Here is a 70231-nt window from a genome sequence, read left to right as displayed (position 1 = left end):
ATTTTCACTCTTTTTATCTCAGAATTCATTGTCCAAAATTTATTATTATTCTTTTTCATGATCTATCCCGTATCTTTATTCATCAGAGCATCAACAAACTAAAAGAAACTACTAAAAAAGGGGGAGAATAGGAGGAGGAAAAGATGCCTCAGATATGTGATTAAATAACTAGATTATTATAGTGTTAATGGATTAAAAGTATTAGTTGTAATTTCTCGGAATCTCATCAAAACAGTGTAAAATGTGAGAAGTCATTGCTTTTAACATAAAGCACGCCAAAGATACACACAACCACAAGAGGACCTTAATTACTTTGAGAGATTTGTCTTTTGAAACTTCATTCTTCCTACTATTTTGTGTTTCTTCTGTTACAATGGAGATCGCTATTGGTGTTGGAGGAGCACTCCTCTCGGCTTCTGTTCAACCACTCATTGAAAGGTTGACCTCTCACGAACTCAACATCTTTGCTAGGCGGGAGAAAATCCTTGGTGACCTCAAGGATTGGGAGATGATGCTGTTGAATGTTGTAATGCAATTCTGGGAAAGTGGTGGTTTACTTTTACTGTTGGTTATTTTGTCTTATGTGTGTTATGTGTACAAGACTTGGTTAAAGTAGTATCTAACTTTGACCAAGGTCATTTATGTAATGTCTATGTTTGTGTGGCTGCAGTGACTTCTTCTTTTGTGTTCTAAGAGACTACAAGCCCTAGTTCGTATGTACTGGGAAGAGAGAATTGAAAACTAAGAAAGCTAATGTCAATGAATAGCTTCTGCTGATGTTGATAAGTACTTGTATTTCCTTCTCTGTTTGTTCTTGATCTGCTATTGTGTTTGAGTGCTTGACAATAGGACACAGAGGTTCTATTTGCTACAGTGGTATCGAAGCTTTACTGGTCTTACAGGATCTGTGAAGTAGAAGTTGAAGATGGCAACGGGAAGCAGTGGTCTACCTACTCCTCCCATTTTCTCAGGTGAAGGTTATGATTTTTGGTCCGTAAAAATGGAGGCTCTTCTGAATGCTCATGACTTATGGAGCACTGTAGAGCAAGGGTACAGACCTGCAGAGATCACAGAAACTTCAACTGTGAATCAGATCAAGCAACAGAAGGAGAACAGCACAAAGAACTTTAAAGCTCTTTCATTCATCCATGGAGCTGTAACTGAGGTAATCTTCTCACGCATGGTAGGCTTAAAAACTGCTAAGGAAGCTTGGGAAACTCTTAAAGAAGAGTTCCAAGGTAGTGAGAGGGTGAGATCTGTAAAATTGTTAACTCTTAAGAGAGAGTTTGAGTTGCAGAGGATGAAGGAGGGTGATACAGTGAAGGACTACTCTGACAAGCTTGTTGGATTAGTGAATCAGATGAGGTTATATGGTGAGAAAATTACAGATTGTAGAGTTGTAGAGAAAATGTTGGTTAGCTTACCAGAAAGGTTTGAGGCCAAGGTTTCTGCAATAGAAGAATCTTGTGACCTTAAACAACTTAGTGTCTCTGAACTTTGTAGTAAGTTACAGGCACAAGAGCAAAGGGCTTCTATGAGAAATGATGATGTGACAGAGGGGGCTTTTCAGGCTAAGCACAAGAGTTGGAAGCAGGGATCCTCCTCAAAAGATGGCAAAAAGAATGTACAGAACAAGACAGGAAAAGGGAAGGAAGTTGGTGGTTCTGATCAAGGTTGGAAAAAGGCAACATATCCTCCATGTGGCACCTGTAGTAGGACCAACCATCTAGAAAAAGATTGTAGATACAAGGGAAAGCAGCAAGTACAGTGTTGGTATTGTAAAAAGGTGGGGCACATAGAAAAGTTTTGTAAACAAAAGCAAAATTCTTCTGGAAAGCAGACTATTCAGCAAGCCCACTTTACTAATGAGCAACAACAGCACCATGAGGACCATCTCTTTATGGCTCTGCACACTTCTCAGACTTCAAATTCAAATGTTTGGTTGATTGATAGTGGTTGTACAAGTCACATGGCAAAGGACATTGATTTGTTCACTTTTCTGGATAGATCAGTGAAGACAAAAGTGAAACTTGGCAATGGTGAAATAGTTGAAGCTGAGGGAAAGGGAGTGGTTGCTGTAAACACAAAAAAAGGTATGAGGCACATTCATGATGTTTTGTACATTCCCAAGTTAAGTAAGAATTTGTTGAGTGTGTCACAAATGTTAAAGAAAGGTTACTCATTAGTATTTAAAGATTATTCTTGCACAATCTTTAATGCTAATGGTGGTGAAATTGCTAGAGTACAAATGTCTGGCAATAGTTTTCCGTTATATTATGAAGCTACAGTACAGTCCTCCTACATAGCTAAGACAGACGATACTTGGCTGTGGCACAAAAGGTATGGACATTTTAACTTGAAGGGTCTGAAGTTAGCAAGGGATAAGGAGTTTGTGAGGGATATGACAGAAGTAGAGGAGCATCAAGCTGTTTGCCAAGCATGTCAGCTAGGTAAATTGCATAGAAAGTCTTTCCCTGCAAGTTCATCATGGAGAGCAAGTGAGAAACTTGAATTGATTCACACTGATGTGTGTGGACCAATGAGTGTAGAGTCCCTAAGCAAGAATAGGTACTTTATACTATTTATTGATGATTGTACAAGAATGACATGGGTGTACTTCTTGAGTAACAAGTCTCAGGTGTTCACTGTTTTCAAGAAGTTTAAAGCGATGGTGGAGGCTCAGAGTGGGAAGCAGATCAAGGCTATAAGGTCTGACAATGGCAAGGAGTATACCTCCTCAAATTTTAATCAATTCTGTGAAGAGACTGGAGTTGCACATCAGTTGACAGTAGGCTACTCACCTGAGCAGAATGGGGTTTCTGAAAGGAAGAACAGGACAGTTATGGAGATGGCAAGATGCATGATAGCTGAAAAGAAGTTACCAAAGAATTTTTGGGCTGAGGCAGTTTACACTGCTGTTTATCTTCTTAACAGGCTTCCTACTAGGTCTGTTGAAGGAGTGACACCTACTGAGGCATGGTTTGGTTCCAAGCCATCTGCTAGACACCTCAAGGTGTTTGGTTCATTGTGTTATACACATGTTCCAGATGTGAAAAGAACAAAATTAGATGAGAAAGCTGATGTTGGGATTTTTTTAGGTTACTCTGCACAAGCTAAAGGGTACAGAGTTTACAATTTGAAGACAAAAAAGCTTCTGATTAGTAGGGATATGGTGGTTGACGAGGAAGCTCACTGGGATTGGGATGTTAATGATGCAGTGTGGTCTACCAAGTCTCAGTCAGCGCAGTGCTCTAGTTCTAACAATTTTGTGAAGGATGAAGACAAGGGAGTTGGTTCTACAACTGATGAAACTTCTGTCAGGAAAACAAAATCCTTGACTGAAGTTTATGAAAGTTGTAATATGGCTATGGTGGAACCTACAAATTATGAGGAAGCTTGCAAGTTTGATGAATGGAAGCAAGCTATGAAGGAAGAGATTGAAATGATTAACAAGAATGAAACATGGCAGTTGACTTCTAAACCTAAGAAGCAGAATGTGATTGGGGTGAAATGGGTTTATAGAACCAAATTGAATCCAAATGGTTCTGTGAACAAGTTCAAAGCCAGGTTGGTGGTCAAAGAGTATGCACAGTTACCTGGAACAGATTATGGAGAAACATTCTCACCTGTGGCAAGACATGACACAGTGAGAATGTTGATTGCCTTGGCAGCTAAAGAAGGGTGGAAAATTTATCACTTGGATGTCAAGTCAGCATTTTTGAATGGTCTTCTTGAAGAGGAGATATATGTTGAGCAACCTAAGGGTTTTGTGATACCTGGTAAGGAGGAGATGGTGTACAAGTTGAGTAAGGCACTTTATGGGTTGAAACAGGCTCCTAGAGCCTGGTACAGCAGGATTGATAGTTACCTCCTAATGCATGGCTTTAGGAGGAGTATTAATGAACCTACCTTGTATACCAAAGATGAAGATCAGAAGATGATTGTCTCTCTTTATGTTGATGATTTCTTCATCACTGGAAGTTGTCCAGCAGCAGTGGAAGTGTTCAAGGCTGAGATGAAGAATGAATTTGAAATGTCTGATTTGGGGGAGATGTCATATTTTTTGGGAATGGAGATTTGTCAGTCTAATTCAGGCATTTTTCTTTCTCAAAGAAAATATGCTCTGGATATATTAAAGAAATTTAATATGGAGAAATGTAAGAGTTCTGCTACACCATTGTCATTAAATGTTAAGTTGTCTTTGGAGGATGGTGAAGAACTTACAGATGCTGCCTTGTACAGAAGCTTAATTGGGAGTTTATTGTACTTAACAGCATCAAGACCTGATTTGATTTATTGTGCAAGCCTGCTGTCTAGGTTTATGAAGGCTCCTAGCAAGATTCATCAAGGGGCAGCCAAGAGAGTACTTAGGTATCTGGCAGGAACAGCAGACTATGGAGTATGGTTTGACAAAAATGAAGGGAGTGCACTTGAAGGATACACTGACAGTGATTTTGCTGGTAATGTAGATGACTTTAAGAGCACTTCAGGGTACTTGTTTTCGTTTGGCTCAGGAGTTTTTTCTTGGAGTTCAAAGAAGCAAGATATTACTGCACAGTCAACAGCTGAAGCTGAGTATGTTGCAGCAGCTTCAGCTTCAAATCAAACACTTTGGCTGAGAAAACTGCTAGTGGATGTGGGGCAGCAGCAAAGTGAAGCTACAGTTATTTATTGTGATAATACATCTGCTATTGCTATTGGTGAAAATCCTGTGAAGCATGGTAAAACCAAGCACATGAATGTAAGATATCATGCAATCAGAGAAGCTGAACAAAATGGTGAAGTGAAGATGGTTTACTGCAAGTCAGAGGATCAACTTGCAGATTTATTGACCAAGGCCTTGCCTAAGGCTAGGTTTCAAATGCTCAGAACCAGAATGGGAGTTACCAGAAAATGCATTAAGGAGGAGTGTTGAATGTTGTAATGCAATTCTGGGAAAGTGGTGGTTTACTTTTACTGTTGGTTATTTTGTCTTATGTGTGTTATGTGTACAAGACTTGGTTAAAGTAGTATCTAACTTTGACCAAGGTCATTTATGTAATGTCTATGTTTGTGTGGCTGCAGTGACTTCTTCTTTTGTGTTCTAAGAGACTACAAGCCCTAGTTCGTATGTACTGGGAAGAGAGAATTGAAAACTAAGAAAGCTAATGTCAATGAATAGCTTCTGCTGATGTTGATAAGTACTTGTATTTCCTTCTCTGTTTGTTCTTGATCTGCTATTGTGTTTGAGTGCTTGACAATAGGACACAGAGGTTCTATTTGCTACAGATGCTGGCCGAAATCAGCTCTTTGCTTGATGATGCTGAAGACACGCAAATGACAAATTCTGCAGTGAAAATATGGCTTGATGAGTTTCGAGATCTGACCTATGACATCGAAGACGTGCTGGATGAGTTCAACACTGAAGATTTGAAGGGCAAAGTGATGGAAGGTTCTCAGGCAAGCACAAACAAACTGCGGAAGTTAATCCCCACTCGTATAACTTCTTTTGCGTTCAATAACAAGATGGCATCCAGGATAAAAGACATTACTAAACGATTACAACGTATTAATGCATGGCAGGACCAGACTCTCAATTTGAGAAGGCTTGTTAATGGGACGAGATCCAACCAGGTGACGGAAAGGCCACCGACAACTTCGACAACTTCTTTGGTAGATGAATCGGATATTTATGGCAGGAATGATGACAAGGAGGTTATTGTTAAGATGTTGTTGATGAATGAAGAAGGTGCTAACAATTCCATTTCTGTGATCCCTATATTAGGGATGGGAGGAATTGGTAAGACTACTTTAACAAAGTTAGTCTACAATGATTCTGCTGTGCAAGACTATTTTGACATCAAGATATGGGTATGTGTTTCTGGAAATTTTGATGTTATTGACTTAACGAGAACAATTCTGTGGTGTGTAGCTCCAGAGATCCGTGATTTAAAGGATCTTAATTTGAATTCATTTCAAGAAACATTGAAAGAGAAATTATCTCAAAAGAAATTTTTGCTCATCCTAGATGATGTATGGGAAGAGGATTACAATCAATGGGATCTACTACGTGCACCTTTCGTTTCTGCAGCAACCAGTAGCAAAATAGTTGTCACCACTCGTAAGAAAAATGCTGCACCGATCACTGCTGATGTCCATGCCTACTGTGTGAAGGAGTTGCCAGATGAAGAGTGCTTGTTCATATTGGCTCACCATGCTTTGGCGGCACAAAGCTTTGATTCACACTTAGATCTAAAGGATATTGGTATGGAATTGGCAAAAAGGTGTAACGGACTTCCGTTGGCTGCAAAAGTATTGGGAGGTCTCTTGCGCAATAAACGAAGCCGTGAGGAGTGGGAACGTGTATTGAGAAACAAATTGTGGAATTCCCGAGAAACGAGCAATAGTGTCCATCCGACTCTAAAATTGAGCTACAATGATCTCCCTTCTCATTTAAAGCGATGTTTTGTTTATTGTGCAATATTCCCCAAGGATTATGAATTTGATAGGGATGAGTTGGTTTCGCTATGGATGGCAGAAGGTTTCTTGCACGATCCCCGGGGAGGGAAGCTAATGGGGGACTTGGGAGTCGAATACTTTGAGGATTTGGTATCAAGGTCATTATTTCAGTCGTCGATCATTAATAAATTGCTCTTCCCATACCCTCGTTCACAACCATTCTTTGAGCCACCGAAATATAGTAGGATATCAGTATTTGTGATGCATGATCTTATAAGTGATCTTGCTCAAACTATTGCAAGAGAAATTTGTTATAATGATGAGGCTATGTTAGAGGATGATATGTCAACTATACTATATCAAAAGGTCCGTCATGCATCTTTTTCCTATCTCAAAGATATTGACTCGCAAGAGTATGAAATCTATACTCGAATGAAGAGGTTGAGAACAATTGTGGGTTTTCCAATTTGGCGAAGGGGTTATTTCTCTGACTCGAGAGGCTATGAATGCAAGATGCTGTACAAGTTATTGGCACAATCAAAATGCGCAAGGGTGCTATCTCTTACTATTCCAGAAATAACAAAGCTACCGAATTCAATTGGGGATTTGATACACCTACGGTACATCAACTTATCTCAGACATATATTCAACAGCTTCCAGAGTCAGTGAGTAGTCTCTTTAATTTGCAAACTTTGCTATTGTGTTATTGTCAGTTCCTCAAGAAGTTGCCAGATAAAATTAGAAATCTGGTGAACTTGCGGCATCTTGATATTTTCGAGACATTTAAGTTACAAAAGTTTCCATCTGGCATTGGTATGTTGACCAATCTTCAGACTTTATCCAAGTTTATTGTGAAAGAAGGCCATGGAACTACAATTGCTGAACTCAAGAACTTGAATAATCTTCGTGGCAGTTTATCCATTCAAGGGCTTCAAAATGTCCAAGATGCAAAGTTAGCGAACTTAAAGGGGAAGCAAGGCCTTGAAGAATTGGAATTAGAATGGAATTATTGCCATGGAAGGAATGACATGTCGGTACTTGAATCACTTGAACCTCATCAAAACTTGAAGAGGCTTACCATTTCATCCTACTGTGGTGCTGAATTCCCATTTTGGATGAGTAATATTCCTTTGGTTTCCTTAACTTTGAGATATTGTGGAGAGACCAAACTCTTACCACCACTTGGGCATCTTTGCTTACTCAAAGAGCTAAGCATAATTGGATTGAAGGCGGTGAAAAGCATAGGTGTTGAGTTCTATGGGAATGTTGTTGTGCCATTTCCATCGCTAGAGAGGTTGGAAATTGGTGGTATGTCAGAGTGGAGGGAGTGGTCTCATGGCACTATGGGTGGTGAAGGATTCCCAAATCTTCAAGAGCTTAGGTTATATGGTTGTCCTAAACTGATTTGGAATTTTCCAAGTGGATTGCCATGCTGTCTAAAATGCATTATAGTTAAAAATTGTGATGCTCTCGAGTGTTTCCCGATGATAAACACTAGAGATGGAAGGGAAAGCCTTCTCGAAGAACTACATATTGAAGATTGCTCCTCTCTCAAGTACTTCGAAAGAAACTTCAACTTTCCTACCTCATTAAGGAAATTGACAATCAGGCATTGTGTAAATCTATTGTGTCTACCGGATGGATTGACGGTGCAAGATGACAACACAAACCAGTCTCAATCTGAGTCTCATCTCGAGGAATTGGAGATTGTGGGATATCAGGGGCCTACCTCCTTTCCAGCCGGCAAATTTCCTGCTGCTCTTAAATTCCTTACAATAAGGGGTCCTATTTGTATGCAATTGGAATCAGCAATTTCAGAGAAGAACACGGCACTTGAAACAATTGAAGTTTCGGATGACGATAACCTAAAAGCATTGCCCTCCATTAACTGTTTGCAAAGTCTCAGGTCTCTGTCCATATATGATTGTCCTGCTTTAGAGTCCTTCCCAGAAATGGGCTTCCGCAGCACCAGTCTTCAACAACTTCAAATGGAAGAATGCCAAAATCTGTCATTGGTGCCCATTCAAATGCAAAGCCACTTCCCTTCACTTCGAGGGCTGATCATAGGGAATTGCCATAATCTGAGGCAGCCAATAGCAGAGTGGGGATTGGGCATGCTATCCTCTCTTGAGACACTTAAAGTCTATGGTAGATGTCCTGCAACTGCAGATGTGGTAGCATTTGCAGATGATAATTGTTGTTGGCTTCCCACCTCTCTTAAACAACTCGATATAAGAGAATTCGTGAGTCTGGAATCTGTGTCCATGGGACTCCAAATGCTCACCTCTCTTAAAGATTTATCTATCAGAAGCTGCCCCAAGCTCCGATCTCTGACAAAGGAAGCCCTGCCTTTCTCTCTTAGAGAAATACGTATCTATCATTGTCCGCTCCTCAAAAAAAAACTACTTAAGGAAAAAAAGGGATTACGCGTCTTCTATAAGTAATGATTGAGAAGATAATCAGTGGTGCGATTATTTGTAGTCCATTTTCAATATGTGAGTAACACTTCCTTTAACATATCCTGCTTCACTTTCTCACTTTATTCCTTCTACTTTTATAACTCTTGCCAAAGTAATTATACTTGTTATCTTGCAGAGCTTCAGATTTTACGCCAACTGGGTCTCTTTGATCATACAAGTCATGCAAGTCATAAATAAATCAGAGTTTAAGAAGTCCTGCAGGTCTGCCCACCCAGCAAACACAAAAATTGTTTTTTCTTGTTTATGTGAATCTACTAACTAATTCATAGTTGCTAGATATGCTTTTGTAACTTCACTGCCAATTTGAATTCTCTTACCATATCCTTTTTATATCCATACCTTTCAGGTCGCTGAACGAGTTTTCTGAGGTCGTTTTATCAAAAAGTGGATATTGATGCAAATTGGTAGTGGACTAAGTCGGTGTTTTTGTTGCTGAACATTATTAGATGCCTTGTTTTTTCCTTTTTTTTGGGTATGTTCTTACTTCTTATATTGATATTGAATGAGTGGTCAACAGATTGGGTGAGGTCCATGTATAGTTCATAATTCACTACTCTGCTGTTCGCATTGTAATGTTTTAAACACTTGAAAGGAGGCTCGAACCAATTTCAACAACTTTTAAGCGTTCACAATTAGACATTGAGCTCTGTATGCATTGAAAAGTTAATTGAATTTGTTATGGTCTTGAGAAACCGAGAAGGTAATCGGAAGTAAATCAGGCAAGGTAAGTGTGCATGTAAGATGCAAGGTGCAAGATAAATCCTCAAAATTCATAGGGTGGGCGAGACAGAGCGGAGAGGCAGTTGACAGAGCAGAAGGTTGGGGAGTCGGGTGATCTGACAGTGATGGAACATGGAACACTTGAGAACATGATTATCAACAAAAAAATCTTATCAAAATGAAAGACACTACTTGTACAGAAGAATCCTCAAAATTCATATCTGATATATTTGTAGACCTATTGAAAAATATAACAGGAAGAGAACTTGCATTATCACGTTGATGTACACCATCTCAATCAATAAGCGTAGGCCAAAGAAAACAAATAAGCTTTGGTAAAGTGGGAGGCTGCAAATTAACTCTCACCCCAGCAGTTTCAACATTATTTCTCTCATGAATTTCAGCTTAATCATTATATTGTCGTCAGTGTAAAGCAAACCATAGTTTAGAATTGACACAATTGTTCGGGTAGTCATGTTTTGTTGGGTAATTCTCGATTACCCAAAAAAGAGTAGGGACAAACAATAATATTTAGCTTACCAAAAGCACCACTCACTAAACTCCACCCCAATGGTAAACCCATATGTACCCACCAAACTCCACCCCAATGATAAATCCACAGGTCACAAGCAATACCCACAAACTACATTGACTGATTAAGTCTTGGGCCACAATTCAATGCACAAATAATACCTAATCGGGCCAAAATGTATGTTAGAATTTGCAACATCCCAAACACATGCGCTAAGAGATTCAAACATCTAACTTAACCATTTGAACCAACAAATTTTCTTTTCTAAACCCTAAACCCTACAAACTAAAACCTAAACCCTAATGCCATTTTCAAAAAAAGGAAAACCATAATTTAACATTATTTTGGAAGAGGAATTGCAGCTCAAAATTATAACCCCTCCCAGCTCGACCACGTATGATACTATTCCTGTTACGACAGTACAAGAAACAATCAATACCTCTTAACGAACAAGCCTTCAAACAAGTGACGCAAGCAAAACAACAGAAACAAAATGATAACATGCAGAAATCAACCATTTATGCTATAAGGAGAGAATATGTTCAGAGAGCTGAGGGTGACTGATACACACAAAGCAGCAAGTGAAATAACTATTACAGTCCAAACTAGTATTGCTATGTGTCGCAACCGGGGTCACGACGCGGACCGGCGATGAAAGGATGAAAAATGATTTAGAGTCGCCACCAATTGATTTAAGTGCAATTGGACACTAAAAAAAAAAAAGGTCTACGAACCAGAAAATGGGTAAGGGGGTCTATTGAGTGTGGGGAAGGTGTTAGGCACCCCACAACTCCCTAAAAGGTTACCTAGATTGATCTATGTGTTTTTTCTTGAAAAGTTGTTTGTTCAATATAGATGATATTTTGATTTGAAAATATAACATAATTAAAGCATAGGCAAGAGCTGAATGTCATCAAGTTCTCCTCCTAATTAACTTCAATTTAGTTACCATTATGTTTTCGAGTACAAATGATACCTTAATTTGAAGAGATAACATAATTAAAGCCTAGGCAGGAGCTGAATGTCATCAAGTCCTCCTCCTAATGAACTTTAATTTAGGTATCTAGTAAATTAATTTATCATTGTGTTTAGAAATATAAATGACACTTTAATTTGAAAAGATAACATAATTAAAGCCTAGGCAGGAGCTGAATGTCATCAAGTCCTCCTCCTAATGAACTTTAATTTAGGTATCTAATAAATTAAATTACCATTTACATTTGTTTAAATAAGGATAACACAATTAAAGTCTAGGCAGGAGCTGAATGTCATCAAGTCCTCCTCCTAATTGACTTTAATGTAGTATCCATTAATTTGTTTTTGTGAAAAATTGGTAAAGACGTGATTGTTGAATTGACGGATTTGCGGAAAATGATCTATGCATACAATTCTAATATACATTCTAAACATGCATGCTAAACTAATAACCCCTAACATGCATACTAATCAATTTAAATAAATGAAACTAAACTACACTACTCTATATTACTTTTTATTATTTTTCCACTACCCTATTACATATTTGCCTTTACAAAGATATATACAAATAAAAACCAGATAAAAATATATACAAGTAATGGAATATAAAGATAAAAATACAAATTTAAATATGGCCCATAGAGCCCAGTCCATTACTCAAGCCCAATCCGATCTCCAAATATGTGTTCCGGCCCAAATGACATCCAACCCGGTCCAACATCCAAAAACAAACAAGATACGGGGTCAAAATTGAATTCTCAAGTAATATCAAGATCCAATTTAAATCAAACCCATACATATAAACACCATATAAACACATATGCTAAGGTCATATAAACCTCATTTTTACAAACCAAATCAAACCGGTTCAAACAAACAAATTCAAATCAAATCCATCTTAAATCTAAACCAAACCAAATCCAAGTAAGCTCGATCTAAATCAAACCCAAGTAATTCAAACCAATACCAACTAAATCCATTTTTAAATCAAATCCAAGAAGCTCGACTTAATCAAACCGGATATGTATTCCACAAACCGAATGCAAACTATCTCAATACCATCTTAATACAGATAACAAAACTTCTAACCCAATACAGACGTATCCGATCAATCAAAACAAATGCATTACTTAGAAGAACAACACCAGATATGAATACACCAACTAACACTTTAAAACCAGATATCAACTCCAGTTATTATTTTCAGTAAAATGTCATCAGAAACCAGCATCAATACACCATCAGATATCAACACAGTAGGCATACACAGATCCGAACAAATTGAATATCAGCGAGCTCCATGTATCAAATCCAAGGACCAATATCGAGCACCAAAACAACAAGTAAAACCAGACATTTGGACTATGCATTCTTATTGTGAAGAAACAGGTATATCAAAGTCAGATGTTAAAACAAGGGAATAGGCACACACAGTCCACGTTTCATTCAAAACAAACCATCAAATAGGTTATAGAATACGAGCAAACATTTTTCTTGAATCTGTGCAAACCACATATGAATTACAGAATGGAAATAGGAAGACATACACAAGAAGCAAGAAACAGGTTCAGATCGAAATATGGCACACCATTACCTTTCCAATGGACGGGAAGCAAAGGCAATGGAAACAGAGGCGATGAACTGGTGACAGAGGCAATGATCGGAGTAGTGGTTCTCGTCCTTTCCTCCACCCCGATTCTATTCTCACTACTGCTCTCCCTTTCTCTCCCGATTTCTTCTCTATTTTCTTTTCTTTCCTCCCCTTTCTTTTCTTCTCAACTCTCCTTCCCCTTTTTTCTCAATTGTCCGGCTGCTCTTCTCTTTTAACTTATCTTTATTTCAAAAAAATCCCAAAATACCCTCAAAAACCCTATTTTCCTCTTCTTCTCTAAAACCCTCAAGACTTACATTTTTGTCTTTTCCCTATTTTTGTGAAACCCTAATAAAGGAACCACCTTTCCCTCTTAAGGATTTTCTTTTGTTTATTATTTATTTAATTGCCCTATTTTTTAGATATTTTCTAGGGTTTATATCTTTTGGGCTTAGGTTTGAATTTTTATGGGCTTACGGTCCAAGAGGTGGGCCTTAGGATTTTTGTATGCTTATGGGTCCAGGAAACAAGTTTTGAATTTTTTTTGTAAGCATGCGGGCTCCAGAACGGGCTTTTGAATTATTATTATTATTATTGTATTTTTTAATTTTTCTATTTTTTCTATTTTTTTGGGCCGGACGAAAACCGGGTATTACAGCTGCCCCCCTTTTTATGTCTTTTATGAAATAAAAGACAAACAAAGGTGTAGTCAACCGAGTTTCGTACGGGAACTGAAATGCGCGGGATCACTGTGGCCATTCCCGGCTTGGCCAACTGTTTGTGCAAGAAAATAAAGGGCACAGGATCACAAGGCCATTCCCGACTTGGCCAAATGTTGGTGCAAAAAAAAATAAAGGGCACGGGATCACAAGGCCATTCCCGGCTTGGCCAAATGTTTGTGCAGAAAAATTAAGGGCACGGGATCACAAGGCCATTCCCGGCTTGGCCAAATGTTTGTGCAGAAAAATAAAGGGCACGGGATCACAAGGCCATTCCCGGCTTGGCCAGAAATGTTTGTTTGAATTTATGCAAGAAAATATCCATGAGTGTATGAATGTATGAAGAAAATTGTATTTTCTTTTATTTTTCTCATTTTGAAAATTTTATTTTGGTTAATTGTCGTAAGCACCATCACCCCTATCATCCTGTAATCATCCATCATGAGAAGACTGCATCTTTTGCCTCCATCCCATCTTCAATCTGCCATGTTACGCTTATTCTTGCATCTTTCAGTCTCTTTTTGTCTAGTCTTTCCATCGATTTACTGCTTCCATCTTATTTCCATCAAATCCGACATACCTTTAACGCCAAACAAAAGCTTTTCGGCTCCAAAATCTCTTGGGCCCCGCTATGTCTTTTAACATAATATAATTTCTTTTAGCTCTCTTGGAATTAAGAACACCACAATCTCTTCGGCTCCACCATGCTTTTTAGCGCCATTTAATTTCTTTTAGCTCCTTTATAGTCAAGAACACCAAAATCTCTCAAGTTCCTGCTAAGAACAATGTCCTGATACACTTGTCATGATTCTTTTAATACTTTACTTAACTTCCAAATAAATTCAATAGTATGGCAATGCTTGTACTACATGAGATTTCTGAAGGCAAGATATACAAGCAATAAAAATCGTGAAGAACACAAGCAATGAATAAGGAATTCAGAAATGAATTGAATGATCTCAGAGAGTTTTATTTAGAATAGATAGATAACAGGATAGACTGATCAAGTATATATACGATTCAAGAGGGTTAGGAATAAAGGAAATAGCAGAAATTTTTACAAGATATAAAATGAGATAACTTTGATTCCACACAAAACTGCCCCAGTTTTGTGTGCCCCTATTTTGCAATTATTGAATCTGACTACTTCCATATGAAGCTTCTCCTTCATAGACTCATCATGCATACCCCTAAACATAACCAATTCACCTTTGTACAGCCTTACTATCTGTCATTCATTGTATTTCCTTATATTCATCTCAAATCCTCGAAAGGCCTCTACCTCCTTCTCCTTAGTTGTTTTCACCACACCTTTCTGATCTCAATATTATTTGAAGCTCCCAGGAAGGGTTTTCACTTTAGTAGAGACTTTTTTTTTTCCTTAATTTTTGCCTGAAGCGCCCACGAGGGGTTTTCACTTTAGCAGGATTTTTATTGCTCTAATTTTTGCCTAGACCGCCCTTTCGGGTTTTCAATCTAGCGAGCTTTTAACTCTAATTTTTGCCTAGATCGCCCTTTCAGGTTTTCAATCTAGCGAGTTTTTTTTTTTTTTTATTTTTTATTTTTTTACTATGGGTAATACTTTTTGATGGCATCTGCATTCACCGGATTAGGCAATTCTTCTCCATCCATTCTTGTCAAAATTAATGCCCCTCCTTCAAAGGCTTTCTTCACCACATATAGTCCCTCATAATTCGGTGTCCACTTCCCTCGGTGATCCTTTTGAGGCGGCAAGATCATCTTCAACACTAAATCTCCTTCCCTGAAACTGCGAGGTCGAACTTTCTTATTATACGCTTTCATCAATCTTCTTTGATACAATTGCCCTTTACAAATTGCTCTTAGTCTTCGTTCTTCAATCAAATTCAACTGCTCATAACGCATTCGAGTCCATTCTGATTCTTCCAATCCTGCCTCCAGAACTACTCGTAAGGGATGGAATCTCCACTTCGATAGGCAAAACCGCTTCCATACCATACACCAAAGAGAAAGGAGTTTCCCCAGTAGATGTGCGTATTGATGTTCGATAACCATATAAAGCAAAAGAGAGCTTTTCATGCCAATCTTTGTAATTCTCTGTCATCTTCCCAATGATCTTCTTGATATTCTTGTTCGCCGCTTCGACAGCCCCATTCATCTTTGGACGGTAAGGAGTCGAATTATGGTGACTAATTTTGAACTGGTCACAAAAATCCTTCACCATTTTGCTATTGAAATTCGTGCCATTATCAGTGATAATTCTTTCCGGGACTCCATATCGACAAACAATCTCTTTTCTCAAGAACCGAACAACCACACTACTCGTCACATTAGAATACGAAGCAGCCTTCACCCATTTGGTAAAATAATCGATAGCAACCAGAATAAACCGATGCCCATTAGAAGCCTTCGGCTCAATTGGACCGATGACATCTAATCCCCACATTGAGAAAGGCCATGGTGATGTCAACACATGCAATGGATTAACTGGAACATGTGTTCTGTCTGCATAAATCTGACACTTGTGGCATCTGTTTGCATAACTTATACAGTCCCTCTCCATGGTTAACCAATAATACCCTGCACGAATAATCTTCCGTGCCATTGCATATCCACTAGAATGAGTCCCACATATTCCTTCATGAATTTCCTCCATTATTTGTTTAGCCTCAGCAACATCAACACAACGTAAGAAAACTATCCCATCATTCCTTTTATAAAGCACATTTCCATTCAAGAAGAAAGATCCCGCCAATCTCCTGATGGTGCGCTTATCATTCTCTGATGCCCCTGATGGATATTCTTTCTTTTCAATGTACTGTTGAATATCATGATACCACGGTTTACCATCAAGCTCTCCCTCCAAATTTGAACAGTAACCTCGAACTTCTCGTCTCTCGATTTTAATCGCCTGCACTTCCCCTTTTGGGTCCACATCAAACATTGCCGCCAAAGTTGCCAAAGCATCTGCTATTTGATTTTCTTCCCTGGGGATATGATCAAACTCAATCCAATCAAAAAACTTGACTAACTTTTTGATATGCTGGTAATATGGAATGAGCTTGTCATCTTTAGTTTCCCACTCATCATTCAATTGCCTAATCACCAACTGTGAGTCACCATAGACCTGTAGCCTCCTAATCCCAATATCGATGGCAGCTTGAATTCCCATCGTACATGCTTCATTCTCAGCCACATTGTTAGTACATTCGAAATACAACTTAGCTGTAAATGGTATAACATTCTCTTCAGGTGATATCAACGCTGCACCGACTCCGCATCCCATGATATTAGAAGCACCATCGAACAACATAGTCCATTTTGCCAAATCCTTCTGATTCCCCTCTTCTATCGACACAGTCATGACATCAATATCTGGAAATTTCATATCCATTGGCTGAGTATCATCAATTGCTCCATCTGCCAAATAATCTGCTATTGCACTCCCTTTGATTGCCTTCTGTGTGACATACAAAATATCATATTCTGATAACAACATCTGCCATTTAGCTATCCTCCCTGAAAGAGAAGGTTTCTCAAAAATGTATTTGATAGGATCCATCCTGGAAATCAACCACGTCGTATGATAAAGCATGTACTGTCTAAGTCGATGCGCAGCCCAAACCAAAGAGCAACATGTTTTCTCCAACATCGAATAATTTGCTTCACAACTAGTAAACTTCTTGCTTAAGTAATAAATGGCATGCTCTATTCTTCCTGATGAATCATGTTGTCCAAGCACACATCCCATCGAACTATCTGAGACAGTCAAATAGAGAATAAGCGGCCTGCCAGCCACGGGAGGCATCAACACTGGAGGACTTTTCAAGTATTGCTTGATCTTTTCGAATGCTATCTGACAATCTTCGTTCCACTCAGTAGAGTTACTCTTACGCAACAATTTAAAGATAGGTTCACAAGTAGCTGTCAATTGTGAAATGAATCTGGCAATGTAATTCAATCTTCCCAAGAAACCCCTAACTTCCTTTTCTGTCCGAGGGGGTGGCATCTCCAAGATCGCCTTCACTTTATCAGGATCTACCTCAATTCCTTTCCTGCTTACAATAAAACCTAACAACTTCCCCGAGGTCGCCCCAAATGTGCACTTAGCTGGATTCAACTTCAATTGATGCTTCCTTAATCGATCAAACAACTTCTGGAGATTCACAATATGATCTTCATCTTCTTTGGATTTTGCTATCATATCATCGACATATACTTCAACTTCTCTATGCATCATGTCATGAAACAAAGTGACCATGGCTCGTTGATAAGTAGCACCAGCATTCTTCAGACCAAACGGCATGACTTTATAGCAAAAGGTTCCCCAGAGGGTAATAAAAGTCGTTTTCTCACGATCCTCTGGTGCCATCTTGATCTGATTGTAACCCAAAAATCCATCCATGAAAGAGAAAGTTAAATGTCTAGCTGTATTATCCACTAAAACATCAATATGGGGAAGCGGAAAATTATCCTTCGGGCTTGCACGATTGAGATCTCTATAATCGACACACATCCGAACTTTCCCATCCTTCTTGGGAACAGGTACAATATTTGCCACCCATTCAGGGTATCTAGCCACTGCTAAAAAACCAGCATCGAACTGCTTCTTCACTTCATCTCTTATCTTCAAAAGCATATCTGCTTTCAATCTCCTTAGCTTTTGTTTCACTGGGGTACTTTCTGGAATCAATGGTAACTTGTGAACAACAATACTTGTATCACGACCGGGCATGTCCTGATAAGACCATGCAAAGACATCCTGGTAACTATGCAACAAATCTATCAATTTCTTCTTATTCTCTCCTTCGAAGGCAACTCCTACCTTAACCTCCTTTTTCTCCATTTCAGTTCCCAAATTAACAACTTCAGTTATCTCTTGGTGCGGCTTTATTAGTTTCTCTTCCTGATTGACTTGTCTTAACATTTCAGGTAAAATCTCAATTTCTTCCTCTATTTCATAGTCAGATTCAACATTGCTAATGGGTGCATCAAAATCTGGTTCATTAAGTTCGTCATCTTCGTTATCATCATTTTCAATCCTGTGAAAGAAATGAATAAAAATGGTTTTGAGAATGGAGAACAAAACTTAAATGGAAATGGAGAAACATGAATATGGATGACTGTCAAAAGACTTTCATTTCATGGAAAAGGGAATATGTACAAAGATTGAACATGCAATCGCCATACTATAAGATTTATTGAAAGCAAAGTAAAGCATGCTCATTACAAAAGACCCAAACGAAGGCCGTGAGCTGGGCCCACGATGGTAGTGCACTCGGGATTACTCTTGCAGGTTCTTGAGAGATACTGGGAGCTCCAGACTGGTCCAGTTGCTTAATTTGAAATTTGAAGGACGCGAGATGACAAAGCAAGGTCTAGCAGCCGAACTCTGTTCCTCTTCCACCACAGCAACTTGGAACTCCTCAAACTGATCACATATATTTGTCAAAATTGCCCCAGTTACATCAATCGAGTTTCCAACTGGCAGTTTTCCAAAAACTGCCCCAGTATCAACCAAACTTATCTTGTTCTGCATCCCTCCATACACAAAACTGTCATAAAGCCAAGGAATCGATTTCTTTTCAACTTCCAGCTCCTTTCCTTCCAGACGAGTAAACCTTTTCGCCTGCTTTTCTGCTTGTGCACGGTTCCTGTCAGCTCTAGTTGGCTTATAACCCAAACCCCAACGTTCTGGATGTTTCACCATTTCTACTGGCTTCTTAATTCCTTGTTGATTCTTACCAAGTCCTTCTCCCGGGCGAAACCCCTTTTTCAACATAAATTTTGCTACATTCTTCGTAACCTTGGATACTTGTGGCTTTAGAGGAGAAAGTCCTTCCTTCACATAGCTAGCACTAGCAATTTCAAAAGATTGGAATGAACTCTCAATCCCTTCTGTCGGAGCATCAATAGGAGAATTATTAGACAAACTAGCAACCATCCATTCTGACTGGCCTTTTACTATATAAACCCTTCCATCATGAACAAACTTGAGCATCTGATGCAATGATGAGGGAACGGCTCCTGCAGTATGAATCCAAGGTCGTCCCAATAGGCAACTGTAGGTTGGTGAGATATCCATTACCACAAATGGTACATTGAAAGTTACGCTTGCAACCTGTAAAGGTATTTCAATTTCTCCCATAATCTCTCTACGTGTTCCGTCGAATGCCCTTACTACCATCGGCACTGGTCTTAAATAAGATCTGTCAATCGGTAACTTTTCAAAAGTCTCCTTTGGTAAAATATTGAGCGATGACCCATTATCCACCAAAATACTTGCTAATTCCTTTCCACGACACATGGCTGAAATATGCAAATCTTTGTTGTGCCCCATCCCTTCAGGCGGAATATCATCCTCAGTAAGGGACAACAAATGGGACGCTAACACATTTCCCACAATGCCATCAAAAGAGTCTGTAGGAATCTTATCTGATACATATGCCTGATTTAACATTCTCATCAAGACTTGTCGATGCGGTTCAGAACTCATTATCAACTCCAAGATCGAAATTTTTGCAGGGGTTTTCTTCAATTGATCCACTATCATGTACTCACTCTGCCGAATAATTTTTAGGAACTCCTGGACTTCCACATCAGTTACAACTTTCTTTTCCTCTTCTGGGCGTACAAAAAGACCTTCTTCCGGAATAGAACCAAAACCTTCAACTTCAGGTATTGCTTTCCCTTTTCTTTTGCGTTCAGCTTCAAGATCCACTACCATATTCCCTTCTGGCTCATTTCTCATGTAACATCTCCCACTCCGGGTAACTCCACTAACACCAGAAATATTATCTACCATTTCTCCTTGCTTTTCTCTAACTTCAGCCTCATAATTCCATGGCACAGCCTTGTCATTCTTGTACAAAGGATCTATCTTTGGTTTGAGTGGCCCAACTGGTGGCGCATCTTCCACATAATACTGCAAGACAAATTGCGGAGCACGGTTCGGCCTAGGCCCTTGATAATATCCTCCTATAACATTGACTTCATTTGATTGGCCTTTCACCTCAAACTTTATTATCTTCAAATCCATCAACTCTTGTACCTTCTCCTGAAAGCCACAACAATCCTCAATAGCATGTCCCCTTTGTCCTCTATGGAACTCACAAGTCTTCATGTCATCAAAAAGTCCACGTTGAACGGGCACATCCACTGCCACTTCCTCGACTAATCCTTCTTTCCTCAACACCATAAACAACTGGCCCAACGGCATTGCAATCTCTGATACCCATCTTTTTGTAGCACAAAATTCTTCAATGGCATTCACTCCCTCTTTCTCATGATTAGGCAATGGATTGTTGTTGACATTTGGTTTATTGATTGCACTAAGATCCAGCCATTTCGCTTCAATCATCCCCTGGACTATCCTTTTGAATTGTAAACATCCTTCAGTTGAGTGCCCGGGTGTACCTCCATGATATAAGCATGTAGCATTAGGATCATACCAATGGGGATATGGAGGTTGGTGGACCCGTCCCGGAACAGGAGCCACTGCTCCTTGCGCTTGAAGTTTCGTGAAGCATTCAGCATAAGTTATGGGCAAAGGATCGAAATGCTCAACAGGCCTTCTGGGTCTTTGGTTTTGGAAATTTGGACGAGGGTTTTGGTAAGTGTTTGGGTTTTGAAAATTTTGATAAGTGTTTGGGTTTTGGAAGTTTTGGTAAGTGTTTGGATTTTGGAAGTTTTGGTAAGTGCTTGGGTTTTGCGAGTATTGACTGGGTAATGGTGTATTGAATCGGGGTGGATAAGGATTTTGGGTGTGGGTATGATTATAGTAGGCTCCTGGGCTTGACATCCTTGGGGCATTGCTTCTAGGGCGATAATCTGAAGTAGGCACACCATAAACAGCTGGATTTGAATCAAAATTCACAGAATGCACTTCAGCCTTCTTGCCTTTACTTGCTTTAGCTGGGTCTGATTTATCAAGGGTGGGATAATACAGAGTACCTCTCTTCATGCATCGTTCAACTCGCTCCCCTGCTTGTATCATATCAGCTAAGTTACTATGACCGCCTCCCGCCAGATTGGAAGTATAAGGCTCCTGGAGAGCATCAATGAAAGCGTTCAACAAATCCTTTTCTGAAAAGGGTGGAACTATCTGGGCTGCCAAATCCCTCCATCGATGGGCAAATTCCCTAAAGCTTTCCCCACTCTTCATTGCTGTATTCTGCAGATCGTAAATGGTAGGGATCTTTTCTTCATTATGCTTATACTGCTTCATAAACATTTCAGCCAAATCCTCCCACGAAGCTACTGATGAAGGATTAAGGGTATTGAACCACCTTTGGGCTGCCCCAGTCAGACTATCTTGGAAATAATGCATCAACACTTTCTTATCGCTTGCATATGGCTGCATGCGCCGACAATACATCGTTAAATGATCCAAAGGGACTCCAGTGCCATCAAACAAACTGAATTTTGGTAGTACAAAGTCATGTGGAACATTCAAATTCTTCACCAAGCACAAATTGGCTGGGTTCAGCATCCCTACAGCATTGAAACCCTCCATGGCTCTTAATCTCTTCTCTAACTTCTTGATAGCATCCATTGAGCTACTTTCTTCATTCTGAACTCCCTCAGTTACTACCCCACCAATAAAAGTTCCCGCGGTATCAGCACCGACTGGGAAGGGATTCTCATGCCCATGAGGATCAACTTGATGAATGTAAGCTGGGTTCTGAGTCGTTGCCTGTTGAGAAACATATTGATGCTGGTGCAAACCAGGCAAAGATTGGTTACGGACAGGAGTGAACCCGGGTGGGTAAACTGGTACTTCTTGGTGCAAATGATTCTCAGGAACCTCTAGTGTTTCAGAATTTTCAACTACTCCCTTTCCTTTCATCAGCAACGCCATATTCTTCATTAGTAGGGCCATTTGCTCTTTCAGTTCAGCTATGTCCTGATTCTGACTATGCTCACCCGTTTCCTGCTCCATATTCTCAATAATTCTTGATTGTAGGCGAGTCTGATAGGGGTGTCGATGGTGCTTCTTGGACGCTATGATTATTTATGATTTTCTGTGCATTTTGAAAACAATGACATTAGTCCTCATTTATTTTATTTTAAGAACATGCATGCATGTGGTTATTATTTGTGCAAATCCTAAGTACTCCTTACAATTAACAAGATGATTTAAAAAAATTGATCTATTATATGTGCAATAGTTATGTATATGAAAAGTATATATGTACATGTATGGATGATTAACGAGTGTGCAAGCATATATGGACATGTATGGATAATTAACAAGCATGCACATGGGTACAACCTAGGCTAACATATACATGGCAAATGTATGAACACGTGTGGTTTAAGAAATGTGTATACAAGTGTAATCTAATTGATGTGTCAAGTACATATGAATATGTAAATAAGGGATGAAGATACATGGTATCTAAATGTACAAGAATATAACATAATATAAGCATGTGAAATAAATAGTTAGGGATAGGAATGCCCCCTTTGTTCCTAAAATGGGTAATACCACCTAAAAATGTCTGGAGGTTTAGAACCATGGCTACGGTTTATCTTTGGTGCACAGGGTGGTTTAATTAGCTAATCGCGAGGTCTCTGGATCAGGTGGCTTTTGCTCCATTGGATCACAAAAGCCCATCCCTTAATGTCATAAGAGGACGTCAATCCAGGAAGGTGTCTTCCCCCACCCATACAGGGAAGTGAATCCCATGAAAGTGGTAGGTCAACCTTCACTAATCACTAAGTAACCCGGGTATAGGGTTATGTGTGTGAAGTGATAAGTGAATGTGTGTGCGGGGGCATACAAACCAATATCCCTAACATTTAAATCTCACAAGGCCCATTGATGAAGAAATCTACAACATTGAACAAATCCATCAAATTCTTCAAATTTAATATACAAATACAATGGGAACTAACATAAAAACTATACAAGAAAAGCACAAAAATCAATCATACAGGCTCAACCCCTTTGGTATAAAAACCAATGTCCCCAGCAGAGTCGCCAGTTGTCGCAACCGGGGTCACGACGCGGACCGGCGATGAAAGGATGAAAAATGATTTAGAGTCGCCACCAATTGATTTAAGTGCAATTGGACACTAAAAAAAAAAAGGTCTACGAACCAGAAAATGGGTAAGGGGGTCTATTGAGTGTGGGGAAGGTGTTAGGCACCCCACAACTCCCTAAAAGGTTACCTAGATTGATCTATGTGCTTTTTCTTGAAAAGTTGTTTGTTCAATATAGATGATATTTTGATTTGAAAAGATAACATAATTAAAGCATAGGCAGGAGCTGAATGTCATCAAGTCCTCCTCCTAATTAACTTCAATTTAGTTACCATTATGTTTTCGAGTACAAATGATACCTTAATTTGAAGAGATAACATAATTAAAGCCTAGGCAGGAGTTGAATGTCATCAAGTCCTCCGCCTAATGAACTTTAATTTAGGTATCTAGTAAATTAATTTATCATTGTGTTTAGAAATATAAATGACACTTTAATTTGAAAAGATAACATAATTAAAGCCTAGGCAGGAGCTGAATGTCATCAAGTCCTCCTCCTAATGAACTTTAATTTAGGTATCTAATAAATTAAATTACCATTTACATTTGTTTAAATAAGGATAACACAATTAAAGTCTAGGCAGGAGCTGAATGTCATCAAGTCCTCCTCCTAATTGACTTTAATGTAGTATCCATTAATTTGTTTTTGTGAAAAATTGGTAAAGACGTGATTGTTGAATTGACGGATTTGCGGAAAATGATCTATGCATACAATTCTAATATACATTCTAAACATACATGCTAAACTAATAACCCCTAACATGCATACTAATCAATTTAAATAAATGAAACTAAACTACACTACTCTATATTACTTTTTATTATTTTTCCACTACCCTATTACATATTTGCCTTTACAAAGATATATACAAATAAAAACCAGATAAAAATATATACAAGTAATGGAATATAAAGATAAAAATACAAATTTAAATATTGCCCATAGAGCCCAGTCCATTACTCAAGCCCAATCCGATCTCCAAATATGTGTTCCGGCCCAAATGACATCCAACCCGGTCCAACATCCAAAAACAAACAAGATACGGGGTCAAAATTGAATTCTCAAGTAATATCAAGATTCAATTTAAATCAAACCCATACATATAAACACCATATAAACACATATGCCAAGGTCATATAAACCTCATTTTTACAAACCAAATCAAACCGGTTCAAACAAACAAATTCAAATCAAATCCATCTTAAATCTAAACCAAACCAAATCCAAGTAAGCTCGATCTAAATCAAACCCAAGTAATTCAAACCAATACCAACTAAATCCATTTTTAAATCAAATCCAAGAAGCTCGACTTAATCAAACCGGATATGTATTCCACAAACCGAATGCAAACTATCTCAATACCATCTTAATACAGATAACAAAACTTCTAACCCAATACAGACGTATCCGATCAATCAAAACAAATGCATTACTTAGAAGAACAACACCAGATATGAATACACCAACTAACACTTTAAAACCAGATATCAACTCCAGTTATTATTTTCAGTAAAATGTCATCAGAAACCAGCATCAATACTCCATCAGATATCAACACAGTAGGCATACACAGATCCGAACAAATTGAATATCAGCGAGCTCCATGTATCAAATCCAAGGACCAATATCGAGCACCAAAACAACAAGTAAAACCAGACATTTGGACTATGCATTCTTATTGTGAAGAAACAGGTATATCAAAGTCAGATGTTAAAACAAGGGAATAGGCACACACAGTCCACGTTTCATTCAAAACAAACCATCAAATAGGTTATAGAATACGAGCAAACATTTTTCTTGAATCTGTGCAAACCACATATGAATTACAGAATGGAAATAGGAAGACATACACAAGAAGCAAGAAACAGGTTCAGATCGAAATATGGCACACCATTACCTTTCCAATGGACGGGAAGCAAAGGCAATGGAAACAGAGGCGATGAACTGGTGACAGAGGCAATGATCGGAGTAGTGGTTCTCGTCCTTTCCTCCACCCCGATTCTATTCTCACTACTGCTCTCCCTTTCTCTCCCGATTTCTTCTCTATTTTCTTTTCTTTCCTCCCCTTTCTTTTCTTCTCAACTCTCCTTCCCCTTTTTTCTCAATTGTCCGGCTGCTCTTCTCTTTTAACTTATCTTTATTTCAAAAAAATCCCAAAATACCCCCAAAAACCCTATTTTCCTCTTCTTCTCTAAAACCCTCAAGACTTACATTTTTGTCTTTTCCCTATTTTTGTGAAACCCTAATAAAGGAACCACCTTTCCCTCTTAAGGATTTTCTTTTGTTTATTATTTATTTAATTGCCCTATTTTTTAGATATTTTCTAGGGTTTAGATCTTTTGGGCTTAGGTTTGAATTTTTATGGGCTTACGGTCCAAGAGGTGGGCCTTAGGATTTTTGTATGCTTATGGGTCCAGGAAACAAGTTTTGAATTTTTTTTGTAAGCATGCGGGCTCCAGAACGGGCTTTTGAATTATTATTATTATTATTGTATTTTTTAATTTTTCTATTTTTTCTATTTTTTTGGGCCGGACGAAAACCGGGTATTACACTATGGTATATGAGGGTGCTTCATTTTCTTCTAATGCAGACTGTGTTAGGAATAATTGATCAACAATGTAAATAGAATATCAAGAACACAAAACAAACTGAAGGAATGACTTGCCTTTATTGAAACATTGATCTGGCTTTAATAGCCTTACAACATACCTTAACTGGAAAACGAAAAAACAGCTCATGATAGCATGATCTAAGCTACATGATACACGTAACAAGGACTAAGTCAAAGATTAAATCAACAACCCTATAAACTAGAGTTTTATTCTAACAGAAAGACAACTAACTTGAGACTCTAACTGACACCCTAATTCCAAGCCATTGACTCCTTCAATCCCTCCCTTAAACTAACTGCTGTGAGACAATTAGTTTATATCTGTGACATCACATACTCCCAGCTTCTCTCTGAGCTTCTGAAATGCATCCAGCTTTACAGGCTTGGTCATCAAGTCTGCTACTTGGTCTTGTGTTCCACAGTGAACTAGTTCAACTTCACCATCTCTAGTGAGATCTCTCAAGAAGTGGAAACGCACGTCAATGTGCTTGCTCCTCCCATGCATGACTGGATTTTTGGAAAGTTTAATTGTCGAATTATTATCACACATTACGGTAGTGCTTCCTTCCTGTGAATGGCCTAACTTCTTCAAAACCCTTCTCATCCAAACTGCTTGACAAGCACAGGCTGCAGCTGCCACAAACTCTGCTTCTGTAGTTGAAAGGGTAACTATGGGCTGTTTCTTTGATAACCATGAGACTGCACCAGAACTCAACAGGAATACATAACCAGATGTACTCTTTCAGTCCTCCACATCACCAGCATAGTCACTATCCGTGAATGCTAGCAGCTCTTCTTCCCCTCCCTTCTTATAAAAAATCCCATAGTTAATGGTGCCCTTCAAGTACCTTAATATTCTCTTGGCAGCTTGCATGTGAAGTTCAGTTGGTTTTGCCATGTACCTGCTTATAAGACTAACACAGAACATCATATCTGGACGTGTTGTAGTGAGATACATTAGGCTTCCCACTATTTGCTTATAATAGGTTTCATCCACTGTGATTCCATCATCATCCCTACACACTTTAAACCCTGGCACAATCGGACTACTCACTGGATTACTCTCTTGCATCCCAAAACGTTTCAAAACCTCCATGGCATATTTTCTTTGACAGACAAAAATACCATCAGGTTTCTGTAATACTTCAATGCCAAGAAAGAACCTCATTCTTCCCAAATCCGTCATGTCAAACACTCTCATCATTGAGCTTTTAAAGTTAGACATCATAACCTCATCATCACCAGTGAAAATTAAATCATCCACATAAATACTCACAATCAAAACTTTACCTTCACTGCTCCATTTGATGAACAAAGTCTGTTCATTAGGACATCTTTGGAACCCTTCATTGATGAAATGGGCTTCAATACGACTAAACCAAGCTCGTGGAGCTTGTTTTAAGCCATATAAAGCCTTATGCAACTTGTAAACCTTGTGTTCACTGCCCTTCTTCTCATATCCTCTTGGCTGCTCCACATAGACATCCTCATTCAGTTCACCATGGAGAAATGCAGACTTTACATCAAATTGAAATATCTTCCAACTTCTCTGTGCTGCAAGGGCTATTATCATTCTTATCATATCCATTCTTGCTACTGGCGCAAACACTTCAGTATAGTCCACTCCATGTTGTTGAGAGTAGCCTTTAGCCACCAGACGTGCTTTATACTTGTCCACTTCACCAAATTCATTAAATTTTGTTTTAAAAATCCATTTGACTCCAATCTTTTTGGCATCAGATGGCAAATCAGTGAGCTTCCAGGTTTGATTCTTCTCGATTGAGTTGATTTCAGAATCCATTGCCATCCTCCATCTTGAACTCTTCATTGCTTCTTCAAAGCTCACAGGATCTGTAGAAACAGCTAAAGCCATGTTGACCTCATTTTCCTCTTCTGACCACCCTTCTCCACTAACATAGTCCTCCATCCAGATAGGAGTTCGCCTGTTCCTGCCTCCACCTGCATTGACTGCTTCTACATTCACAGAGACAGGAGATGCATTCACTGCCATTGGGATTTCATCATCAATTGCTTCCTCAACTTCACCACTGCTTTCACTAACTGTTTTATCACCCACTTCTGCATCAGTTTCATCACCCCATTCTAGATCCATCAACAAATGCTCTTCATAGCTTTCATACCAATTCCACTGTTTATCTTCCTCGAACACCACATCCCTACTGATTACGACCCTTTTAGAGATAGGATCATATAACCTGTAGGCTTTTGACTCATCACTGACTCCTAATAGTACACAACAGAAACTTTTATTTTCCAGCTTTGTCCTCCTTGCATCTGGCACATGAACATATGCCATACACCCAAAAACTCTAAAATGCTCCACGGTAGGTTTCACACCACTCCAAGCTTCTTCTGGAGTAACATTTTTGACAGCCAACGTAGGACTCCTATTCAGCACATACATGGTCCAATTCACTACCTCAGGCCAGAAGGTTTTAGGAATCTTCTTCTCTGAAAGCATAGAACGAACCATGTTCATCACAGTTCTATTTTTTCTCTCAGCCACTCCATTTTGTTGTGGAGTATATGCCGTGGTCACCTGTCTCTTGATGCCATTACTCTTGCAAAACTCCTTGAACTCCTCTGAATTGAATTCTCCTCCTCTATCAGTGCGTAAGCACTTGATATACATGCCAGTCTCTTTCTCAACCAGATTTTTAAAGCATTTAAAGGAATTGAAAGCTTCTGACTTATCTACTAGAAAGTAAACCCATGCCTTTCTACTGAAATCATCAATAAAGCATAAGGAATACCTCTTCTTGCTATTTGATGTGGGAGTTACAGGGCCACAGATATCTGCATGAATGAGTTGTAACTTCTCTGTAGCCCTCCATGCACTCTTCTTGGGGATGGTATCTCGATGTTGCTTGCCAATTAAACAATCGGTGCAAACCACTGTGTTTGTAGGGAGATGAGGCAGACCACGTACCATGTTCCGAGTTTGCAAGGTTTTCAGACCTTTGTAGCTCAAATGGCCATATCTGCAGTGCCATAAATGGGAGAGGTCTTGTGAACTTGTGTGGAAACAAGCAGCTTTCTTTTCTTGCACATTGGCCAACAAAATAAACATTCTATTGGCTGTCATTTTGGTTTGAATGATCAAACCCTTGTCTGGGTGATAGATCTTGCACATTCCTGCATTGATTAGGATTGCAAGTCCCTTTTCCTGTAGTTGTCCCACACTGAGGAGATTATTCTTCAATTCTGGAATGTAGAAAACCTCTGTAATGACATGGTGAAAACCATTCAAGTGTAGTCTGACATTTCCTCTACCACGTACTGTCATTATGGTGTTGTTTCCAAGCCTCACTTGTTGTGTGAAACTTTCATCCAGCTCACTGAACATGCTCCTATCTCCACACATGTGATTGGAGCATCCTGAGTCCAGAAACCATGCATCCTCTCGCTTGGCTTCATGCATCTCCACGTAAGACATTAACAGCATCTCTTCATGCTCATCTAATGTTGCGTAGTTTGCCTCTTTGTCCCAGGTTGGACATTCGTACTGAAAATGGCCGAGTTTGTGGCACTTATAGCACTCAATTGACGCCCTCTTCCTCTACCTCTCCCTCTATAATTGCTTCTGCCACATCCTTGTCCACGCCCTTGTCCTCCATTTCTTTCATCAACAGTCACCTTTAGAGCTTGTTCCTCTCCATTGCTCCTATGGAATTTTTGCTCATGCACAATGAGTGAACTTTGTAGTTCATCAATGGTGAGTGCATCAACATCCTTAGATTCCTCGATCGAGCAAACTATATAGTTAAATTTGTCGGTCAAGGATCTAAGAATCTTTTCCACAATAGTAACATCTCTCATTTGCTCTCCGTACACCCTCATTTTGTTAGCAATTGACATAACTCGAGCAAAATAATCAGTTATGCTCTCACCTACCTTCATCTCCAGAGTTTCAAAATCTCTCCTCAGTGCTTGAAGAATCGAGCGCTTCACCCTAGCATTACCCTCGTATTTCTTCTTCATCGAGTCCCAAATCTTCTTCGAGGTGTTCTTTTCCAATATAGTCTCCAGAATGGTTCTGTCAATTGCTTGGAAAAGGTAATTCTTCACCTTTAGATCCTTCAGCTTCAGCTCCTCAAGTCTCTTCTGCTGCGCCTCTGTCACAGCTGCTCCTGTCTCTGACTCTGTGTAGCCTATCTCTACTAGGCTCCAATACTCTTTGCTTCTCAGGAAATTTTCCATAAGCATGCTCCAATGGTCATAGTGACCATCAAAGCGTGGTATTGCAGGTTGGATGAAATTTCCTTCGCTTGTCATCTCTCTCTCACTGTGTTTGTAAGTCACTCAAAGCTGCGGCTTTTTTTCGTCTCAGGCCCAGTGGGGGCTCCGATACCAGTTTGTTAGGAATAATTGATCAACAATGTAAATAGAATATCAAGAACACAAAACAAACTGAAGGAATGACTTGCCTTTATTGAAACATTGATCTGGCTTTAATAGCCTTACAACATACCTTAACTGGAAAATGAAAAAACAGCTCATGATAGCATGATCTAAGCTACATGATACACGTAACAAGGACTAAGTCAAAGATTAAATCAACAACCCTATAAACTAGAGTTTTATTCTAACAGAAAGACAACTAACTTGAGACTCTAACTGACACCCTAATTCCAAGCCATTGACTCCTTCAGGCTGATGTTCATGAGAACGGATAATACCCAACAACAAAAGCTTTGTAAGGAGGGAGACTGATGTATGCCAAAACTCCAAAAAGCCAATGTGAATTGTCACCCATTTCAGAGCCATCATAAAAGGTTTTTGATATTGCCTCCCATATCTCTTGGGCTGTTTGAAGACGAATGAAACGTTGCATTAAATATGGGGACATCGAGTCAATGAGCCAACTTTTAACTAGATTATTTTCTACGAGCCACGTTTCTAGTTTTGCATCACCCTTCTCGGGTCTTGAGATATCACCGGTGAGGTATCCCAATTTGTTTCAAGCCCCAATACGCATCTCCATGAGTGGAGACCAAAGTGAAAAATTGGTCTCATCCAAGATAATGCCCATGGGGAAGGAAGCATTATCATGCTGGACTTGTTGAATGATCGCCGGAGATTTCTCTCCGGGGACGATGGTAGTGTCCGCCATTGGCTTCGATTATGATTCGACTGGAAAAAAAAATTCGGTGGTGGTGTTTTCAGGGAAAGGGTATTTCGGGTGGTGGTGGTGATGGTTTTACAACTGCTTCGATACCATGTTGAAACGAGTGAATGTAGAGAATATGATAAAAATGACTTACTTTGTATTTCATTGAGAAGTCTCATATATACTTACACCGATTACCTTATTCCTAGGTATACAAATCAATCACAATATACACTCCTAATTTCTCTCCTAATTTAAGTCCTAATTACACAAGAAAATTCTCCATCAATCAACGATACACTTGCCATATAAGAATTCTATTACAGCTCTCTTGTCAACATCATAAATATGTAAATAATTTATTCATTAATTTCAGTTATTTAACACACGTTGTTTGCAATTTTACAGGAAATATTGCACGTAAAACTTTTGAAAGTTTAAATGGAGATATTGCTTTGAATTAATGTTTAGAAGACGGTAGACGTCATATGTATATGCGATCTGCAAAATGCATCATCATGTAAGAAGCTCATGTACTTGTACAAAGTTCCAATGACTACTTATGACATAGCATTTTTTACTCCACATCTTGTGATTTGTTGAATTCCTCAGTCTTGCTTTTTATTATTTTGTATACAAATTCATCAATCACTTTGATACTCCTTCTCAAGGTTGCCACTGATCCAATGTTCAGGAACCGCTTGATCTTCCAAAAGACATCAACGTATCGGTAGAGGGTAATTGCGCTTGCTTCATCAAAAGCTTTGGAGAATTGCGTGCCTTCTTTGTATAATCCATACATGCTGTCAAGTTCCACACCTAGTGCAACTTTGAAAACTGAGTCCAAGGTTGATTTCATGAACAGATCCTGCAGATTTAAGTACCAGAGTTCAAAATTTATCAACTTAATTCGAAATACTGTGCTTGTAATATTTGAAGTATACAAATCTTACTTGTATCTCTATTGCTTGATTCGAGTTTGCAGCCTCGGAAACTATACCAACAAGCTTTACCACAGTAGTTTTAAAGACGACACTGCTAAAGTCCCTCACTATTTTGGTGGAGAATTCATAGCTTGCTAGCTTCCTCTGCAGCCGCCACTTCTCTCCATCCACTGTGAAGATCCCATCTCCCAGAAGATCCGTCAAAATGTCATAGTGGTTCCAGCCCTGCTTTCAATCTTGTAAACTTCAGGTTCGCAAGATTGAAGTAGGTGATTGATGATTGGGAGCCATTTGAGTTATTTAGGATTGGGGGTTAAACCAAGACAAAAGAGGGCCTGAACGTACCCAGTCTATGATCGATTTAAGTTCTCCTATGATATGAAATATGCAAAAACATGTGTGAGTACATACTTGGTACCAGCTACGCGAGTGTTTACATGCGTCTCATCTTCAGGGAAGAGCTGGGCCATGCCAAAATCAGCAATTTTGGGAACCCAATTGCCATCCAAGATGCTTGTAGAAAATGCTATGTCAGGCTGAGAAACTTTTTCAAAACAGTAGCATTATAATGTTACTTTTTCAAAACAATAACATTAAAACATTAAAAGGTTCATTTGAGACCCTAAACAGTAAGATTTGACAAAAATAGGATGGGGCTTGCAGCAATGATGTTGTTAGTCTTGATCACCACTTCGAGATAGTCATACGGTCAAATTCAAGCAATTCCGACAACGTTACTATTTTAAGGTTACTATTTCAAAACAGTAAAACACTAAAACATTAAAAGATTTATTTGAGACCCTAAAAATTGAAATTTGATAAAAATAAGGTTGGGTTAGTACATAGATACTAGTCTTGATCAACACGTCGAAACTAGTCATCCGATAAAATTTTGCGTGATTATGATAATGTTACTTTTTTAAATGTTACTGTTTTTCATCCCAAAAAAAAGTGTTTCACAAGCTCTCATAGATAGTTTTAGTTCTTAATTGTGGAAAACATGTAACTATGCCGAAGAAAGAATTATAGATGAACCGATGTGTCCAACAGTTCACTACTAATGATGGAGGTTAGAAAATTCGATCTCGTACTTTTCATTAATGGCCACCATTATTTAATCCAATTCAGATATATAATGGAAGATTTTTCTTTAAGAAATTTTTTTTATTACATCTTGAAAATGGGGTTTAAGTTACTCTCCTACCCTGACTCAGATGTAGCACAACAGTTATCTTGGAACCACTGAACTCCAACTCTTAAACTTTCCCTTTTCCAACCACAACCTATACAAGCACATCTCTTGATCAACATCCATAAATATTTAGATAATTGGGAATATTACAATTCAATTTAAGCAATCTCACCTCCCTCATTTTCCTCTGAAATTATCTACATGATAATTTAGAAGAGAGTTAACCCAACACTCGAGTGTATCACGTAGCAGTTGGTGTAATCCAAAGACATAGAATAAAAAAAAACATAAAGGTTAAGAAAAGCCATAATGAAGGAAAGAAGATTCTCTAAAATTGCAATAAATAATGAAGCCTAATGAAATAGAAGATAAAGGAGGACTGCAGGACTTGAAAAGTAAATAGATTCCATATTCTCCATTAACAAAAAATACTTGAGACCCAATAATTCCTCAATTTTTTATCTATAACCATAATCAAAAGTAAAATAAAATTATCAACAGCAGCAACAGTACAAGCTGCAAATTTAAAAACAGGGCCATATTCACATGATTTCATTGACCTACAATAGCAATAGGCACGGCTGCCAAAGGTTATCTTAACATAATGGAAGCAACTTAAAAGTCAGAGATAAAGGGAATTCGCAAACATAATACCTCTGCGAAGGCTTTCGCTGGCTGCGGCAAACTTGCTCTCCAAATTCACTTCTCCCACGGCATTAGCAGCAGCACGCAACTGAAAAATAACCAAGCAAAAACAAAACACTTTAGCATTTGAACTCAAAAACTTCCATTTCCAATAGCTCAATCAGTAACTTATTCCTCAAATCTTCAAATCAGGGCAAAAGAAAGAGAATTTTCATTCCAGGAACTATGTATTGCCACTAAACTACTGTCTGTGAGCTCTGGAGATGGAATTGAACAGCAATTGAAATTGGTGGCGATGTCCCATCTGCCAAGCATGGCTGCCTTCCTCTGTTAAACTAAACCTACTACTTGACCTCGACAGCCAGACTCAAAGCCCACCACAACCTATGAGAAAACGAGGAGGCGTCCATTTCTTTATATCAACCAGATGAGATGTCACTTCCGTACCACAGGATCAGACACACAGAAACGAGTTAAGATTTCTTGAATTATTAAAAGGAATCCAAGTCCTACATCAAAAGTTTTAATACTTTAACTACATCAAAACATTCTATATTGAATATCCATGAAATAGTGGCATAAACTGATGGGCGAGTGCCTCCATAAGATTATTAATCAGCATCTATTGTAAAAGAGTAGCACCGAGAAAGATAGTATCCCATCCTTCTCACCGGAATGGCACAACCTTGAGGTTTGGAAAAGTGTCATCTTTGCGTAACATTTTTCTTGAAATCACCATGTAATATCCTGACCTGATTTTTACACAATTCATAGTATTTTGTCGCGTTGATCAAGGTGGAGTGAATCTCGGTGATTGTGAATCAAGATTTGGGGAGAATAAAAATCTGGAAATATTTTTCATAAATGGGGGTTTTAAAAAGAAAATTTTTGGCACAAGAATTACTCAAATCGGATTTAAATTGGATTTATTATGAATTTTTAAAGTTAATAGGATTTTTCCATTTTTGTGAGTCGCATTTTCGTAAAATCATGGGGACTACAGTGAAAAGATGAATTAGTTAATTAAACACCAAAACTTCTTAAAGTTTTCACAAATACCCTCTTCTATACATAGCACACTCTCTCTCCTATTTCTCTCTCTTATACACGGGTCCTCCGGTGATCTAATGTTTCCGGCGACAGTAAGCGACACCACCGGTACCAAAAGGAGCGCACAGTTGGCAGCAACATAACCCAAGTAGAATCACGTCGATCGGAGTTGTGGTTAGGGAGATATCGGAGTTTGAAGTTTCCGGTCACCGTGGGTTTCTTTGGTCGATCCGGCTGATTCCGGCGACGGTTTGGCTTGATTCAGGTACCTATGAGTTCATCTCTTCGAGCTCTTCAATTTGGTGTATGGCTTCGTCGATTTTGGTGGCCGGATCGCCGATGACACCATTGGGTTGAGTTAACCCGAGTTGACCGAGTCAGGGTGAGTTGACTCGGTTGACTGGTGTTTGACCCGGTTTACACTATTTGACCCGGTTTTATACTGGTTGACCCGGTTCTACACTATTTGACCGGTTTGAAATTGTTTGACCATTGACCTTTGACTTTGATCGTTGACCATAGTTGACCGAACGTATTTTCACTATATTTTCGTATATCGTGTTTTTCGGTGTAGACGGCGATCTCGATTGAGATTCGGAGTGAGTTGACTTTCGAAGTCAGGGGTTTGTCAGGGGCGTGTGGTTGGTAGTTGCATTCCGATTTTCAGGTAGGGGTTTCCTTGTCTCTTGTTTGTGATTTTAGAGTTCCGGTTTCATGAACTCTTATTATATGGTGGTTCTGTCGATTTCCAAGGGTGAAAATACGACTTGTCTGGATGTTTATTTATATTTTCAATTGATTATGATTATTGGTTTGCTTTTAGGAGTGGGGTGATTGGAGATAATTGATGTAAACTGTGGGGTCAATATAGGAGCCCAACCTATTGGATTTGCATTTATGATGGATGACATATATATATAGACTGGGTACGTACCTGTAGACCGACTGAGATGAGGTGCATCATAGGGGATGCTCTCTGGTGTAGGCTATGCTATCGGAATCCGATCCTCATCCAGTTTAGGTGTAGACCTGGACTGGGAGACACCCTACGGGGATTAGGGTGGGTCCAGAGGTGGATTATGGATTACAGATTATGGATTATGGATTTTGGAGCATGGATTATGGATTTCTGGAGGCCGAGGTTCATGGTTACGGTGCTATATAGCCTTATCGGCTACCATGTTACCTGATTGGATTGCCGATGATTGTATATTTATTATACTGCATATTCTGCATCATATTCATGGATTTCTTATTTTTTTTGGATGTCGGTGTTTCCTTTCTACGCCCTACTGAGCTTTTTGGCTCAGCCCTCTTCTTATTTCCTTTCAGGTGAGTTGGATATAGGTGACGATGGTCAGTGACGGGATGCATGAGCTGGTGTCTAGCCTCGAGCCGACTCTTCTAGCAGGGTGTGAGATTTTGGTATTGTATTTTGTGTATATTACTGGGTGTGGCGTTGGGGAGATACGTTTTGCTTTTCCGTTGTTGTACATGTACTCCGACTGTTTAGGTGGTTGTTTACATAGTATTTTGGATACAAAACTGTTTAGCATTGTGTTTTAGGGGTTATTATTATTATTATTGTTGTATTTATTTATTGGGTTTAATTATTGATTTGGGAATTGGTTCGGGGGATGGGGTGTCCCCTGCCAGTCACGTCCTTGTGGGTTTAGGTACACTTTGGTATACCTTAGGAGAGAGGGGCGTGACAGTTTGACATGTAATATTTTTACCAATCACGCGTCCCTTGCAAACCCCTGACTCCGAAAGTCAACCCACTCCGAATCTCAATTGGGACCACCGTCTACACCGAAAAACACGATATACGAAAATATTGTGAAAATACGTTCGGTCAACTATGGTCAACGGTCAAAGTCAATGATGAAACAGTATCGAACCGGATCAAACAGTGCCAAACCGGTCAAACCGGATCAAACCCTGTATAACCGGGTCAAACTTGATCAAACAGGACAGGTCAACACACCAGTCAACCGAGTCAACTCGCCCAGACTCGGTCAACTGGGGTTAACTCAACCCATTGGTGTCACCGGCGATCCGGCCACCAAAACAGACCAAACCACACACCAAATTGAAGAGCTCGAAGAGATGAACTCATAGGTACCTGAATCAAGCCAAATCGTCGCCGGAATAGGCCGGATCGACCAAAGAAACCCACGGTGATTGGAAACTTCAAACTCCGATATCTCCCTAACCATAGCTCCGATCGACGTGATTCCAATTGGGTTTTGTTGCTGCCAACTGTACGCTCCTTTTGATAACGGTGGTGTCACCCACCATCACCGGAAACAGTAGATCGCTGGAGAACCGTGTAAGAGAGAAAAATAGGGGAGAGAAAAAAATCTTGTAAGAAGAGTATTATTATTATTTTTTTTAAGTTGTTGTTTTTTTTAATATACACCTTTTACACTGTAGCCCCACATATTTACGAAAATGTCATTGTACATTTAATGACACATAGATATATATATATCACACTTTAAAAAAAAAATCATAACTAATTCAATGTAACTCCGATTAAGGTGATTCTTGTCCCAAAAACTTTCCTTTTAAATCCCACCATTTATTTAAAATATTTTCATAGTTTTATCTCGATTTAATTTTTATTCTCCCCAAATCCCGATTCACCAAATCCCGACAAACTACTATGAATAGGGTAAAAATCAGGTCAGGATATTACAGGAGTATGTATTACGGATTTCTGCAGGCCGGGGTTCGTGGTTACGGTGCTATATAGCCTTATCGGCTACCATGTTACCTGATTGGATTGCCGATGATTGTATATTTATTATACTGCATATTCTGCATCATATTCATGGATTTCATATTTTTTTTGGATGTCGGTGTTTCCTTTCTACGCCCTACTGAGCTTTTTGGCTCACGCCTCTTCTTATTTCTTTTCAGGTGAGTTGGATATAGGTGACGATGGTCAGCGACGGGATGCATGAGCTGGTGTCTAGCCTCGAACCGACTCTCCTAGCAGGGTGTGAGATTTTGGTATTGTATTTTGTGTATATTACTGGGTGTGGCATTGGGTAGATACGTTTTGCTTTTCCGCTGTTGTACATGTACTCCGGTGGTTTAGGTGGTTGTTTACATTGTATTTTGGATACAAAACTGTTTTGCATCGTGTTTTAGGGGTTATTATTATTATTATTATTAATATATTTGTTTATTGGGTTTAATTATTGATTTGAGAATTGGTTCGGGGGATGGGGTGTCCCCTGTCGGTTACGTCCTTGGGGGTTTAGGTACACTTTGGTATACCTTAGGAGAGAGGGGCGTGACAGTTTGACATGTAATATTTTTACCAATCACGCGTCCCTTGCAAACCCCTGACTCCGAAAGTCAACCCACACCGAATCTCAATTGGGACCACCGTCTACACCGAAAAACACGATATACGAAAATATTGTGAAAATACGTTTGGTCAACTATGGTCAACGGTCAAAGTCAATGATGAAACAGTATCGAACCGGGTCAAACCGGATCAAACAGTGCCAAACCGGTCAAACCGGATCAAACCCTGTATAACCGGGTCAAACTTGATCAAACAGGACAGGTCAACACACCAGTCAACCGAGTCAACTCGCCCAGACTCGGTCAACTGGGGTTAACTCAACCCATTGGTGTCACCGGCGATCCGGCCACCAAAACAGACCAAACCACACACCAAATTGAAGAGCTCGAAGAGATGAACTCATAGGTACCTGAATCAAGCCAAATCGTCGCCGGAATAGGCCGGATCGACCAAAGAAACCCACGGTGATTGGAAACTTCAAACTCCGATATCTCCCTAACCATAGCTCCGATCGACGTGATTCCAATTGGGTTTTGTTGCTGCCAACTGTACGCTCCTTTTGATAACGGTGGTGTCACCCACCATCACCGGAAACAGTAGATCGCTGGAGAACCGTGTAAGAGAGAAAAATAGGGGAGAGAAAAAAATCTTGTGAGAAGAGTATTATTATTATTTTTTTTAAGTTGTTGTTTTTTTTAATATACACCTTTTACACTGTAGCCCCACATATTTACGAAAATGTCATTGTACATTTAATGACACATAGATATATATATATCACACTTTAAAAAAAAATCATAACTAATTCAATGTAACTCCGATTAAGGTGATTCTTGTCCCAAAAACTTTCCTTTTAAATCCCACCATTTATTTAAAATATTTTCATAGTTTTATCTCGATTTAATTTTTATTCTCCCCAAATCCCGATTCACCAAATCCCGACAAACTACTATGAATAGGGTAAAAATCAGGTCAGGATATTACAGGAGTATGTATTATGGATTTCTGCAGGCCGGGGTTCGTGGTTACGGTGCTATATAGCCTTATCGGCTACCATGTTACCTGATTGGATTGCCGATGATTGTATATTTATTATACTGCATATTCTGCATCATATTCATGGATTTCATATTTTTTTTGGATGTCGGTGTTTCCTTTCTACGCCCTACTGAGCTTTTTGGCTCACGCCTCTTCTTATTTCTTTTCAGGTGAGTTGGATATAGGTGACGATGGTCAACGACGGGATGCATGAGCTGGTGTCTAGCCTCGAACCGACTCTCCTAGCAGGGTGTGAGATTTTGGTATTGTATTTTGTGTATATTACTGGGTGTGGCATTGGGTAGATACGTTTTGCTTTTCCGCTGTTGTACATGTACTCCGGTGGTTTAGGTGGTTGTTTACATTGTATTTTGGATACAAAACTGTTTTGCATCGTGTTTTAGGGGTTATTATTATTATTATTATTATTATATTTGTTTATTGGGTTTAATTATTGATTTGAGAATTGGTTCGGGGGATGGGGTGTCCCCTGTCGGTTACGTCCTTGTGGGTTTAGGTACACTTTGGTATACCTTAGGAGAGAGGGGCGTGACAGTTTGACATGTAAATATTTTTATAGTCAAAGTTTCATTTAGAGAATATATTTTACACATTTTTTCTTGTTTCTTATATCTCTTGAGCAAAGTAGATATTGGTTGGTCATCATAATCGTATGCATAAGAATCTTCAAGCACTATATGTTGTGTACGTTTCTAGCGGACAATTGTCCTTTTTTTTTGCGGTGTATGTGCTTGCATTTATGTTTCTAATTGAGTCAATGGTTCTTTGTTGGCTGTGATCAGTATTTCAGGCTCTTCAGGAACTATTTCTTCTTGTTTTTCCCCTTGAATGAATATTTCTAAAAAAAAAACTCCTTAATATTTGAATATTAAAATATTAAGGAGTTTTTTTTTATGGTTCTTGTTTTGTATGCAAATATTTATTGTTTTTTTTATGAATATTTCTAAAGAAAATTTCTTGTTTTTATGCAAATTCTAAGGAGTTTTTATTTTTTTAATTAAGGAGTTGCTATTTTGACTAATGCAGATTCTAAGGAGTTTTGACTTGTTTTGTAAGTGATTATAATTATTATTGATGAAATTATTATTTCAAGGGTTAATACAATTTAAACTGACAGTATATGGAAGTTTAACCTGACAGAATAATATATGGACGTTTTTAGTATTGTTTTATTATTATGGGTACCACAATTTGCAAGAGATATAAACAGATGCAAGAGTACACAAATCAATAGCTACTCTCTCTCAAATACATATACATGCCTTACATTTTATAGTTATAGATAGATAGATACATACATACATGCCTTACATTTTATAGTTGTGGATAGATAGGTAGATTATTGATCTATTAGGTAATTTGGCATTATATTCCTTACCAATTAAAGTAGTTGAATTTTTTTTTTTTTGACTCTTGGTCAAATGAAAACATTTGGTTGGAGGAAATTAAAACTTGAACAATGTATTATTAATATATATACACATAGTATTTATCTCCGGCGTGGTTACTTCATTCTCTGAAGGTGATGATGTATGGCAAGCTATAAGAGGGGAAACCCATCCTTTATTTAGCGAAGTCTTTCGTGGGGAAGAGACCTCCTTAGGCAAGGTACACGCAGGGTTGTGAGGAAAGGTGATAAAGTTAGCCTTCTTAAATATAGATGGTTACTGACTCCTAGTTCTTTTCAGATGGTTTCTATAGCAATCTGATACTCCTATACTTGCAGTTTTTAAGATAGAAAGGCACAGATCACACCCATCAACATAACTCTCTGAGCTTTTCCATTAGTTTTCTTACTTTTGAAGAAAAGGAAAACATATGGCTCTTAAGCCAGCAAAATATTGTGGTAATCGAGGTTACCACTACACCACATAATAAACAAACATAAAAAATAGTCAACTAGTCAACTAACATATAATACTTTGACCAGATAGTACAACATAAAACATGCAAAAGGAAATACAATACTTCTAATGACAGAGAAGACCTTACTAACTTCAACACTCCTCCTTAAGGTTTCGACTTATCACACCTAGCCTTGTTCTCAGAAGTTGAAACTTGACTTTAGGCAATGCCTTGGTTAATATGTCTGCTAACTGATCTTCTGAATTGCACCAGGTCATCTTTACTTCACCATCTTTCTCTGCTTCCCTTATTGCATGAAACCTAACTCTGATATGTTTAGTCCTGCCATGCTAAATAGGATTTTCAGCAATGGCAATTGCAAATTTAGTATCACAATACAGAACAGTAGGCTCCTCTTGTTTCTGTCCTAGATCTTCCATCAACTTTCTCAGCCAAATGGCTTGATTAGTAGCTGCAGCTGCTGAAATATATTCAGCCTCTGTTGTAGATTGAGCAACTACATCCTGCTTCTTTGAATTCCATGAAAACACTCCTGAGCCCAATAGAAAAACATATCTAGAGGTGCTCTTTGAATCTTCTTCACTGCCAGCCCAATCACTGTCTGCAAAACCCTACAAACCAGTGCCTTTATTTCTTCTAAACCAGATTCCATGATCCAAAGTCCCTTTTAAGTACCTAAGTACTCTTTTAGTTGCCCCAAGAAGATTCTTACTGGGAGCTTGCATGAACCTGGAGAGCAAACTTGCAGAATACATTAAATCAGGTCTAGAAGTTGTCAAATACAATAGGCTGCCAATTAGACTTCTATAATCTTTGACATTAGCTGATTCTGCACCATCATTTAGGACCAACTTAGCATTCACTACCAATGGAGTATCTGCACTTTTGCAGCTCTCCAAATTAAACCGCTTAAGAACATCATAGGCATACTTCCTCTGAGAAAGAAAGATACCTGCATTACTTTGGCATATCTCCATTCCAAGGAAGTAAGACATCTCCCCTAGATCAGACATTTCAAACTCCTTCTTCATTTCAGCTTTGAACTCTTGAACAGCTGCTGGACAACTACCAGTAATGAAGAAATCATCAACATATAAGGAGACTACCAACTTCTGATCACCATCCTTTATGTACAATGTAGGTTCATTGCTACTCCTCCTGAATCCATGCAAGAGAAGATAGTTGTCAATCCTACTGTACCAAGCTCTTGGAGCCTGTTTCAACCCATAGAGTGCTTTTTTAAGTTTGTAAACCAACTCTTCCTTGCCATCAACAATGAAGCCCTGAGGCTGCTGTACATAGATATCCTTTTCAGGGAGTCTATTAATGGAGATGTGTTGAACCTTTCACCATGGAGACCGGTGATACTGGAAGCAAGAAGAATATTGCAGTTTTTCGTGAATTGGAAAGTTGTTCATGTTAGAAGGATGGGGAATATGGCTGCTCATGCATTGGCTAAATAAGCTTTCCAACTATAAGATATGCGGATATGGATTGAAGAAGTTCCAGAGCCGGTAAAGAGCATTGTTCAAGCTGATAAACTTTATTGGATTGGTGAATGAGGAGTCACAGGAAAGTAGTTGTTTTTTTATTTCATTATTGATGTTGGTGTTTTAATCTTTGTTGTTCTACAAGTGTTTTCCAATATTCTTACTTTCTCTGGTTGTATCCCACTATTTAGTGGCCCAAGTGCCTGTCATGGCCTCCATTTCTTTTAATCAGTTGGTGAGTATTTGAATATATATTTGATCTTTGATCTTTCAAAAAAAAAAAACTCTCCTTGGCTGCCAAGGCAATTAACAGTCTGACAGTGTCATGCCTTGCAACTGGAGAAAAGGTAGCACTATAGTCAACTCCAGGTAACTGAGCATTGCCCTTCACAACTAGCCTAGCTTTGTACCTGTTAACTGATCCATCAGGATTTAGTTTTGTTCTATATACCCACTTAACTCTAATCACATTCTTGTTTTTTGATTTAGAAGTGAGCTGCCAAGTTGAGTTTCTATCAATTGCATCAATCTCCTCTTCCATGGCCTGTTGCCACTCCTTCACATCACAAGCTTCTTCATGACAAGTAGGTTCAGTCATTGCCATGTTACAATTTTCATACACTTCTTTCAAGGACTTTGATTTCTTGACAGAAGTTTCACCAGTTTTATCCACTACACTTTTATCACCATCATTGACTGTGCTACTTTTTGAATTGCTTGCTGCTTCTTGAGAATTTCCAGAACCGACAACCATATTCTTTTCCCAGTCCCAATAAGCATTTTCATCGACTACCATATCCCTACTCACCATGATCTTCTTGGTCTGAATATTATACATTCTATACCCTTTTGCCTGTGCAGAGTAGCCTAGAAAGATCCCTATATCTGCCTTCTCATCAAGCTTACTCCTTTTCACAGCTGGAACATGAGTATAACATAGTGAACCAAAAACCTTCAAATGTTGTGCTGATGGTTTTGTTCCAAACCAAGCTTCTATTGGTGTTATTCCTTCAACAGATCTAGTAGGCAATCTGTTAAGGAGATATATTGCAGTATAAACTGCTTCAGCCCAAAAAATCTTTGGAAGATTTTTCTCCATTATCATGCATCTTGTCATTTCCATCACTGTTCTATTCTTCCTTTCTGAAACACCATTCTGCTCAGGAGAATAGCTAACAGTGAGTTGATGCAATGCCAGTATCATCACAAAACTAATTGAAGTTTGAGGAAGTATACTCCCCATTATCAGACCTAATAGTCTTGATTTTCACCCCACTCTGTGTCTCCACCATAGTTTTGAATTTCTTGAACACATTGAAAACCTAAGACTTGTTGCTCAAGAAATAGACCCATGTCATTCTTGTAAAATCATCAATGAACAGTATAAAGTACCTATTTTGACTTAGAGACTCTACACTCATGGGACCACAAACATCTATGCGTATTAATTCTAGCTTTTCAGTTGCCCTCCACGAAGAATTTATAGGAAAAGATTTTTTGTGTAGCTTGCCTAACTGACATGCTTTGCACACTCCTTCACAATCACCCACATCAGTCAAACCCCTAACAAATTCTTTGTCCTTTGCTAGCTTCAACCTTTTGAGATTGAAATGACCATACCTCTTGTGCCACAACCAGGTATCATCTGTCTTTGCAACATAAGAGGATTGAATTGCTGGTCCAAACTGTAAGGGAAAACTATTCCCAGACATTTGAACCCTAGCAATTTCCATACCAGCAGAATTCACAACAATGCACCATCAATCTTTAAATAAGAGAGTATATCCCTTTTTCATCATTTGGGCAACATCAACAAATTTTTGTTCAAACTAGGAATATACAATACATCATGAATAAATCTCATACCTTTCTTTGTGTTAAGTGCTACTGTCCCTTTGCCATCAGTTTCCACCACTTCACCATTCCCAAGCTTCACTTTAGTCCTTACTGACCTATCTAGAGAATTAAACATATTGATATCTCTGGCCATGTGACATGTACATCCACTATCTATAAGCCAGACATGAGTAGCAGTTGACATTGTATCATGTTGTGCCATAAAGAGATGATCTTGATGACTTTGTTGTTCATCAGAATAGTTTGCCTGCTGAACAGGCTACTTGCCAAGCTGCTACTTCTGCTTACAGAACTTTTCTATATGGCCAACCTTTTTATAGTGCCAACATTGCACTTGAGGTTCGCCCTTGAGTCTACAATCTTTTGCAAGATAATTTGTTCTATTACAGGTCCCACAAGGAGGAAAATTCCCCTTTTTAGATGTTTGTTCAGAACTTTCAGTTGGCTTGCCTTTGCCAGTTTTATCCTGACCACCCTTCTTTCCACCCTTGGAAGAGGAACCTTGTTTCCACCTTTTATGCTTAGCTTGAAAAGCTCTTTCACTGACTTCATCATTACGCATTGACGCCCTCTGCTCCTGTGCTTGCAACTTACTACAAAGCTCTGAAACAGTGAGCTTTTTGAGGTCACTTGACTCCTCAATTGCAGACACTTTTGCCTCAAATCTCTCTGGCAAACTTATCATCATTTTCTCAACCACCTTCTGGTCAGAGATAGAGTCCCCATACAACCTCATTTGATTAACTAGACCCACTAACTTGTCTGAGTAATCCTTCACCGAATCCCCTTCTTTCATTCTTTGTAACTCAAATTCTCTTTTAAGTGTTAATAACTTAACTGCCCTCACCAGTTCACTGCCCAAAAACTCTTCCCTAAGCTGATCCCAAGCTTCTTTAGCAGTTTTTATCCTAACAATATGAGAGAAAATTACCTCAGTAATAGCTCCATGAATGAACGAAAGAGCTTTGAAATTTTTTGTGTGAGCTTCCTTTTGAAACTTGATCTGATTCACAGTGGAAGCTTATTTGATCTCAACAGGTGTATACCCATTTTCGACAGTACTCCATAGATCGTGAGCATTCAAGAGGGACTCGATCTTCACAGCCCAAAAGTCATACCCTTCACCAGAGAAGATTGGGGGTGCAGGTAGACCTCCACTTCCTGTAGCCATAATCAACGTCGTCTTCTTCGCAGGTCCGTTAAGAACACCGCTCCGATACCACTGTAGCAATCTGATACTCCTATACTTGCAGTTTTTAAGATAGAAAGACACAGATCACACCCATCAACATAGCTCTCTGAGCTTTTCCATTAGTTTTCTTACTTCTAAAGAAAAGGAAAACATAAGGCTCTTAAGCCAGCAACATATTGTGGTAATTGAGGTTACCACTACACCACATAATAAACAAACATAAAAAATAGTAAGCTGGTCAACTAACATATAATACTTTGACCAGATAGTACAACATAAAACATGCAAAAGGAAATACAATACTTCTAATGACAGAGAAGACCTTACTAACTTCAACAGTTTCCCATGTGTCTCTCCACCCTGATAGTCAGGTGTCTTGTTTATTGCGTGATGATGGGAGATGGAATGAAGAAGTGGTAAGGCATAATTTCCTTTCGTTTGAAGCTGAAATAATATTAAGTTTACCTCAGACTAGTGGAACTGTGGAGGATAGACTGTGCTGGCACTTTGATAGTAGTAACGGTCAATATACTGTTAAAAGTGCATATCATGTTGAAAGGGAGTTAAGTTGTCACGACCCTTTGCTTCAAATGACATAGTGCAGATTTGGTGGAAGTGGTTGTGGTCTCAACAAATCCCACCTAAAGCGACGATATTTATTTGGCGGGCTTGTCATGATATCATACCTACTGGGGGTAACTTAGAGAACCAGCATGTCCCCTGAGATCAGTGTTGCCCTCTGTGTGGACATGGTAAAGATGATACGGTTCATGCACTATTCTGGTGTCCCAGGATTAAACCAGTGTGGCGGAATAACAGATTTTGGGAGAAGCTACAACCAACGTTGTATGGCAGCTTTTTAGATTGTCTCTTTAATGTGGAGGAGTCTTTCTCTACGGCTGATATGCAAGTCTTTTTGATGGTAGTGTGGGAGGTTTGGAATTATAGGAATCGAGAGATACACAACTCCAATGGCAGACAACTGGGTGATTTGTTTGAGTGGATTTCGGGCATCCTTGAGGACTTTAAGTAGTGTTGAATGATATCTCATGTGCCTGAAATGATGGAATTTGGCGAAATTAGGGTGGAGCTAGGGTAGAGGCCAAGCGCTAGATTCGGTTCAAAACGTCGATTCCACTTTAACCAGTCAAATTTCCACGAATTGGGACAACGTTGCAAAATTTTTCAGTTGGGCAAAAACTCAATCCTGTTGGAATTTGATTTCTACTAGTTGATAAAAGTGATAATTTCCAGTAGCTTTCAGTTTTCATTATTTTAGCTTCAATCAACCCAAATTCAGCTCAAATTCACCCCTATATCTGGTTGTGTGGCCAGGAATGACATTGAGCGGATGTTTAATAGCAGCTTCTGCTGTAAAAGTAGACTTATTGCACTCAGTTGAGTTTGCGATTCAGAAGGGATCAAATTAGTTGTTGATTGACTCTAAGGTAGACATTATGAAGATGTACATCTCCATGTTTATGGAGATCACCTCTTGAGCCTTATTGGCTTAGGGAAGCTGTATTGACAGATTCACTGTCAGTTAGTTCATAATAAAAAGCAGATTGACTTAAAAATAAATTTAAAAAAAAAAAAAAAAAAAAACACTAACCGCTCTTCGCGCCCGTATACTGCTAGTTCCGTTCAATTTGGCAATTATGAAACTTGGTGGATCCTCCATTCTTTCTTTTATGTCCCTTCATATTTTTTGATTTCCCGGAGCAATGTATCAGCATAACCGTTGGTGATTGATTTGAATACGACATGAATAGGCAGAACCAATGATGGCCAATTGGTGGAGGTGGACCTCTCCTCACTTGAATGCTTTCACACGCTTTCTACGTCTTCGCAAAGACTTTTCTACTCTTATCTACCTTTCTTTTCTAAGTCTTCGCAAAGACTTCTATACTCTTATCTACCTTTCTTTTCTTGCTCTATCCCTAGTCTTCACAATTCTCTTCATTGTGGTTCTGCTCTGCAATTCTACCTTCATTCTTCATTCTCAACTTACTACTCTTAATCTCTGGTTCCATTTTCCAATCTTTGATAACCCAAACTAAAGAATACAAAAGAGTAAAACAAACAAAGCTTGGCATCATTAATATTTAATATTTGGCAAAGGTATGTCCAATATTTTTTTTTATGTGTTTTATCTTTATAATTTCGTCCTGTGTATAAACTCTTAAACAAAAAAAAGAGTTTCTTATTAGTATTTCTCATTTACTCCATATCTTCTTATAGTAGCAACATTGTTTCTCGCTGTTTAACTCTGAAGAAAACTTTTAGGAAATGGCCGAGTTTGCTGCTCCAATTGTTGCAGAGCAGTTGGGTGCTCCCGTTGCAAGTTGGATTAAACGTCAAATTAGTTCTGTGTTCAACTTCAAAAAAAATGTTGATAATTTTAATGATAAACTCCATAATCTGAAACTTAAGAGAGAGAGAATTGAGCATGCTGTTGATGATGCAACCAGGAGAAAAATGGAGTTGATTGAAAGGGACGTTGAAGACTGGCTGCATCGAGTGACAGCACTTGATGAGAATGAAGAACGTTTATTGGAGGAAACAGAGAGGACAAAGAAGGGGTGTTTCTTTGGGTTATGTCCCAATGTGAAGGCAAGGTACCAGCTTCGTAAGAATTAGCTGAGGACTTATCAAAGGCTGTTGCCGATCTTTTGTTTTTGGCAGGACAGTTTACTAGTGTTTCATATCGTCCTACTCCACAAGGAATATTATTTGCAACCATCAAGGATTATGAGGCCTTCGAATCAAGAGCGTGCCATTTGGAAGAAATTATGAAGGCCTTAAAAGATCCTAATGTCAACATGATTGGCGTTTGGGGTATGGGTGGTGTGGGCAAAACTACTCTTGTGAAAAAAGCTGCTGAACAAGCCAAAGTAGACAGGATTTTTGATGTGGTGATTTTTTCGGAGGTATCTTTAAATGACGACTTAGGAAGGATTCAAGGAGAAATTGCAGAAGCCTTAGATTTCAAATTTAAGGCGGAGACAATTTCTGGGAGATCCAACCAGTTACGTGAACGTTTGTTGAAAGAAACAAAAATTCTAGTGATTCTTGATAATATTTGGGCAAGGCTTGATCTAGGAGAGTTAGGAATACCTTTCGGGAATGACCGTAAAGGATGCAAAATATTGGTGACATCTAGATATGAGCATGTATTAACCGAGATTGGTACTGATAGTTTGAACATCAGGGTTAATACATTAAATGATGTGGAGGCTTGGAATTTATTTGAGAAAATGGTAGGGGATGTCGTGAAAGTTCCCAATTTGCTACCTATCGCCACTGAAATAGCTAAAAGATGTGGAGGTTTGCCAATTTTGATTATCACTGTTGCAAGGGCTCTAAGAAATAGGGATGATTCACATAGTTGGAAAGAAGCCTTAAGACAATTAGAAAGGTTTCAAAATGCTGAATTTGATAAACGAGTGTATTCAACTCTAGAGTTAAGTTACAATCACTTGAGAAGTGAGGTGATGAAACAGTTGTTCTTGCTTTGTGGTCTGCTTGTAAATACTGATTATGCCGTTGAGGATTTGGTGAACTACTGCATGACCCTTGATTCTTTCAAAGATATTGATAAGTTGGAAGATAGGAAAAACAGGTTGCATAAATTGGTTAGAGACCTCAAATCCTCATGTTTGTTATTAGATGGTGAAAAAAATGGTTTCATAAAAATGCATGATGTGGTTCGCAAGTTTGCTATGTCATTTGCAGGCGAAAACCATAATCTGTTCATGGGAGAATATGATGGTGAATTCGAAGAATGGCCCAAAATGAATGTAGTTGCAAAGTTCTCTTCGATATGTTTTCCTCACAATTATATTCACAAACTACAAGAAGGGTGGGAATGTGAAGAGCTAGAATTATTTATTCTGCATTCAAAAAATCGTGATTTGGAGATTCCTAATTCATTTTTCCGAGGTTTGAGAGGAATTATAGTCTTAGATATTAAGAATACAATAATTCCATCTTTACCTTCATCTGTCTGTTATCTAAAAAACCTTCACACTCTCTCTCTTGATGACTGTGAGTTGGAAGATATAGGAATAATAGGAAATCTGGTTGGACTAGAAGTTCTCAAAACTTGCAACTTATGATGAAGGATGAGCTCATCCCACTTTTTAATGGGAAGGTATCTTTTTTCTTATTCTTTTATTGCATCCGTTGCTATGTGATTGACATTAACAGAGCATACATTTTTACTAAGGTAGTGCGTGAAAAAAACAATAATTAACTTTTTCCTTTTTTTTCTTTTGACATTATTTTAATATTTTATTTTCTACATCATCGTCAAATGTAATTCTGTGGTATATGTAAAGATGCATGGATAGAAACTTTTATTGATGCGTACTTTTGCATTCATGCATTGTCTGCTTTGGGATATATCTACGGGCATTCTTACCTCCCTCACGGACTTATTTAAGGAAATAATCCTAACTTCCCCACTGTTAGAATCCATAAGCCCTTTATGTCAAATTAAATGCCTTGGTCGGTTTTGAAAATTTTTATTCTCCATTTGATTTATCTATGCAAACCCATTCCAACCCCTATACTGTTATTTGTAATTAATTTTATTATCTACTGTATTTTAATTAGATGTATTATTATAGTATCATGCTTTCATTTCCAACAATAGATGTTGTACAATTATATGAGGATTAAAATGAAATTATACGAAAGTGGTTCCAACAACATTACCCATGAATTACTCTATTTTTGAAAATAATTTTAGGAATGTAAGAGTGCGTTTGGTTTGTTTTCTGTTTTGATGTTTTCCTTTTCTATTTCTATTTTCTATTTTATGTTTTCTATTTCTATTTTCTAAGATAGAAAACATGTTTGGTTTGACATACTGAAAAATTGTTTTCTAAAACATAAAATGAGCAGAAAAATTGGTCCTCCAACCTGAACATTATTTATACTCACATCAAAGCCTTTTCAGTGTAAATAAAATATTAACACTAATTGTGGCTTGAATTAAGCCATTTAACTTGAATAGAGATAGCCCAATGAAACTAGGCCCGAAAGAAATAAACCAAATAAGCTTTAGTCCAATGGCAAAGCTCAATCAAAGTAAAAGAAAACTCCAGAGAAGACACGAAGAATCTTGAACACAGTAAAGAAAACAAAGGGCAGCAATGGAAGCAGAGCAAACCTCTGTGCTATTAGAGGGTCAGACATAAATTATCTCACATGTCCTGATTTTGTGCCCAGATAACACACATTTCCCACACTTCTTCTTCTCCCTCTTTTAAGCTTCTGTAAATAACAGTCATCGATAGCAGCAACTATGGCTTCAACAATGGCAATTTTGCACGCAAAGTGTTTGACGATTTTCTCTTCCAAAAATAGCAGCAAAAGCAAAAGGCCAAGCCATTCTCAAAACCCACTTCCCTTCTCTCTCTTCAAAACCATCTCAAAATCAACTGATCTGCTCCGATCATTTGGTTTGACACCAGATCCATCTGCTAGTGAAATTTCTATGATTGCCGATGATGCCACCATTGACGACAGAGGTCACCATATTTCATGTTTTCGGAGATGAATACGGAAAGAATTTGACGGAGAATTCTGTGTCTTTATTCTCCCGTGTTTTTTATTTTAGAAAACGACTTTTTTATGTTTTCTATTTTCTGGTCCTTTTCCATTTCCATGTTTCCTAAAATGCTCAACCAAACATGTTTTCAGGAGCATTTTCTATTTTCTAGAAAATGAAAACAGCAAACGTTTGGAAAACAAGTAAACCAAACGCACTCTAACATTCTCTTCATCTCGTGTATATGCAGATAGTGTTTCCCAACTTGGAGAAGTTATATCTATTGGATATTGGGGCTGAAAAAATATGGGACAACAGTTTTCAAGGAATGCCACGTTGTTTTCAGACTTTGAAAAAGATGGAATTGCGGGGCTGTTATAAGTTAAAGTTCTTATTCCCTGTTGGTGTGGTAACAAGTCTAATTCAACTCGAAGAACTTAGGGTATATGGCTGTAAACTAATGGAAGGGATAATAGAAGGAGTGGCAAGTCAGATGGTCTTCTGAAAATTACTTCGCCTGAATCTTCATGATCTTCCCAAATTGAAAAGATTCTGCACAGGACATTCTATTGAATTTCCATCCTTGTCCTATATGTCTATACAAAGATGCACGGAATTGAAGTCGTTCATCTTTGATGAAAAGGAAGTGAGCAATGATGACCTCCCACCTCCTCTCTTTGACGAAAAGGTTAGTTTAATTTGTTTTATTACTTTGATGGTGTGTATATGAGCTACTAATATTCTTAAATATGATCATATTGTGTTGCGATCTTTTGGATTATTAGCTGATGCAACGAAATCATTTTTTAGGTGGAACTCCCTACCATTGAAACATTATTAATCTCCTCCGTTAACTTCAAAAGAATATGGCACAATGAACTCGCCCCAGAATCCTTTTGCAAACTAGATGATCTTTGGCCGAGTCGTTGTGAAAATCTATTGAACATTTTTCCATCTAATATGCTGACAAGACTCCAAAACCTACGACTATTGAAGATAAAAGAGTGCAAGTCAATGGATGTGATATTTGATTTGGAAGAGCCAAATGCTTTGGAGATGCATATTACAAAGGCTCCCATATTCAGAAAACTGAAGTCCATAACAATCAGTGGTTGTCCAAGTCTGAGATATATTTTTTCACTCTCTGTAGGCAGTGGTCTTCAGGAACTTGAGGAGTTACATATTGAAAGATGTGAGGCAGTTGAGAAAATTGTTGCAATGGAATGGGTAGATGCGGATGTTAGGTTCGAGTTTCCAAAAGTCATGACTTCCCTGATGCTTGGATACTTACCAAAACTAACAAGTTTCTTCTCTGGAATTCATACATCAGAATGGCCACTATTAAAGAAATTGGAAGTTATTAAATGTGACAAACTGAAAATATTTGCTTCTGAATGTTCGAATGTCCAAGAAGGGGCGTATGATGGGTATCTTTTTTTGCATGAAAAGGTATGTACTTAACTCTCTGCTTAGAATATCTAAACATCATTAAGAACTCAAAGTGTAGTTTAGAACTATAGATAACCACCACTCATGAATGACGGAATTAGCATGTCCTCCATCTTTTAAATATTATTGTTCATTGATGAAAAATAAATTGTAATCAATATTCAGCGATAATGGCATTAATAACACAATTAATTTTTGTTCACAAATGTATAGCACAAGTGGTATGAAAGATTAACAATTATTTTTGTTAATACTTACTTTCAACTCATCAAATTATTTTTCTATTGCATGTTTAAATTATGTGAAGGCTGCCACATATGAAATTTCTATATAGGTAAGTATGTATTTCATTGCATGTTGAGTGAATAATAACTCCTTCGTCGTTTTAACATTTACATAATATTTTGACAGGAGATATTCCCCAACCTAGAAAATTTGTCATTCAGTCAGAGTTACATTATGAAGCAAATGTGGCATGGAGAATTTCGAGCTGAAATGTTTTGCAGATTAAAATGCCTTACGATTAATGAGTTTCATGATGAAATCATCACTTCTTTTCCACCAGGTTTCTTTAAGAAACTGCCAAAGTTGGAACAACTTGTTGTATGGCGTAGTGATTTCAATGAGATATTCCCAAATGAAGGAGTCATTTACCCAGAGATGATTTCACCATTTTGCAGTCTCAAAATTCTGAATGTAGGACAATGTGACAGATTGAAAATTCTGTTCCCATCCTCACTGCTGTCATTCTGCAATTTGGCTGAACTGCGAGTAGAGAGATGTGACAAATTGACTTACTTAATGTCTTGCTCGACAGCTAAAAGCATGATGCAGCTCAAGAAATTGTCGGTAAGTGAATGTAAAATGATGACGTCCATTGTAGAATGTGTAGGGGAAGGCGAGGTAGAGGATGATATTATTTTCCACCAACTGAAAGAACTATTTATTTATTCTCTGCCAAACCTTTCAAGCTTCTGTGGCTCAGCAAAACATGCATTCAAATTACCATCATTGGAAAGTGTAATTGTGAGAATATGCCCCAATCTGAAAACTTTTTGTGAGGGACCACTTTCCACTTTTAAGCTCCGGAGTCTCGATGTATCACGTGGTGAAAAAAAGCTCTGGAATGGCAGCCTCAATTCTACCATACAGAACTGGTATAAAGAAATGGTACGCATCTCTTTAGCTTCTCGATTGTATGCTCTGCCTGCATAATGCACTCTGGTTTTAATTAATGTATGAGTTGATTGGCTAGACTATGATTTTAAGTTTGAAGACTTTATCTGCCTTTAGATGTTCTCAATCCAATGAGAATGAATATCTCCATGTGAAAAAAATCAGAAATTACTAGAGACGTATTAGTTATTTTAAATATGACTCCACTTACATAAGAACAAAATATGGCTCCACTTTCAGATGACCATCAGAATCCAGCGCATCCAGCGCCAATTTTTGACGCAGCTTGCTCGTAGGAATTTCACTGCATTGCGGAGGCTTCCATAGTAATACAGTCTGCAGTGAGAGGTAAGGCATCAGAAATATGTAATAAGCTGAATATAGACTTCAATACGTGAAGTGTTAATCTTAGCTCACTCCACTCGCTTATGTAAATAATTTATTCATTAATTTCAGTTATTTAACACACGTTGTTTGCAATTTTACAGGAAATATTGCACGTAGAACTTTTGAAAGTTTAAAAGGAGATACTGCTTTGAATTAATGTTTAGAAGACCGTAGACGTCATATGTATATGCGATCTGCATAATGCATCATCAGGTGAGAAGCTCATGTACTTGTACAGAGTTCCAATGACTACTTATGAGTAATTTCGATCATACAATGTAGCTCCTGGCCATCTTATTTGTATTTCTAACATAAATGTTTTTTTATTTCGGAACTCAAAAAATTTCAGGCTCCAACAATGCCTCTCTTTAAAGATGAAGGTGTCAAGTTAAGCTTTCTTTCTGTCAGGTGAAGGTGTGTGCCATGGACTTTCTTTGAGATGTGGAGTGTTGGACTTTCTTTGAGATGTGGAGTGTTGTATTTTTAAAGAGAGCCAGTCATGTGCTCTGCTTGAGTCTTACAATAGTTATATTTATAGTGCAAGCAAGAATTGGATTTGGTTGGAACTCTCATTTTGTTTGGCCATCCTGACTACAAAGTCGCAATGCTTATGAATGTTGAGAGAATAGAGATAGTTGTATTAGTAGTGGTCATTAATATTCATGGAATGCCTGATTCAAAACCTCATTGCCGCCTCTGCCATTTGGTGTTGGTGCTAACCCACAATAATGTTGGGCATCCCTTGCAGGCATACAAAAGGCTGTGTTGATGAGATTATTACTTCATTCACAAGTGGAAGACTTACTCTTACAAGTGTGACAGCCATGTATTTATATGATGGATAACCCTAATACACTTTGGCTTTAGCCCAAAACATATTAAACTATAACTGAAAACCCCTTAATACAATTATGTCCATGGTTCTTATACAATAAACCTAGACTCGAATGTACTTTGAGATATCTCAAGATGTGAGCTATAGTGTGCCAGTGAGGCACTTGCGGTTAAAACAAAAACGGACTCAAGACACTCATAGAAAATTCAATGTCAGGCCGAGTAACTTTTTCAAAACAATAGCATTATAATGTTACTTTTTCAAAACAATAACATTAAAACATTAAAATGTCCATTTGAAACCCTAAACAGTGAGATTTGACAAAAATAGGATGGGGCTTGCAACAATAATGTTGTTAGTCTTGATCACCACTTCGAGAGTCATACGATCAAATTCATGCAATTCTGACAATGTTACTATTTTAAGGTTACTATTTCAAAATAGTACGACTAAACTTTAGAAGATTTATTTGAGACCCTGAAAATTGAAATTTGATAAAAATAAGGTTGGGTTAGTAGCATAGTTACTAGTCTTGATCAATAGATCAACACGTCGAAACTAGTCATCCGATAAAATTTTACGTAATTATGATAACGTTACCTTTTTAAATGTCACTGTTTTTCATCCCAAAAAAAAATGCTTCACAAGCTCTTATAGATAGTTTTAATTCTTAATTGTGGAAAACATGTAATTACGTCGAAGAAAGAATTTTAAATGAAGAAAGAATTTTAAATGAACCTATGTATCCAACAATTCACTACTAATGATGGACGTTAGAAAATTCAATCTCGTACTTCTCATTAATGGCCACCATTATTTAATCCAATTCATATATATAATGGAAGTTTTTCTTTAAGAAAACTTTTTTAATTATTTTTTGGACCTTGAAAATGCGCAACAGTTATCTTGGAACCACTGAGCTCCAACTCTTCAACTTCCCCTTTTCCAACCACAACATATGCAAGCACATCTCTTGATCAACATCCATAAATATTTAGATAATTGGGAATATTACAATTCAATTTAAGCAATCTCACCTCCCTCATTTTTCTCTGAAATTATCTACATAATACTTTAGAACAGAGTTAAGTGAACCCAACACTCGAGTGTATCACGTAGCACCTACTGCAGTTACAGCACCTCAAACACTTGGTTTAATTTCCCACGGTTTCAGTTTTGCCAAACCATACCTAATATTGCACCAATCTTCATATGTTGCCTGCGCTACAGAGTGTCGGTGAAACGTCTAACTATTATTCAGTACCAAAGAGAAGTGAACTCTGCCCCAAATTCTTCCGGTTAAAGACTTTTATGATGCTGATGAAACACAAGTCAAATCTACATATAGGTGAAGGCATGTCAAGAAACAAGAAATCTAGATTTTTCCAGTAATACTGCAGCAACTGTCCTTAAGTACAAACAGTCCAGTCCTTCAGTTGGTGTAATCCAAAGACACAGAATAAAAAAAAATATATAAAGGTTAAGAAAAGCCATAAACCAAAATTATTTACAGTAAGCTAGACAGGAGTGATCTTTATGATCCACTAAGGTCATAATGAAGGAAAGAAGATTCTCCAAAATTGCAATAAGTAATGAAGCCTAATGAAATAGAAGATAAAGGACTGCAGAACTTGAAAAGTAAATAGATTCCATATTCTCCATTAACAAAAATACTTGAGACCCAATAATTCCTCAATTTTTTATCTATAACCATAATCAAAAGTAAAATAAAATTATCAAAAGCAGCAACAGTACAAGCTGCAAATTTAAAAACAGGGCCATATTCACATGATTTCCTTGACCTACAATAGCAATAGGAACGGCTCCCAAAGGTTATCTTACATAATGGAAACAAGTACCCTACAAGCAACTTAAAAGTCAGACAATGGCATACCTCCAACTAAAATACCATCAATCTGCAGCAAAATGTATTGGGTCTCACCTGTGTACAAGTCTACAAGATCCGGCAGAAGCCTAGTTCAGAGATAAAGGGAATTCGCAAACATAATACCTCTGCGAAGGCTTTCGCTGGCTGCGGCAAACTTGCTCTCCAAATTCACTTCTCCCACAGCATTAGCAGCAGCACGCAACTGAAAATTAACCAAGCAAAAACAAAACACTTTAGCATTTGAACTCAAAACTTCCTTTTCCAATAGCTCAATCAGTAACTTATTCCTCAATTCCTCAAATCTTCAAATCAGGGGCGAAAGAAAGAGAATTTTCATTCCAGGAACTATCTATTGCCATTAAACTACTGTCTGTGAGCTCTGGAGATGGAATTGAACAGCAATTGAAATTGGTGGCAATGTTCCATCTGCCAAGCATGGCTGCCTTCCTCTGTTAAACTAAAGCTACTACTTGACTTCGACAGCCAGACTCAAAGCCCACCACAACCTATGAGAAAACGAGGAGGCGTCCATTTCTTTATATCAACCAGATGAGATGTCACTTCCGTACCACAGGATCAGACACACGGAAAACTAGTTACTAATTCTTGAATTATTAAAAGAGTTAGTTACAAGGAATCCAAGAACTACATCAAAAGATTTAATACTTTAATTGCTTTCCTAACTGTAGCAGAACATGATAGATAGAATTTTTGTCATTCGCTGAAACTTTGAGATCTTCTCTTTGAGTCTTGTTTCCGGTGGGCTCCAGATCTTAAGAGCTAATGGCACTTAGTTATTGTTCTTTACACTTTATTTGCATCATTCAATAACTAAAAAAATAGCACCTCTTAACCTCTTATCACTTGAAGCTACAAAAAAAAGAAGTTATCCCAAACAAAAAGTAGCAATGTAAGAAGCGAAAAATCAGTTTCACAGAAATTCATTCCATGGTCAGTTTTTCACTCATCTCATGAGATTGCTCTCCACTCAGTATGTGAATTGCTGAAGAAATAATCACCCCTGTTCTATTCTTGACACATTAAGGTATAGAGCAGCCAGAATAATAATGACAATGATACTTTGAGTTTCTGATCACATCTATGAAATACAACTAAAATCAAACATTCTATATTGAATACTCATGAAATAGTGGCATAAACTGATGGACGAGTGCCTCCAAAAGATTATTAATCAGCATATATTGTAAAAGAGTAGCACCGAGAAAGATAGTATCTTATCCTTCTCTCTGGATGGCACCACCTTGAGGTTTGGAAAAGTGTCATCTTTGCGTAACACTTTTTCTTGAAATCACCATGTGCTAAAGCCTTGGTGCATCAGATCGGCACAGCATAGTCCAGTCCATTATACACCATCAAACTAGCTCATTCCCAAAACATCCAATAATTTCATCTCATTTTTTCAGTAATTTTGCATTCAACATTATTTTCCAACATTTCAATATGTTACTTATCATATTGATCTGTACTGATACTTAACGTGAAAAATGAAAAGCTGGGCCATTAACCAAAACTATTCCAAGTGCATTGCAGCCTAAAAGATAGCTAAAAGAAGCAATCTTCGAAAATCCAATCAGTCTTACCTGGTTAAGAAATTCATCAAGTCTTCTAGCACTCCTAATGATACTGCCTTCAAAGATGTCAGTCATTTGAATAACATCCGCAAAACTTGCCCCCTGCAGGAAAAATACAGAAAAACAGAATGTCTAAAGTCAAGAGCGAAAAAATGTGAATGGGATCCAGCAGCCCAACTTGGAACATCACAACTGAAATAATATTCTTATATTTCAATACCTACGATCCACCATGCATCGGTGATACTAACAGAAGTAGGGAGCAAACCATGTGAAAAAGGAGAGGTTTGATTAAGGAAAAAGAGGGAAAAAACTGGAATACAAAATAACATTTGACTAATCGATCCTCAACAATAGAAATAAACAAAGTCATTTTGTAACATTGCTGACACATCTTCATCGACAATGTTTTACAACCTAAAGACACCTAACTATCAACACTCGAGGCTATCCAGACACATAATTTACAATATGATTCATGCATATTTGTTTTCCAAGGGCAACAACATAGAGTTGGGAATAATAGTAGTGAATCTGATGACAAAGAGGGGCATTGATAAAAGATGGTTTTCCCTGGGTGAAATGACAAGTGTATTCATGTAACAGTAGAAAGTGTTCATTCCTTAGCCAGACAGATATATGGCCATTTTGTGGAGCAGAATTGACTAGGCGGTAAGACTTAAGAGTAATGAAAACACATGTTTGTTCCCCCAGTGAGTCTACAACTTATTAGATGTGGAAAAGAATAACAATTGTCCTCCTTTAATCTCATCTCATACTTACACAAAGCTGCTTACTAAACACCAATGGGCAGAGATAGGGGTTGCCGCTACTTAAACACCCAAACTGCCTATCTAAAACAAGACCTGGAAGCAGCAGCTTCTGCATAACAATGCCACTGAATAAAGTTACTAACCTTTGACCAACAATAGATTACATCCATCAAAAACGGCCTCACTGTTGACTCAACGTATTCATCAACATTTATATCTAATTTGCATTCATGTTGTATCTGCAACCACACAAAATTAATTTTCACTGGTCTCAGTCATTCGACATGAAAAGGTAATTACAAGAGAGAGGGGGAGAGAGAGAGAGAGAGAGAGAGAGACCTCTGCAATTTTTCTAGCACTCTCTTGAAGTTGTTGTAATGGTTTAGCAAGTTCCGTTCTCAAATGAACTTGTTCGCTTGATTTGTCAACTGGAATGAAACAACTTGCAAGTGCCGCAACTTGGTGAGGATCAAGGTCATTGAATGTACCTAAACAATATTCATCCTTAAGTCAGACATCAAGCAGATAAATAGAAGTAAAAATTAGGTGCTGCAGTGACAAGGATGAAGCCACTCCAAAGGTTCATAAAGAATGGTGAACCAAGGAGACTAGACTTAACTGACTTCCAGAAAAGTTGCAAATGGTATGAGATTGCAACAATAATCACATGTCAATTGAACTAAGAACCACATAAAAGCTAAGAGACCATGATCATATGTCTCAGTTAAACTGATCTTGTTGTCAATTTTTTCAACTGATAGACCCAATCAATTCCCTATTTAACCGGATAATTCACAGGAAATTTTCAACGATTGCCAGTGCTGGGTTAAAATGATTAGCCCAGCTTGCTTATTATAATCCATTAAACCCAGAACTCTGACCAGGCAGTCTTGCATCGTGCAACAAGCTGTTCACCCAACCATATTTCAAGCAGGGCAGATAATTACAATATTGAAATAATATTCCACAGATCATGCAAACAATAAGGAGAAAGTGCTTATAATTTCACCATTGAACATCAGTTCAGTAACTAGGAGTTCATCTCCCGTGTCTATCAGGCAGGCTGCTCTTCCCTTCAACTGGACAATACTATCAGCATCAATATGGCCAAGCTTTTTCAATACTCGTGACCTATTCCTCAGTTCATCACGAAATTTTTGAAGCTGCAAGAAATGGCGAAGAATTAATTCCAAGTCCTAAGTAGAGAAAAAGTATATTGCAGTTTTGAAGTGGCTCGGATGACGATGAGGACTTATGTACTATGTATCAAAATAACAGCATTAGCTCTTTATTTATTGACTTTCCATAACTTACTGATACATGTAATCTAAAGATTGATATAAATAAAGAATAAAGAACGAATATCCAATGCTTCCAATTTCCAAATTTAAGATAGAGGCAGAAAAAAGGGGAATAAAGAAAATATGAGTACGATATCATTTATACTTCTTTTCCTTTTACTGGAATAGAATTTTACTAAGGCACCAATGGGATGCAGCCCAAAAGATAACAAGGAGCGCAAATTAATAAATCTCGTGTTCATACAATCAGCAGTAGTGACAGAGTCTTGTGCACTAGGTGCGTACGAATGTTTTCAACGTGTCATATGTAACTGATTGAGAATCAAACAACAAAGGGAATCACCTGTGAATCACGCATCTTTGACTTAAGTTGTTGAATTTCGTGATTCACCTCTGCTTTCCTTTGGAAACATTTAATTTGACCAACGTCTTCAGACTGCAGCAAAGTGAAGAGTAAGCACAATTGGTAGGAATAACAGCCAAAGCAACTAAAACAAATATACCCCTATTATATATGGCAGAAAGCCGTCGCTTCCATCAAAAATCTGATAGGGACAGAAAGGTGGAGAGTTTACTCTACATACTATGACTTACCTTGAGCAGGGGATGAGCTTGCAACTTCCTTTCTAATTCCTCAATTTGACTGACCAACTCAACAATTTCTGGATCATCTATATTCATGTCCTGAGAATCAACATCAATAGAAGTTTGAAATTCACAGTACAACTACTAGGTAACTAAAGCATCAGCATTTGACTCATTGACTAAACGGAAAGCATCTTCCATAAAATAAAAATTCTGCTGCTGCTAAATGAACAGAATACCTGAGAAAAAGAAATTAAAAAGGAAGTTTACAACTAATAAGAACTAAGGGAAGGTTGGGGAAAAGTTAAGTGGCTTTGTGGGTTTGGAAAATGTTTCCATGATTTCCTTTTCTGTTTCCATTTCCTGATTTTCAATTTCCCAAGATATGTTTGCAAACTTTTTCAAGATTTATATTTAGTTTATAGAGACCGCTAAAACAAAAAACAAAAAAATAATAATAATAAAAAAAGAAGTCCTGCTTGTCTACATGTTTGGAACAGTCTTTGACCGACAAGAAAAATACTTTTGTTGTTCTCAGCATACCAAAATATAGAAACATGTTATAGATGTTTTCTATGTTTCTGTTTCTAGAATACACCTCCAAAAGTACATTTATTATTCATAGATAACCAAATAGAATTTCCATTTATTTTTCCCCCAACTATTTCTAGAGAAACTCTTGGAAACTATTTGCAAACTAATTTTAGAAAACAAAGCCAAACACACCTAAAATTTCCACAAAATGCATTTGGTTAGATTCAAATAAGTGGGCTCTGCATCACATCAGAGAAGGGTAAAACAACGATTTATTGTCTTTCTAGAAAAAAGTTTCAGAAAAAAGAAACCAAACATTTGAATGAAGTTTTCTATTCCCACGGAAAATAGAAACAAACAGCCCCTAATACTGTTTCTCGAGGCAGGGATACCAATATAATCAAACCTCAGAAGTAAAAGGCTGGAAATAATGTCTCATTTACTGGTAAACAAAGCTGTCAGCCTTCTAAGTAATGGGTGAAATAGAACTCTTGTAAATTTTTCAGGTGCACACACACCTTAACCGATGTATTGACAAAATGGGCCACACGAAAAAATATCCATTAGCATTCCCAGAGGTATTTCTCGCTGACTGAGCTCTCTTTTTGGATAGTGGGCACATCCCACCTGAGAATGCTTTTGGGCTGGCTCTGTAGTTTCTGTTGTTTCTCTTTGTACTCTTTGCCATAAATAAATAAAAAAGAAGGGCTCGCTCTAAATGGCATCACCACATGAATTAGTGAAACAGAGTGCAGGTAGCTAAACTAGTAACTATGTAAGCGCGGGTCAAAACTACATACATTCTAAATTGCTAATAGACACTACATGCTAGCACAATCCTTACAAGAATCTCATCAGTAGGCTAATGCAATGACACCTCAATGCAAGATGCAACTATACAAGCACAGAACTTTTACATGATAATGCATTGAATCCCCTAATTCCATTCTCAATCCACCAAAAAGTTTAGCATAAGTATCTTACTTTTCCTCTTTGGACTGCAAAGAAAACAAAGCAATGGGTTTATTGTTCCATCTGAGCGCTACCTTTACGGGATTAAGCTTTGGAAGACCATTAGGAAATCGAGTTTCCAGCTCCTGCACTGCTAGCAGTATGCTTTGCCTTGCTTCAAGCGGCCGGAGATCGGAAGGGATAGATATCATGATTTTGCCTAGCGAAGAAATTAGGGGCAGCTGGACAGGGACCTGGCAAATGGAAATGGACATAAAAATTTCACATACAGTTGTAAATACAACATAACACTGAACCAAAATTGTAAGCCAATGTTCCATGAATCAAACTCACAACATGCATCTCTCCCTTATCCCCAGGACGGGGTGGGCATGGCTTTGGCCGTGAACTGCTGTCACTTGAACCTGGCGAACAATGCAGTAAAGTATCCACTATATAGTTACTGCCACGTGAAGGCATCGACCCTGCCCCTGAGGGCTTTTTCATGACATTAACAACAACTCCCCAACCCCAATCTGTTCCTCCTTCTCTTACCTTGACCTGCAACAAGGAAGAGCTTTTCATGAAGATGTCAAATTGTAGTTCAAACAAAGCCTGCATCACTATAAATCATTTAAACACCACCCGCATTCAAGCGAATAAGGTGAAGCCACCATCAAGCCTTAGCAAGTGCGGGTGCTGAAAAACAGAACGAGTGATCTGATATAAGAAAAGCATCAAGATTTAGGTCAACATTACATTGACAGTGCAAGAAAAAGAAGGTGGAACTGCTGAAATTGAACTGAAACCACTTTAGCAACATCAGGGTGTTGATTGGAAAGAAAAAAAAAATGAGAGGTGTCTACTAAGGACAAAATAACAAGCCATAATGTTGTATTATACTAACAACTTAATCAGAGTAATGTGTTACCAGGATGTATGCTAAACTAGAAGGATACTTTAAGCACATACCAACCGTCCGGGACGAAGATAGTAAAGAACTCTCTCTGGCCTTGTCATTTCTGACATCATCTTCTTTTCAAGTTGGACCAAATCAAGTTTTAGTTTATGATAGTCAGCAACTTCAGCCTTCAAAAGATAGCAGAAGTTCATATAGCGTTACTGGAAATTGTAACAAATATTTAAATGTAAAAAGTGAAAAAATAAAAATTATTACTTCTCCTGAAGCATCAAGCATGACAACTTCCTCTTCTAGCTTTGACACCTTTTTATCTATATCAGGTAAAGCCTAAAAGAATCGAGAATTTATGAGTTATTAACTACAATTTATCAAATACCAAATGATATCATATAATAAATAGTGGTTCTCCAGATACCTTCTCATACTGAAATTGATGGAACGAATTTTTTATCACATGTTCAGCGGTGAATTGGCCATCGGCACGGCTCATTAAATTTAATATTGAGTAGTAGCTGAGTCTGAAAGTACTGACAAGAGGAGCTGGTTTACCCAAAACCATGTCCTTGAGAGTATTCATCTCCATCTGCAAAAACCAATACAAAATACGATCTGATACGATGGAAGACCATATATTTCTCTTTTGTTTTGTGCATCAAACAATGGACAATTCCATTGCTGTAGGACCAACTTAAAAGCTTAAACGAGGAATCCTTGTGTGCAGAAGTTCTTAACCAAGAAGAGTTTTTAAAAAAAAAAAGAAAAAAAAAGACGAGGAAATTCCCCAAGTTTGGCCTCCATTGGACTATTCCAGCTGAGTAAAACCCAAATCTAGTGTCACTCGCAAGCCACTAGCATCAATTTGAAATTCAACATGCACTAAGTGAGATTCGAACATAAGACCTCCAAATTTATGGCTGGTCCAAGAGTCAGAATTCCCTTCCTGGAAGAGTAATATTTGGCCAAATATATCTGATCCTGTCACACTCCCACAAAGTGAAAAAGCAAGCACCTTGACACCTGGCTCCTCACCTCTTGATGCTCTGCTAGTTGCACATAGATGTGGTTGTTTCATCAAGGTGCCTACGTAAGCACCAGAAGCACGTCCGGGATCCGACAACATTGACAAGAAACAGTTCCATTTGGATAACTTGAAAATCTTGGGTTTGAGCTTTGAATTTTACAAGGTACGCCCTAGGTTAATAGCAGTTAACTTTGCAAGGATGTGTACAATGTGACCTTACCTTAGAGAAATTCACATCATGCTTACGAAAAAATTAAAATTTAAAAAAAATCCTTCTTGCAAAATATACGAAGAACTTTTCACATTGAAAGATTTTTCCACTGGTTAAAGAAAAATGTGCTGTAAAATGACAGAGAAGTACTGCAAAAAGACAATCACTAAAGCTCAAACAATGAAAAAGAGACCACTAGCCATGGAATTACCTGTTCATCAACCATTATAATACAAATACCACGCAGATCCTTGCCACGTCGTCCGGCTCTTCCACTCATCTAAGGGATTTAATTCTCGTAAATACAAGGCAGATAAACAACAAAATGCCTTAAAAGTTCTGAAGCGACAAAACCTCCCTTACCTGTATATACTCACCAGATCCCATGTATCGGTGACTGTCACCATCCCACTTCTTAACAGAAGTAAAGACGACAGTTTTTGCAGGCATGTTTAAGCCCATGGCAAACTGTCAGACAGTAGGCTAATTATAAGAGCTGTTAAAAAAATTCCAAGCCAAAAGCTAAATGATAGCAATTATAAAATTGACAAGTGACCTCGAAGCTAGAGGGGAGAGAAAATAAATAAATATGAAGGAACATAATGGTGCTTGAGCTTAATCTTACTGTCTCTGTTGCAAAGAGGGCCTTCACAAGGCCTTCCTGAAAGAGAAGCTCCACTAATTCCTTTATAACAGGTAGAAGTCCAGAATGATGAACAGCGATTCCTCGCTGAAGTAGCGGCAACATCAACTCAATGGCAGGTAAATTTCTGTCTTCTTCATTCAAGCAAAGTATAGCATTGCGAAAAACCTGTTCCACATCATCTTTTTCCTCTGGAGTATTAAAATCAAGTTTGGACATAGACATTGCATGTTGCTCGCACTCCCTTCTGCTAAAGCTGAACACGATAACTGGCTGAAATTTCCGTTCCATAATCATCTGAAAGTTGGGAAATACTGAACTAGCAAATCAAGGCTGAATATTAAAGGTATATGATCTTAAGATAATACCTTGTAAGAGAACTCAATTCTAATAACCATATAACTTAATTTAATAGACTACAAGCATCCATAATGACGACACAAGAAGAGAAGATGCATAGTGCCAAAGTTATGTCAGAAATTTCCTTAAGTAAACTGATCAGAACACTAAAACAAATGTGGTGGCTGACAAAGGACAACTAAACATCAAAAACCCTCCAAAACTTCCGAGTCAATCACGATTTGATGAAAGTACAACGTAAAAGAGAAAGGGATCATCACTGATGCTTTTCTAAAATTAGACAAAAAAGATCAAGTTTGAGTCTGCAAACTCGTGCAGCATATCATAATCACTCCAATGTGAAGTAACACTGTGTCCCGAAAGCCATTATATGTCTTGAGAATAACCTAACATGTGCTGCGTATGGCCTTCAATTTAATTTTAAAACACTAGTATTTGCTATTTAGCACTAATGGAAACCATTGTCTACGTGCAGGTGTAGTGGTGTGTTTATGTGTGGGTGTACTGGCAGCTAGGCCAATTTCTAGAGACAATACTATCACAGGACTTTCGATAAAAATATGATCCTTGCAAGCAAAGTAAAGAAACAAAACATTTTGAAACGTTGCTATTTAACTATTCAGCCTTTCCAATCAAAGAGACATTTTGTAATGCAAACTACCAAGATATATTACAATTTTATATTTTGACACCCAATATTGACCAAATATCTTTGGCTTCCACAAGTAACATCGTCTACACTGCTGATCCTTTCGTGTTTAATACAATTAACTTCTAATCGTTGGTTTAAAAGAAGGAAGCTACACAGTCTTTACCATGTGCACGTCGGGTATCGCAATTAAAATATTAATTCACTTTTAAACATAATCAATTATTTTTCTTGTCTGTGAGTGTAACCGGGGGGCACCCTTTTGGTGCCTTCTCTGCAGTAAAGATTCCTCTATCATTCAGAAACAAAAGATATTTTTAACTGGAGCAGACCACTAAGCATTAAAAGGAATTGAACACAGCAAAAATATGATTATGTGAATACCTCCAACGTCTTTATACTCTTGCCACACGCCATCCTCCTTTCACCATATCTCGAGGATTTTAGGACATGTTTGCAAGTTGCATTTATGAATTTAACACTCTACAACTTTCTCCTTGTTTGCTTTCATCTCTTTAGTATTCATTTATTTTGTTTCTGCACTCTAATACTCATTTTGTTTCTTATTTCTTTCTTCCCCATGTGGTTTATTGTTATTAATTTATTATTACCTTTTGTGCACCCAAGTTGCATCATTCCCGTTTTCTATTGAATGCCTGACATAAGAAAAGAACTTGCACAGCTGTATCGGAAAGTTCGAGACTCAAAAATGAATAGTTACATGAAGAGACAATTAAGATTACAAAACATACAACTGCAATTGCAAGTCATGTTGATACAAACAGTTTCATAAGGAATGCATAATTACAAATTACTCAAGTCAAGACTTAAATTCATCAGTTATCATCAAGAGAGAAAGAAGATGCATTAGCACAAACTGTATCGATCAATGACATATATAAGCAAACAATAACACATCAACATAATTCCACATAACAACCTTGCAAAACAACGAATAACTTTAAAAAATCATTAGCAATGGATAAGAATTGAGGACACACCTTCACAATTCTGTAGATGTCAGAGCCCCCAAAAGCAGTCCCATTTCTATTGATTCTGCCGCTGGCTGTCCCATTTGCGCTCTTTTTGCCCTCACCTACTTTCTTCGAGAAAGTTTCCTGCATAGTCACAAAATTTTCCTCCCTAAATTGCTCATTCTCATCGACCACAAGATACAGCCCGCTGCCCCCAATAGGAAATACATAATGCTGCAAGGGAGTTGGCCTGAAATCAGTGTACACCACATGGCATGGCTGCTTGTGCAAATGACAAATCCACTCTGCAAACTCAGTGGCATTTGACATGGTTGCAGACAAAAACACCATCTTAATCTCTGGTGGCAAGAATATAATGCTCTCCTCCCATACAACCCCTCTTTCTCGATCCTTCATGTAGTGAATCTCATCAAAAATAACCCATGCCACTTCCTTCAAAACCTCTGATCCCCTAAACAGCATTCCACGTAGAATCTCTGTGGTCATGACCAAACAACTTGCATTAGGCGACAGGGTTACATCCCCAGTCATTAGTCCCACATCTTGAAACTCCTGATGCAACTCCCTATATTTCTGGTTACTCAAAGCTTTCAATGGCGATGTGTAAATAACTCTCTGCTTATCCCTAAATGCCATTGCAATAGCATATTCAGCCACCGCAGTTTTCCCAGCAGAGGTATGAGCTGAGACCAAAACGGACTCGTTTCTCTCCAGACACGCCACTGATACCCGCTGAAACGGGTCGAGTTCAAACTGGTAGCTTTTAGCCATCTCGCCATTGAAAACAGGGTCCGAGAGGGTCCCATGGACAGCTTCTTCTTTCGTTGAAACGTAGCCACTGCAGACCGCAACCTCGTGCACACATGTGCGGGTCAAATTGCGTCGTTTAGAGTCGGACTCTTGGTCACTGCCCGCCGATGATTTTTCAGGGGTTTTTCTCTTCCCAGACGTTTGAACTTCAGTTTCAAGCTCCTCCTCCATTATTAGGGTTTACTCGAACTGGTTGAGAAATTATAACCTAAAAAGTGATAAAATGCTTATTCCCGCTACTTAAAAAATTAAATAATCAAGCAAGTTCCGATCTTTTTGTTCGAATGCACAGACAACAATAAAAACCTTAACATTGCAGGACAGATGGTCATAGAGGGCCAAAATTGCATACCAGTACAGTAAAGGCACGAAAGTAAAAACCCTAAACCTCTCCGGGGTCTGCTTGCTCCTCTTCAAGCTCAAGCTCTGTTGCCGCCTTGCCGGGTAACTTCTTCACCCACACGTGTCCCAATGTATCGCAGCTACAGTTATTCCTGCCGATTATTTGTAGACGGCGAATTGAAACGGCATCAATGGAAATCTAATAAGAGGATTAAATAGGTTAAATACAAATTTAGGTTCCAATTTTTTCACAGCAATTAACAGCCCATAAGCCCATTGGGCTTGTTCACCCCATTTGAAAGGTAAAAATTAGTTGACGCCTTGATAAGGGTGTCTTTAGTAAACTTAGAACTGTAACTAAAGTTTATCCATTTGAAAATACTAGATTTAGCTTCACTTGTTCATCAAATCGATGGAAGGTAACGGAAATTTGTAAACTTGTTTGAATTCAGCATCATAAAAAATGTAGCATTCTTCTGTTGGACCCTGCTGAGCACATCAAATTCGGATGGTGGTGCATTGCCAGTGTGCAAGACTGGGAAAATTTTGAGTGCCAAAGAAAGAGAAAGCTGCCAGTCCTTTTTTAGCATGGGTAAACTAGTTTGTGGGTATTGTTAAAGATGGTTGGGGATTATGGCTTTCCGAGGCTAGGAGGAATGGATTAATAAAATTGATAAAAAGGATTTCAGTTTAAAAAGTTTAATTCAATTTAATTGTATTGAGAAAATAAAATTGATAAAAATTTGAACGTCACACAAATGTTCAATCATGAAATCACACATGCGGTTTGTGTCTCTTACACAATTATTTTACCAAATATGACCTCTAGTCATATTGTGTCACATGGCAGTATGTGACCCATCATCATTGGATGCTCTCAGCAAGTCGGCAGGCAATACGTGGCAAGCCTAAGTGATTTGATGGTAACCGTTTGTTCATTTTGCAAGAATTATGATCTTGTTTAGTTTGGAATTCAGGATTATGTTGCTATAAATCAGGATGTTTTAAAATGCATTGTCTAAAATAGCTAAAATCTAGGAAATCGTCTTTGGAACCATTTACGTGTACAAAAAAGCGATTTGTTAGCAACATGCATGAGATTTTAGCTAGATAAGATCAAAGCAAGCCAGAAGATTGAGGAGTTTCCATACGCTGCTAATTTTCCGCTATTGTGCATCAATTGAGGATTGGACTTGACCACCTTCGACACTTTAACAAACAAGTGACTTTCCCACGACCATCCATCAAGGACAAATATAAATGATAACCGCCAACCTCAAATCATCAACACCATGCAAGAGGCTTACTTTCTAGGGGAGTGGGATGAGACTCATGTAGTTTGTAACCCAAAAACCTCCTTGAATGAAGCTCATGATCTGAATTCATCACCATTGATGCACTTACGTTG

The 70231-nt window shown here is 38.2% G+C and overlaps 4 protein-coding genes, 1 long non-coding RNA gene and 1 pseudogene across 10 annotated transcripts; 3 read left to right on the top strand and 3 right to left on the bottom strand.

Annotated features, from left to right (window-relative positions):
* Nucleotides 1–218: 218 nt before the first annotated feature.
* On the top strand, nucleotides 219–9534 carry LOC119992590 (putative disease resistance RPP13-like protein 1). The gene is made up of 4 exons (XM_038839366.1): nucleotides 219–511; nucleotides 5269–8934; nucleotides 9035–9120; nucleotides 9266–9534. The coding sequence occupies exons 1-2, from the start codon at nucleotides 374–376 to the stop codon at nucleotides 8881–8883; spliced, it is 3753 nt and encodes a 1250-aa protein (XP_038695294.1). The 5' UTR covers nucleotides 219–373; the 3' UTR covers nucleotides 8884–8934; nucleotides 9035–9120; nucleotides 9266–9534.
* Nucleotides 9535–15040: 5506 nt separating this feature from the next.
* LOC119992728 lies at nucleotides 15041–21962 on the bottom strand (annotated as a pseudogene).
* A 7612-nt stretch (nucleotides 21963–29574) lies between these two features.
* LOC119992727 lies at nucleotides 29575–30096 on the bottom strand. The gene has a single exon (XM_038839521.1). The coding sequence runs from the start codon at nucleotides 30094–30096 to the stop codon at nucleotides 29575–29577; it is 522 nt and encodes a 173-aa protein (XP_038695449.1).
* A 1835-nt stretch (nucleotides 30097–31931) lies between these two features.
* Nucleotides 31932–36666, top strand: LOC119993330. Its single transcript, XR_005466522.1, has 4 exons — nucleotides 31932–32073; nucleotides 32211–35321; nucleotides 35631–35723; nucleotides 36389–36666. It is a non-coding gene; the product is annotated as an uncharacterized LOC119993330 (long non-coding RNA).
* Nucleotides 36667–47768: 11102 nt separating this feature from the next.
* On the top strand, nucleotides 47769–55111 carry LOC119993329 (probable disease resistance protein At4g27220). Of its 5 annotated transcripts, none has more exons than XM_038840415.1 (7): nucleotides 47769–47963; nucleotides 51650–52087; nucleotides 52210–52848; nucleotides 53260–54018; nucleotides 54265–54372; nucleotides 54513–54624; nucleotides 54761–55111. In XM_038840415.1, the coding sequence occupies exons 2-5, from the start codon at nucleotides 51992–51994 to the stop codon at nucleotides 54349–54351; spliced, it is 1581 nt and encodes a 526-aa protein (XP_038696343.1). In that variant the 5' UTR covers nucleotides 47769–47963; nucleotides 51650–51991; the 3' UTR covers nucleotides 54352–54372; nucleotides 54513–54624; nucleotides 54761–55111. The 5 variants fall into 5 exon arrangements, with proteins under 5 accessions (XP_038696343.1, XP_038696346.1, XP_038696345.1 ...); XM_038840416.1 differs by lacking the exon at nucleotides 47769–47963 and adding an exon at nucleotides 50638–51035; XM_038840414.1 differs by lacking the exon at nucleotides 47769–47963 and adding an exon at nucleotides 50638–51379.
* Nucleotides 55112–56215: 1104 nt separating this feature from the next.
* On the bottom strand, nucleotides 56216–69015 carry LOC119993220 (DExH-box ATP-dependent RNA helicase DExH10). 2 transcript variants are annotated; one of them, XM_038840240.1, is made up of 18 exons: nucleotides 68834–69015; nucleotides 67678–68689; nucleotides 65650–65964; nucleotides 65388–65492; nucleotides 65236–65304; nucleotides 64208–64375; nucleotides 64048–64119; nucleotides 63843–63959; nucleotides 63225–63431; nucleotides 62966–63124; nucleotides 61395–61484; nucleotides 61144–61236; nucleotides 60509–60662; nucleotides 59839–59987; nucleotides 59643–59738; nucleotides 58736–58828; nucleotides 57258–57336; nucleotides 56216–56584 (listed from the first exon to the last, which is right to left on the bottom strand). In XM_038840240.1, exons 2-18 carry the CDS (start codon nucleotides 68650–68652, stop codon nucleotides 56556–56558), a joined length of 2970 nt encoding a protein of 989 aa, XP_038696168.1. In that variant the 5' UTR covers nucleotides 68653–68689; nucleotides 68834–69015; the 3' UTR covers nucleotides 56216–56555. The 2 variants fall into 2 exon arrangements, with proteins under 2 accessions (XP_038696168.1, XP_038696167.1); XM_038840239.1 differs by lacking the exon at nucleotides 56216–56584 and having other exon boundaries at nucleotides 56878–57336.
* Between the last annotated feature and the right edge of the window lie 1216 nt (nucleotides 69016–70231).

Source organism: Tripterygium wilfordii, chromosome 23, assembly GCF_013401445.1.
Source record: "Tripterygium wilfordii isolate XIE 37 chromosome 23, ASM1340144v1, whole genome shotgun sequence".
NCBI lineage: Eukaryota > Viridiplantae > Streptophyta > Magnoliopsida > Celastrales > Celastraceae > Tripterygium > Tripterygium wilfordii.
Note: the sequence above shows the minus strand (reverse complement) of the source record. Positions and strands in the feature narration are given on the sequence as shown.

What these genes read in the sequence shown, in the direction of transcription:
- LOC119992590 (XM_038839366.1), top strand. Translation starts at nt 374, where the DNA reads ATGGAGATCGCTATTGGTGTTGGAGGAGCACTCCTCTCGGCTTCTGTT. An exon ending in ACCTCAAGGATTGGGAGATG is followed by an intron (nt 512 to 5,268) that starts ATGCTGTTGAAT and finishes TATTTGCTACAG; the next exon opens with ATGCTGGCCGAAATCAGCTC.
- LOC119992727 (XM_038839521.1), bottom strand. Translation starts at nt 30,096, where the DNA reads ATGAAGAAGAAATACGAGGGTAATGCTAGGGTGAAGCGCTCGATTCTT.
- LOC119993329 (XM_038840415.1), top strand. Translation starts at nt 51,992, where the DNA reads ATGTCTATACAAAGATGCACGGAATTGAAGTCGTTCATCTTTGATGAA. An exon ending in CTCCTCTCTTTGACGAAAAG is followed by an intron (nt 52,088 to 52,209) that starts GTTAGTTTAATT and finishes ATCATTTTTTAG; the next exon opens with GTGGAACTCCCTACCATTGA. An exon ending in AGAACTGGTATAAAGAAATG is followed by an intron (nt 54,019 to 54,264) that starts GTACGCATCTCT and finishes CTCCACTTTCAG; the next exon opens with ATGACCATCAGAATCCAGCG.
- LOC119993220 (XM_038840239.1), bottom strand. Translation starts at nt 68,652, where the DNA reads ATGGAGGAGGAGCTTGAAACTGAAGTTCAAACGTCTGGGAAGAGAAAA. An exon ending in TGCTTGATGCTTCAGGAGAA is followed by an intron (nt 63,960 to 64,047) that starts GTAATAATTTTT and finishes TATCTTTTGAAG; the next exon opens with GCTGAAGTTGCTGACTATCA. An exon ending in TAATCTATTGTTGGTCAAAG is followed by an intron (nt 58,829 to 59,642) that starts GTTAGTAACTTT and finishes TTTTTCCTGCAG; the next exon opens with GGGGCAAGTTTTGCGGATGT.